The sequence below is a fragment of the Mirounga angustirostris genome, unplaced genomic scaffold (genome assembly GCF_029215605.1).
Source record: "Mirounga angustirostris isolate CCGP_5_RB_7025 unplaced genomic scaffold, mMirAng1.0.hap1 SCAF_9, whole genome shotgun sequence".
Classification (NCBI taxonomy): Eukaryota; Metazoa; Chordata; class Mammalia; order Carnivora; family Phocidae; genus Mirounga; species Mirounga angustirostris.
In genome coordinates, this window is record NW_026991717.1 from 11,840,263 (window position 1) to 11,911,752 (window position 71,490).

Consider the following 71,490-nt stretch of genomic DNA (forward strand, 5'->3'; position numbering starts at 1 on the left):
CTGATGATGTTACAGATGCCTCGACAAGGTCCCTTCCTGGAGAAAGCGTGCTATTTGCTGGGGGCAGGGGTGGCAGAGGGTTTCATCAGCGCTTGTGGCAGCAGGGGAGGTCTCCAGAGCCTGAGGGCACAGGGAAGAGTGGTGAGCCCACGGCTTCCAGTGGCAGGGGGCCAGAAAGAATGCTTATGGGCAAGAATGTCCAAGGCACCCTTGTAAAAGTGTGTGCATGTGTTTGCAGTGCAGGAACGTCCCCAGGTCCTCCAGAACATCGAAACTTTGCCCCCAAGTATTTTATGTGATTGAGTTTTGACTGCACCTGACACCCAGGATGATCTGATAAAGAGAGTTCAGATGTACAGAAGGCAGAAAGCAGGAGGCAAAGATGACCCCACGGTCATAAGCCCCCGGGGCCGCCAAAGAAAGCCCATAGTGGTAGCTCCCTAGATCTTAAGTCTCACCAGGACCTGGCCACCTCAGAGAATAAAGCTCTCAGGAGATAGGGCCACGCGTCGGTGGGCCACGGCACTACGTAAAAGTGGGGCTGGACTGGACCTTGACCGGAAGGGGGCAGGGCACGTGTGTCCAGGAACCGTTGGGGACAAGGGCTGTGTGAAGACTGGGGGGGTGGGGGTGAACAGTAGAAGGCAGAGCAGGCTGCAGATTGCTTCCTAAGCTAAGTTAAAGAGTTTGGACTTTTAATCTGTTGGCAATGGGGAGCCAGTGAAGGTTTATTGACCACAGAAGCACCTGCGTCAGAGTGCTTGAGACCACCCCAAGGGCGGTGTTGGAGAGACCCTGGGGGCAGAGCCGGGGGGGGGGGGAGCCCAGAGAGCAGTTAGGACACTCTGCAGGAGCTCAGACTGGGGGAAGGAGGGCCTGGAGGGGAGGAGGGGGACTGAGGCTGACAACTGCAGGGGAGGCAAGGAAGTGGCAAGAACCCACGGTGACCAGCTGGTTGGAGGCAGGGAGGGAATGGGGGAGGAGGGCAGACATTGAATCAAAGATGATGCGGACGACCTTGATGCCTAGGAGAGGTCTGGAAGCTCAGGGGACCCTGGAGAGAGGCAGGTGGGGTTCGGGGAGGGCCAGCAGGGAACTGCGCCAGGTGAGCACACCGGAGGGAGGGAGGGAGGGAGGGAGGGAGGGAGGGAGGCGGGGAGACCTTCTTGACTCACACTGCCTTTCTCAAATGCGAACTCACTCTCATTCTCATCCTCCATCTTCTCGAGTGCACAGAGGCTTCGTGCCATCTGGCCTTGCCCTAGGAAAGGCATCCACATCTCACTGGATGGAGACATGCGCCACCCCAAGATGCGCACTGGGCGTCACGCACACACCCCAGCCTACAGCACTAACAAGTGAGCGAGGCAGCCTCACCTGCCCCATCCAGTTGCTCCCTTCTCCTGGGGGTCAGGCCAGGGGCCCACCACCCTGCTGTCCTCCCGACCCCACTCACAGCCCCTGCAGCCACCCAGCTACCCCTTTGCTTTTTCTCTTATGCCCACGTGCAAAGGAAGCCCTGCCCGTAATTGGGGTACCCCCAGGGGGGGACAAACATCTGAAATTCCCTGCCAAGCTGAAAATGTTGAAAATCTCCCCAACTACGCGGTTACCATCCTCAAGTGTCAGTTTCATGATTCTTTACCTCTACTTGCAAAGTTCGAACTTGTAACTTTTTATCCATCAAAACTGAAGTTTTGGGGGCACTTTCTCTTTCCCTCCTCTGCATCTATGTCTTCCTCGCGCCACTTTGTGTCGCTGCTTGGCCAGCATCCAAATACTTTGCTCTATTCTTCCTCTCCATGCTCACTGGGCTGTGGGAAATAGCACCGCATCCGTCTTTCTCTCCCCAAAGCGAACTCTCGCACCGCACATGCTAGCATCCCACAGCCACCTCTTTGGAAAAGGTGATCTGTCCATGCCGCAGTGACGTCAGGTCCCAGCCGTGGCCCATTTTGCCTGAGACCTGCCCGTGGCACACGTGGAAGGCACTAGGCCCCGCGCTGAGACACCACGCCGGGATCACCTCTTTGACAATCCCGCCTGCAGTGTCCAGCAGGCCCTCAAGGGCTGGACCCTCACCTCCTGCATGGGTGAGGTTTTTTCACTTGTAGGTTGCTGAAAAGAAAAGGAAACAAATATTCTGTTTTTTAAAGCCTTTTCTTTTCTTTTCACTGGCCATCCCGGGAAATCTGTTCCTCCAAACAAGGTGGCCCTCCTGGGCACAGGAAGGAAACCGTCACCCCACTCATGTCCCTGCTCCCCGCGCTCCTCCAGGGCACCGGGGATAGCCCCCTCCTAGCTAGCCTTCTGGCCTGGGGTCTCGGGGACGGTCTGTGGAGTCGACACGTGGGACCGTCTGGCCAGGACCTCCATGTGATCCTAATACAGCAGGCTTCATGGTATCTGGGGACTCTTGAAGAAGTGTGAGGGGGCAGGTCAGGGGTGACCTTGGAAAGCCGAGGAGTGACCATGAGGCAGGGTAGAGGAAAAAAGCAACTGAAACCATGGCTCTTCAGGACATGTTTCCCTGGACCCGCATCACTGGCCTCTCCGGGGAGCTTGTTGGAAATTCAGAATCTCAGGCCCCAGGCCTGCTGAGCCTACCTGGGCTCCTGCATTTTCAATGCATCTTCAATGCTGTGTGGCCTTGGCCTCAATGGACCTCACCGTGGTCCCCAAGTGGGCCTTCTGTGGGGCCTACGAGGCTGGCTGTTGGCAGTCCAGGGCCTGGCTGCCATCTCCCAGCCCTGGGGGTTCTGGCCACCTCGGACAGAACACCCCACCCTGGCACCTTCTCCTCCCAGCGTGGACATGCGCTGGTGGGGCCTCCAGACGGGAAAACGGACAGCGAGCCCCAGCAGCCGACCCCCCTCCAGCATTGGCCACAGCCTGTGAGGCAGGGGGCATTACCCTCCACAGTTCTCCCTGGTGCCCCTCAGGGTGAAGTTCCAGGCTTTCAGACTCCTGGGTCCCTTGGTCACTGAGCTGCTTTTAGGAAACACCTTACAGTACTTTTCCTTCAGGAGCTCCACGTTGTGAATCTGGGGTTTTTTATAGATGGGTCCAAATCCGCTCTCTGCCCCGAGCGCAGTGGCCACACCCTCCCCAGTCTGGACTGTGCCCACCCGACCGACTCCCCTGCCGGCACCCTGCCCTGGACGGGGCGGGAAAACCACGAGGCACAGGTGTAGAAGGAAGACCTGGAGGAAGAGGAGGCCGGCGGCCACCTGCTGAGTCTTGCTTCGGGCTCTGTGTGCAAATGGTCCAGCCCCAGAGGGCGCTTAACCCCCTGTGGAGGAAACAGTTGGAATTCCCATAAATTCTGTGAGCCCCTGTTCCCTGAAGTGTAGCACGAGGACACTGGACTCCGTGACCCACCCCCCGCAGTGTCCCTCCAGCCTGAATACCCACGCGACAAATCCCCCCGTGTCGTCCTGCGGGGCAGTGCTCAGTCCTCCGGGACAGACTTCGGGCTGGACATTCCCAGGCCCTAGGACCTAGTCCCACAGATACAGAGCTGAGATGCAAGAGCTTTAAACATAAAACTTGGCTGCAGAACTAGCATATTACAGAGGTGGTGTCCCAAGTCCATGGTGCAGGGACAACAGGAGAACCAATAAGTCCAAACCTCACACGATGGCTGTTTCAGGGCCAGGCAGAGGGCTCAGTGGTTCTGAACCCTGTCTGCACATCAGAACCACTGGGGGCTCTCAGTGGGGCCATCCCTATGGGGAGCGGACAGCCCTCCCCGGGCAGCCGCAGCCCTTTACGGGCTCCGGTCCGTGCCACATAGGGGGTCACTGAGCGGCTTTGTGCCAGGGGAAGGACAGCAGAGGGTCAGGACAGCAAACAGCCCAGCGGTGACCGCCGGGCCTGGCCAAGGGCCGAAGCTCCCTGGTCACATGGAGGTAATGATGGGCCGAAGTGCTCACACAGGCTTCATCCTTCTCTAGGCTCCACACTGAAATACTGAAAGGGGCACAAAGGGGAGGAAAGAGGAGAGGAAAGGCAACTAACCATTATCTGAGCTCTCCTTGGGGACCAGGTGAGACCCCAGAGGCCTTACTCCTTGGACTTGGCCATGGAGCCCCTGGCCTCCGTAGCTTCTGCCAATATAGGTCAGAGACCGGGTCACTCGGTGGCAAACCTAGAAAATATAATTCTAAGACCCTCATTTAAAGAATTGCTTTAAATATTTATGGATGTCAGAAATGCTCATAATAGTAACACCAGAAATGCTCATAGTATTAAGTGAAAAAATCAGCTATTGACCCAATTTTGTAGAGAAGACTGTGAAAGTCACCCACATAGAAGTCCAGAAATCACTGGTCACCCAAGCAGAGTTGGTCCCTCCCTGGTCAGGGCTTCTGAGCCCCCACCCTACCCTACAGTGCCTGTCACGGCCCCTTCTTCTCCGTCATCCCTGGAGGTCGTGTGTCTGGCCTTTCCCCAGACTCAACTTCTCAAACTTCTCAACTAACACAGAGCCTGGCATAAGGGGGCATTCAATAAATGTCTGCAAATAATGAGTGAATAAATGATGGATGGATAGAAGGAAGGAGGGGAGGGACGGAGGGACGGAGGGACGGAGGCAAGAGGGAAGGGAAAGGGAGGAAAGGAGGAGGGAAGAGGGAGGGGATGGGAGGAAAGGGGGAGGGGCAGGTAGGGGTAGGTTCAGAGGGAAACACACCAAAATGTTGAGGGTTGTTATTCTCTGAGTAACTTATCTTCTTTATAGTTACCAGTCTTCCAAAATGTCACCAAGTTAAAAAAAAAAAAATCACCTTTAAAATAAATCCACTATTTATCAAAATTCTATTTAAATCAGCCTGAAATGTTTTTTCCTAACTTCCAAGTCCTATTTTAGGTGACTCTAGAAGAGACGGAACTAGGTGACGTCTATATGGCGGTCACATCTTCCAGAGCCAATACTGGGACACAGGATCTCACAAGTTCCCAAATGCTCATAAAAGAAATGGAACTGAGTAGTTGCCATCAGGATGCCCAACAAATCTGGGCAAGACCCCCACATCTAAGGAATAGGCAGGAACGCTGGGGGTGGGGATCCCTTGGAACAGCCGGCCCGTTTCACCCCGAGGTTGGCCCCTCTGGAAGGCCCACAGCAAAGATGGGAAGAGGGAGACTTAAAAGGAGAAAGACGCCCTACCCAGGTCTGATCTTCCTCCAACCTGACTTAGCTTTCCCAACTGAACTCATCCTGCTTTTAGGAAGTAAATCTTATCCCAGGGAAGGAGCTGGATCATCCAGGTGAAGAAAGGCCCTCCGGCAGCCTCCTGTCCCCACCCCGCCCTCCCTTCTCCTCTCGGCCCAGGGGCTATGTCTGGGGACCCCACTCTCCCAAGCACCAAGCACCTGTTGCCACAGACGCCTTGCCCAGGGGAAAGAGAGCCGCCTCAGGAGAGCCCTCCACGGACGGCGCCCTGTCAGTGCCTCTGACGCCATGTAGCTCTCAGCAGGGCCTCCAGGCAGCAGGGCCCCAGCACAACCTGGCCCCCTACGCTCGCACCGAGACCCAGCACCGGGGAGCGATGCAGCACCCAGGGCTTCAGACCTGGGCAAGTCCATTACCGTACCCTGGTTTCCTAGCTTGTAGAGCAGAAATGGTAGCAGAAGGTCCCCTGGAGTCGTGCCACATGCACTAACACGTGAGAGCCCTGTGCCTGTGCTTACCACAGCACGAGGCGGGCGCTCTCCTATGCCCCTTCTACAGGTGAGCAGAGGGGCTCACGGGCGGGTAAGAGCCGTGCCCAGGGTCCCACGCGTGGTGAATACTAGAAGCAGGCCTCGAGTTGGGCTTCAGAGCTGAAGCCCCTAAGACGGTGTCTGGACGCTGTTTAAAGCACAACACATTGTAGCTGATGCTCTACTGTTAACAGACATCTTAGCCAAGCAGAGGTTGGGGCTGATGGGGCTCTGCGTGCCGGCCTCTTCCTTCCTCTCCACCAGCCTTCCAAGACAGAAGCGCGCCTGTCCCGCTCACCTCTGTGGCCCAGCAGACCCTGCGATGTGCCTTGTGGCTCCCTGAACACCTGCTGAATGTGGAATACAATGACATCCCATTTATCAGGCACCCACCCTGGGCACCTTTTCCCATTCGATTCTCCCTCCCTCCCTCCCTCCCTCCCTCTCTCTCTCTCTCTCTCTCTCTCTCACACACACACACACACACACACACACGTGTGAGCAACATACCCCTGGGGTAGTTTTCAAAGGAAAAGGAGATGATCCCATTTCTTTCGTTACTTTATGTGGTGCTTATACAACTCAGTTGTTCTTCACTTTCTATTCCAGAACAATTCCAGCAATTATTTCCATGGATAGTGGCTCCGAGTAAAATGAGAGAAAAGTACACTAATGCTCACGAGGGCCTCGAGGGAACTGGGAGGAGAGCGAGAACATCGGAAAATGCGGGGTGATGTCAAGGCCAGTTGAATCGATAATGGTCTCACATCGTGTAATGTGAGAGAATCATCACAAAGGAAAACAACGCAATCTCAAAGCACGTCCCTACTACATCTTTGATTGGGGAAGAAAGAAAAAATAAATTTAAAAAAGGAGACATGGAAGATGCCCGTGAACCAGACTCCAGTCTGGCAAACGGTGCGTCCTCACCCCGCAGGTACCCGGGGCAGGCTTGTCATCCGTGTGTGCATCTGGTTGTCTCCCTGCCATCAGTTCTAAAGTTGTACGATGACACTGAGGAGATCAGACCTAGAATGGAAGCCAAACACCCTCTCTTCCCCAGCGCACAGCCCAAATTCGGGTCCCGTGGATTGAGCGGAACCATTGCCCCAGTTTGCAGCGCCCAGGTCAGGATTCCAGCAGAGGCCCCGGCCGGCAGCCTGTCCCCCTGCTCCTGCCATCCCCGCCTGGTCTGCACTGCGAGGGGCCCTGCACCTGTCCGTGGACACCTCTGGCAGCCTGCACACCCCCGTCCCAGGCACACCTGGCCACTCTTCAGCCACGGTGCAGACACGCAAGCGGCCCTAGACAGGACGTCCCGGGAAGCCAGGTACACTGAGGCAGAGAATTCTAGCATGAGATCTGGAGAGGGAAGGACATGGATCCCATGAGGAGGCCACAGCCAGAATGCGGCCCTCTAGAGGGTGGGGTGCCAGGCGGGACACGTGACCTTCAGGGTCCTTGACCCAGAGCTCAGATGTTTTATGCCATCCCACAAGTCAGCTGCTATATGGTCTCTGAAGAGATGCCCCCCTGCCTTTCTTTAGGGGAAAGTGCTGGAGAGGGCAGGAGACTCGAGGCCCAAGACCTGCCCCTTTTAACCAGCTGACCCTGCACAGCGGCAAAACCATCCCAGTCCCGTGCCTCCAAGGAGAAAACAAAGACCATCACCAGCCTCTCCACATGGTTGGCTGGACTCCCAGGCCATGAAAGTGCTGGGCCCACAGGAGATGTGATTTCTTACGGGGAGTGAGGGAGGATGTGCGGCTGTGGATGGGCACAGCCCAGGACCCGTGGAAATGAGAGCAGCACCTCCAGGCGAACGCCTACAGAAAGGACTCTCCCAAGGAGCTGAACAAGAGCCTGGATGCAAACACACCTGGCCCACAGGAGGGACTCAAACCTTACCAGTGACGGGGGGCAGCGGTGACAATTTCCCGAGTGACTCTGTGCCAGGCACATGCAGCTCGAGCTTTGCTGGATCATTCCTTTTAATGATCACAATCATCAAAGAAGTAGGCTTGCTCCTCCCCTATGGCCGTTGGGAGGGGTGAGGCCAGGCTCACACGGCTTGTCGGCTTGTCGGCAGCCCGACCAGGAATCCCACGCGGGTCTGGCCGCCTCCGGATTCTCCTTCCCGCGGGGCTCGGCACCCTGGCTGGTCTTCCCGCAGACACGGAGGAAAAGTCACCACACTCCTACCTGCCCGCAGCTCCCACGACAGGTCAGCGGTTAGACATTCCAGCCCAGGCCCCGCGCCCCCGGCTTTGCCAACACACGAGAGCTCCCTGTGTTCCTATCATGTCTGCGTAGCTCGTGGAAAACCCATCCCTGGGAGAACTGAGCTTGCTGATAAGCCAACCAACTGCACACACAATCTCACACCTCAGCACGTTCTGAGTACACTTTCCAAGGAGACGCACACCCAAGCACTTGGTGGACCGAAGACTCGGGTAGCAATCTAGGGTGTGCTCACGGCCACCTCCGGAACGTGGGAGCCTGCCTGGTTCTCCAAAACAATGCAAAATAGGGGCACCTGGGTGGTTAAGCATCCGACTCTTGATTTCAGCTCAGGTCATGATCTCGGTCATGGGATGAGATGCGCATCAGGCTGTGTACTGGGATTAAGATTCTCTCTCTCCCTCTGCCCCTCCCCCCTCAAAAAAAATAATTAAAAAATTAAAACAATGCAAAATAAACCGTTTTCACAAGCTGTGTGCCGTGTGCGCTTGAGTCCACGTGTTCTGGGGTCCATAAGTACAAACCACAAGAATGTTTCAAGACACCAAGGCCAGCCCTGGCCCCCACCTGTCTCCGCAGGAAGCCATCTGGGGGGCCTGCTGGGGCAGACCCTTTCTCCACACTGGCTGGCAGGTTGTAGCAGACATGGGGGCCCCAGAGCCCACTCACCCCTCGCCCCTTGCCCTCGAAGGATGAAACCACTTAATTGCCGAAGACAAGACCTAACGCCAATACCCTCAGAAGACCCAGGAGACCATGAATGGTGAGAACTGTCAGCAATATCGGGTCCTGCAAATTCATGACTCTGCTCTGGGAAGAGGTGCGCAGCGGGCAGGGGGCTGCAGGGGGCTCCATCGGGGAGGCAGCATGGAGTCCTCCCCCAGCCCTGCACTAGCGCACTCTCCTGTGCTGAGTACCCTTCCCTCCCCTTCTCCCCTCCTCTTCCCTCCCATCCCCTCTTCTCTCCTCCCCTCCCCTCTTCTCCCCTCCCTCCTCTTCCCTCTTCTCTCCTCCCTCCCTTTTCCCTTCCCTCACCTCTTCTCTCCTCCCCTCCTCTTCATTCCCCTCCCCTCTTCTCCCCTCCCTCCTCTTCCCTCTTCTCCCCTCCCTCCGCTCCCCTCTTCAGGAAAGGGCAGCTGTCCAATCGGCTGAAATGGTTGCCTCAGTCTCACTCGCAGGCCTGGGGCACGGCTATATCCCATCCCTTGGATCTTGCTCTTCTGGGTCATCTCCCTCTGACTCCACTTAAACACAAGACTCCCACTGAAGGGGGCACAGAGGGGAGATGGACAAGACTTTCAGCGACAGGGTGCCGATTCCTTATAAAAAGTCCCTTTGCATCAACCACCCAGTCTCTCCCCCAGCCCCACACCATATGGAACAACCATCTCCTGAATAATGTGCAGGCAGTAGAGGGAAGGGCTTTGATACTATGAATCGCCTTTCCCTTCAGGCTCTCCTAGGTCCTACATGGTCCTACACCAGGTAAGACAGGCATTCTTTGTGTCGCAGGGGGGCATGGTGGGGGTGGATCCCCAATGGAACCACCCCCCCCCCGATAAAAGGCAAGGTGCAGTATGGGCCAACCCTGGGGGACCCCCACTGACTCCGGGACAAGCTTCCTCTCCCCCACCAGCGTGGCCCCTCCCTGGGTGTCTGAAGGACCTGACCCCACAGGAGACCCTAGCTGACAGGACCTTCCGGGGGTGAGCTGGCTTCCCCACCGCCCCCCCAGCCCTGCTGGGAGAGCCACCTGCCAAATCCAGCTGTGAGAGAAGTGAGCAGGAGCCGCTTTTCTGGGAAGAGGAAGGCCGAGCACGCCCACCAGCGCCTCCATAACTTCCAAGGACACCCCGTTAGGATGGAAGCAAGCGTGCTTTCCTTCCTGGCGTCTCCTCACGGACCTGCCCACCCGGCTGGGACTCCGCGCGTTCCTGCTCCTCACCAGCTGAAGCCAAGCCAAGGAGGTAGGGGGCAGTAAGAAGCCAGCAACTTTCGGACACAAGTGGTTGTGTCTTCTCTGGAGATACCCCAGGATTCTCCAAACTCGGTGCAGGCTCAGTACTTCCTCGCCAAAGCAGCGGCCTCCAGGAAACGAGCAGGTGCGGAAACATCCCTCCCACGCCCTCGTCCCCGCCGGCCCCACCGCATTCCTCAACTGTCCTCTAGACCACCAGGGCCAAGCCCCTCCCCCGGGACCCCCACCCCTGCCTTCCTCCCAGCTGTGTGCCCGCACCCCTGACCACCGAAAGGTGCCTCGCTGGTGCCTCCTCGGAACACATCCAAACCGAGGCACACGTGGCTCATGCCGAAAGGGTTTTATTTAGGAGCACACGGTGCTGAAGCTCTGGGACTTGGAAGGTCACTCTTGGTGGCCGCCCCGTCTGCCAGGCCCAGCGGAAAGCACCCGGCAGGTGGCCCCGGTGTTGATGTGTAAGGCAGAAGCACTGGGCTTTCGCCCCACACACAGGATTCCAGTTCCAAGTTTCGGAGGGCGCCCAGGTCCCACTGAGTCACCACTCTGGCCCATGAGTCCCCGGTGGAGGGGAGAGGTAAAGCAGGCCCGCGCCTCGGGCAAACAGGGCGGAGGAGAGCAGAAGGGAAAGAGAACCCACCCATGAGCCAGAGGGAGTGGAGGGACAGCTGCTTGTAAGGTGCGCTCCTCCCCAAGCCATCTCCCTGGGCACCCCTCTGTCCTGCAGAGGCCAGCGTGCCTTCCCAACAGCCAGGGACTCGGGAACCCGGGGGCCCCCCCAGACCCCGCCGCACTGACTGCCCTTCTCAGGAAACTGAAGAATCTGAGAACAGGTGGGTCAGCAAAGGCTAGAGTTTTCATCCAAAGCCAACGGGCAGGCATCCACCGGCAAACGCACAAACCTTGCAGAATGCCAGAACAGAAAAGAGGGGATTAAAAAAAAGAAGAAGAAGAAAAAGAAAAGCAAAACCCCTCTCCAGAAAGAACAGAGTCCCAGGGCCCCAAAGGCACTGCTAACAGAGCTTTAGCAGAAGCTGCTTGGTTTTAGCAGATAATCTCAACCCCCAGGAAACAGCAAAATGCGAGGTCTCCATCAACCCCGAGAAGTCAGCCCTGCTTCTGGAAGCCAGCAGACATCTGGGCATGCAAGCTCTGAAACAAGCCACGACCCCCAAACCACACCTGCGGGAGGGGCCTTGCTGCGGTAACCTCCTGGGTCCCGCAGGGTTCCCAGTCCAGCCTGGCCTAGACCCAACTTCAAACCCGGTCCCCGACCCTGTGCCTTTTCCAGCCAGCCCAATCCCCATTCATCTGAATCACCACGGTGATTTTTTAAAATTACATTTCCAAGAGCAACAGTGTAGAACAGGGCAGAGAAACACGGAGGATGTTCCTAACCAAAGGCTGCCTTGTACTGCTTCTTCCCCCCAAAAAAGGAGAAATGATTCTATGTGTACGTACACACACACACACACACACACACCTGCACATATAGGTTTTTCCCTGATGCTCAGAATTCTTTGTGAACTAGCTACACCTGATTCTGCTGAACCCTTTTTTTAAAAAAGGAAAAAGGAGCCAGAAACACCAGTTACACTTCTGCTAGGGCTGCCAGTTCTCAACATTTCCACTTTGAACTTTTGCACAGCCGTCACCAAAAGCAGACCAGAATTTGACCAAGCCCAAAAGACCACCAAAAGGTCAGACGTCTAGAATGTCGTAGATCCAGGAGAGCAGAATGTCAGAGATTATAAGTTGAATATCCTTTAGGCTTTTGCGTTTTTTAGGTTCCTGTTAACTTCTGAACTTTACTCTTTACTTTTGTCAACAGTTACCTTAAAATTATTTTTTTTAAGTCAAAATGTTTCTACCCCTGTCCCTTAGCAAGGCAAAAGCCCTCTTGAGGAGAAAAGGGTGACATTTTAAAGGGGCATCCAGAGGGTGGTAGAGGCGACTCTCCTGCAGTAACATTCGGAGCTGTCGTTTGACACACGCAAGGGTGTCAGAGTTTCAACAACAATGTTTGTTTTGGTTTCAACACCTCAGACGAGACAGCTTCCAGATCCTTCACACCCCAGGCTGCAGCTGACCAACATTCCACAGGATGCCCACATGCTGGAAATAGATTTTACCTGAAAGAAAAGGAAGAACCAGTCAGTGCCCTCAGCAGAACCCTGCATCCATTCTGACCCTAATGGTCTCCAACCTGCAGGCCACACTCCCCAACCACAGGACCTTTGAACATGCCGTCTGGAAGATAAGTCCTTCCTTTCCTTCAGGTCCTAGCTCAGGATCCTAGCTCCCCATGCAGACTCACTAGCACACAACTTCTTTTGTCCTTGTATCCCTCCTTCCTAGCACTTCTATCAGTGTTTGCACCAGGGCTTCGCAAAATTTCTCTGTAAAAGTCCAGAGAGTACATATTTTTTCATTTTGTGGGTCCTACATTCTCCATGGCAACTACTCAACTCTGTCCCTGTGGAGCAAGATCAGCCACGGACAGTATGAAAATGCTTGAGCATGGCGGTGTTCCAATAAAACTTTATTTGTGGACCCCGAAATTTGATCTGCTAACAATTTTTCCGCGTCATGAAATGTTAGTTTTCTCTTAATTCTTTTTCAACCATTAAAAATGTAAATCAATCTTGGCTCATGAGCCATACAAAAACAGGCCGCCAGCCAGATTTGACCCACAGGCCAAAGTTTGTGAATCCCTGATTTATGTCATCATCTGATTCATTTCTGGCTCTTGCTTAGGCTGGGAGCTCCTTGCAGGCAAGATCCCTGTCTGAGCTCACTCACCTTCAAACCCCCAGCACCAAGTGCATGGTACCAGGCAACGTAGCGGGTGCAAGGAACATTTGTGCAGTGAATGAAAGAAAGCTTGAAAACTAAATCCATTCAAGACATCATCCAAAGAGACTCAGGAAAGGAGGGAAAATCTGCGAGGTCAGACCCATCACCGTCCTCTGTTCGTGTTTGATCACGGGCAACACAAAAATCACACATGTAAAAACAGTGGGGATTTAACAGAAGTTATAAAATTATGAACATCTTTTCAAAATGTTACATGATTCCCAAATATAAATATTATCATTATCGGGTAACTACTTTCTAAAAGACACAAACATCCTATTTTTAGGAAATACACACTTAAGTATTTGCTGGAAAGGGACATGATATATGTAACTTACCCTCAAATAGTTCAGAAAAAAAAAAATCCGTATGCACACACACAGAGCCATCATCAGGCAAATGAGGCAAAATGTCAAACCAGGAAAATCTGGGTAAAGAGTATACTATATTTGCTTTTGCAACTTTTTTTAAGTTGGAAATGACGTCCAAATAAAAACTTCAAGAAAAAATCCAAATAGGGGCATCCTCCTATTGGCCACTAGGGTACCCTCCTCGACAGACGAAAAAGAAAAATCGTGGGGCGCCTGGGTGGCTCAGTCGTTAAGCGTCTGCCTTCGGCTCAGGTCATGGTCCCAGGGTCCTGGGATCGAGCCCCGCATCGGGCTCCCTGCTCCACGGGAAGCCTGCTTCTCCCTCTCCCACTCCCACTGCTTGTGTTCCCTCTCTCACTGCTTCTGTCAAATAAATAAATAAAATCTTTTAAAAAAAAAAGAAAAATCGTCACAGCCGTGTCCTGCATGGGGTGGTTTTCTTCCAGCGCCCACATGCCCCCTCCCCCGGGCTGGGGAGTGGGGGGCTAACCTCCCAGACTAACATCCACGAGCCCAGGCACTCCCCCCTCCTACAGATGCAGACTGCTGGACCTCAAGTGTTCAGACCCCCCCACCAGGCTTGCCCCCCCAATCAGGCTGCATCCACTGCAGGTTCAATGTTGAGGATGCGGGGGCGGGGTGGGGGGCCACCGGGGGCCTGGGGCTTTCAAAGCTCTCAAAGACCAAACCAAGAATGGGCATGCCGATATTGCTGATCTAGAGATGGCACATCTTGGCAATGCTACGAGAGCATACCCCAGGGTCCTCGGCCAGGACCCCTATGGGCGCCCATCCCCCCAGGCAGCTGTGTCCACCCCTGTGCTTATATAGAATAAACGCACATGAAGGGTGGAGTGGAAGAGGGCAGACACAGGGGGGCCCCCACGAATCACCATGCTGGATACAATTCCTCAGTTCTTCCACAGCAGAGCTAAACCTGCAGGGCAACTGCCCGAAAAGAGAAGACAACAGAGCTTCCACACACCTCCACGGGGGAGCAGTCGCTCTGGGCACATGCAACCGCCCTTGGGGGTCACCAGCTCCTTCGGCCTCTCCCGAAGGAGGGGAGCTCCATGGCAAGTCTGAGCAGTGGGGCTGGCTTCAGACGCCGGTGACACTGATTCAGGAAGCCCAAGGGCACCATGGACACGGACCCTAGGTCTCCTCACTTCATCTTGCTGCCTCCCCAAGCTCATGAGCTTTGGGGCTCTCCTCTGGAGGGCTCAGGGGGGGGTGCGCAGCTCACAGCTGCAGCTCACCTGGCTCTCCCTCTGCACACCCAAACTCGCACATGCTATATCAACTCTTCCTGCAACGCCCTCACTCCTCCCTCCCTGCCCGTCCACCTGCTCTGGGGCGCTTCCTTTCAAACTCACCACAAGCTGCACCTCCTCTGGGGAGAGCTTCCTGCCCAGGAGGGGCACCCCTCCCGGCTGTCCACAGTACCCCATTCTTTCCTCCCCTGTGGTTCTGGGGCTGTCTTGTGTCAGTGTTCCTGGCTGTGTCCCCGTCTCAGCACGAGCTCCCGGAGGGCAGGCCAGGCTCACCCATCTTCACTCCCAGTGACTGCACCAAGCAGGCTCACAAGCTGGCCACATGGAGCGGGGCATGAGCAGAGATTTCTAAAAGGATGCTCTCAGCCTCTCTGTCTCCCCCCAGAAGAGCCAAAGTGCTAAGGACATTCCTGCTTCATCAGTAAGATAAACCTGAAAGAGTCTCCATGCTGAGCCCGCCCCCCATTCCCCGTTGGAAGTTCCCTGAGATGTGAGGACGCATTTAGGTGCCACGCTCCCTGCTTATTCCTTTCAAATTTCCAAGTGTCCTGTCCAACGACATTGGGTCATAACCATCGCAGAGAAGGACAGGGACGTGTCCCAACCTGTCCATGTCCCATGCTTTGTCTGTCAGCAGAAAGAGTCCTCCCCACAGAATACCTGCCTCTGCACCTGTCCGGCGCCTGGCAGTTGACCCCTTTGTGCAGTGGTGAAGGACCCCTCAGGAACAGGGCACATGGGCCCCAGGAATAAAGGACAAGCCGAGGGAGGTAGCGAGGCCCCGTCTGGGAGCGTGCATGAGACAGACGTGAGGATCACCACCGCCCATCAGCAGGCCTGTGGCTTTCATCCCAGGACACCAAACATAGGAAGAAACCACTGGATAACGTGGCTAGCTTTTACAAAAGCATTGCTAGTGAGGATTATTTGTGCTGGGTTTCTTTTTTCCTTTTTTTCCTTTTTGCCTGATTCTTACGTAGCTCTATAAACTCTGTGGGGGTGGGTGTGTGTGTGTGCGTGTGTGTGTGTGTAGGCAGGAAACTGAGTAAGTCACATTCACTTAGCGGTAAATTTTCATTGCCATACAAATTCCTGTTTGCATAGGTTCTCCCCTCACAGACATGAAACTCAAAAGAGTTCTAAGGTGCACAGTACCTTACCGAGAACTGAACCCAGATTGCCAATATTCCTTTTCAGGGAAACCAAAAGGTCTCATGACATGCCTATTTTACACACACAAGCTCGGCATCCTGTAAGGAAGAGGGCAGGCTGAGCTTCATTCCGAGTGCTCTGGGGATGACTCTGCTTCTGTTTCAGGTCCAGGTAGGATACTCGGGCATCCCCGGGGAGGGGCCTGCAGGTCAACGATTCGTTCCGGGCCTCAGAAGCTCAGGATACCCATCGCCTCCACAGCTGTCCACAGGTTGATGCTCCTAACAGCTTTGTTCCTCACTCTAGAACCTTCGTTCCAGGAGATGAGGAAGCACGGGATACGCAAAAGGGCCTTCTGAGCCCAACCTTCCAGAAGTCACTGCGCTGAGCGCACTTAGCATCCACCACTGGCTGTCCCTGGGGACTCTGAGCCTGGGCCTCAGTCTAGGACAAGCGAGTCAATCTGTTTTCTCCTGCTCCCAGCCTTACGTCCAGGGGCCATTGGCTGCAATCAGCCACCCGATGCCCGCTGTTCCAAAGACAAGATACCAGGCCCAGCGCCTAGGCGTCACAGCAAAAATCTCATCGGTTTCTAATGAGATTCCCACAGGAAGCTCTACCCCGGAGAGGGTGGGAGGCAGGCATTTCTAGAATGCATGACTGGATTCCCACAGTCCACATCTTCTGCAAACCTAAGAGGCACAGGAACTGGGCCCGGACGCACGGTGGGTGGGAGCGGCGTGTCTCCCAGGCTCCCAGCAGCCTACCTTTGGGCGGCACATGGCATGGCCACCAGTACCAGCCACGGACAAACAGGAGGAAGGGCAGCATCTGCCTCACGTTGGGGAAACGCCTAGAGGGGATCACAGAAGTCTCCTGTAGGGCGCCTGGGTGGCTCAGATGGTTAAGCATCTGCCTTCGGCTCAGGTCATGATCCCAGCGTCCTGGGATCGAGTCCCGCATCGGGCTTCCTGCTCCTTGGGAGCCTGCTTCTCCCTCTGCCTCTCTCTCTCTCTGTCTCTCATGAATAAATAAATAAAATCTTAAAAAAAAAAAAAAAAAGAAGTCTCCTGTAATAAGGCGGGGGTGCACAGAGACCCAAAACATCAGCCAAGCTGCACGCTGGGCCAACCGAGCTCAAAGCACGAACGGCCGGGACTCAAACGTCCTGTGAAATATGGAATCATTTCAAAACCCCAGGGTTCTCTGTAATCTGTTCAGCCATCATTTCTTTCCTCTAATTAGCCTGGAAATTCATTTCCACAGACTCTGTTGCCCTCCCCCCACTCCAGCCCCCACCACATCCGGCCCTAAACACCGGAGGTCTTACCTCACGGATTAGAGCATCCCAGTTGCACTGGAGCCCAAAAAGAGGGCTCTGCACAGAAGCCTTGCCCTGGCCACCTTCTCCCCATTTCCTGCCTGGCCGATGCGTCCAGGCTCCAAGTCACAAAGTGTTATCAAACAAAGGCACGTGCAACAGTCTGAACCGACTTGCTGCCTCGGTGCCCTGGATCCAAGAACACGGTTTTCCTCCTTGCACTCACTCATAAACTAACCCAAGGTCCCAATTCAGCTGCACTGATTGAAATGTAGTCTGTTTCCCAGAGGGAACCCCAATATTTAGTTGAGCTATGTCTAAACAGGAAAGACAAGTACCCGTGAGCAGATTATCAGGTGCAGACAAGGAAGTTCTCAAAAACCCTCAACCGAACATAAAACGGGTCTTAAAGGGCACCTGGGTGGCTCAGTCGGTTAAGCGACTGCCTTCGGCTCAGGTCATGATCCCGGAGTCCCGGGATCGAGTCCCGCATCGAGTCCTGCATCGGGCTCCCTGCTCAGCGGGGAGTCTGCTTCTCCCTCTGACCCTCCTCCCTCTCATGCTCTCTGTCTCTCATTCTCTCTGTCTCAAATAAATAAATAAAATCTTTAAAAAAAAAAAAAGGAAGGAACATTTTATGATGCCTTAAAAATAATATATATATATATTTAGCATAAGAAGGATTGCAAAAGGTGGGGCACCTGGGTGGCTCAGTCGTTAAGCATCTGCCTTCGGCTCAGGTCATGGTCCCAGGGTCCTGGGATCGAGCCCCGCATCAGGCTCCCTACTCCGTGGGAAGCCTGCTTCTCCCTCTCCCACTCCCCCTGCTTGTGTTCCCTCTTTCGCTGTGTCTCTCTATCAAATAAATAAATAAATCTAAAAAAAAAAAAAAAAAGGGTCTTAAAATCCTTGTTCTTTCAAACTTACTGACCTATAAAGTTGTTTGTAATGTGTCGTTCAGGTGGGAAACGATTCCAAAACAGCATGTGTAACACAGTCCTACTTCTATAAAAAAAAAAAAAGAAAGAAAGAAAGAAAAGAAAATTCACAGATACGTACTCATACACACTCTAGTGGTTACCGTTAAGCAGTGAGATTACAGGTAATTTTTATTTTTCCTTTCTCTTGTTTGTCATGTCTACAGCATACATTACACCTGTACTCAAGAAAGCTGTTGTTCGGTCTTCCTTTTTTTTTTTTTTTTTTTTATTTGAGACAGAGAGAATGAGAGAGAGCGAGTACATGAGAGGGGGGAGGGGCAGAGGGAGAGGCAGACTCCCCACGGAGCTCGATCCCAGGACCCCGGGATCATGACCTGAGCAGGAGTCAAACACTTAACCCACTGAGCCACCCAGGTGCCCCGCGTGGTAATTTTTAAGACAGGAATTACCTTAAGTCCCTCAGGCACCTCAATGTCTCCGGAGGTTTTAGCAGCCCTGCAGACAGTGATCGGCTCACCGGTTGAGAGGACATTTTCAGGGGCTGAGGGATGGCAGGGGAGCTGCTCCAGGTGCAGAGAAGGCAGAGGGGGCCAGGGGCGCTGCCTCCCTTCCTTAGGCTTCCTTTGGGTGTGTTTCCAATGTCTTCCGTTGAGTATTTAGAAAATCGAGTATTTGGCTCTTATTTTCAGTTACTTTCCTGGTGTCAGCATTTTGGCCTTCCATAGGCTTTCCTATCGCCAGGCACTCCCCTGCCTCCCTGTTGAACTTCAAGTAGCTCCTGGTGGAAGTTTGCATTGTTCTCGGGTTGAAATGATATCAGGATGCGAGTGAACTTGGAGCCGGGTCAAGAGACACAAGACTGCTCCAGTCCTCGGGCCCAAAGGCGACTGACCATTTAGGAAGACCGAACAAGGGGCGCCTGGGTGGCTCAGTTGGTTAGGCGACTGCCTTCGGCTCAGGTCATGATCCTGGAGTCCCTGGATCGAGTCCCGCATCGGGCTCCCTGCTCGGCGGGGAGTCTGCTTCTCCCTCTGACCCTCCTCCCTCTCATGCTCTCTGTCTCTCATTCTCTCTGTCTCAAATAAATAAATAAAATCTTAAAAAAAAAAAAAAAAAAAGAAGGAAATCCTGCCGTCTGCAATAACATGGGCGGACCTTGAGGCCGTTATGCTACGTGAAATAAGCCAGACAGCGAAAGACTAATACCACATGATCCTACTCGTATGTGGAATCTCAAAAAAACCAAACTCGTAGAAAAAGGTCACGTTGGGCGCCTGGGTGGCTCAGTTGGTTGAGCGACTGCCTTCGGCTCAGGTCATGATCCCGGAGTCCCTGGATCGAGTCCCGCATCGGGCTCCTTGCTCAGCAAGGAGCCTGCTTCTCCCTCTGACCCTCCCCCCTCTCATGTGCTCTCTCTCTCTCATTCTCTCTCTCAAATAAATAAATAAATAAATCTTTTAAAGAAAAGAAAAAGGTCACATTGGTAGCTACCCAAGGCAGAGGGTTGGGGGTGGGGGACTTGGGCAAAGATGGCCAGAAGGTACAGACTTCCAGCTAAGAGAGAAATAAGTACCGGAGACAGAATGCAAATCCGAAAATTGCAAAAAAAAAGCACCAGTGTTGATACAGCACAAATTGTCAGCCGAGAAGAGGCGCTTGCTTCATTATTTGAAGAACTAAGACAAGCCTGGAATTTTCTTAATCTGATGGTCGTTTCAGTATGTACCTTCTTTTCATGATCCCAGACACAATATCACCCCAGCAGTCTTCAGACCACAATAATAGGTGTATCCGGGTACTTAAGAAAGGGCCCCCTTTTCCACCTTACACCAAAGCACGAGTCTAAAGATAGAATATCTGGACAGATTGACGGCTCTATCTCTCTGTTTTGGTCTTTTCCTGTTTTGTGAGATCTGAGGCTTCCACCGTTGGTTCAGTCACTAAATACGGATGGGATTCTATTCAGTGTCTCAGAATCAAAACAGTTCAGTGATCCACGTAAGCCCTCAAGTGCTCCCCAGTGTCTAATACTCCCAAGTCTGCAGGATGCAGCAGACCCTTTTCACTGTGACTAATAATGAAGACATAGTTTTCTCCACATTATGTTTTATTTCTGTGCATTCAATGTGAGACAGATAAAATGGCTAAGCAACAAAATCAGTACAATCACTAACTTTATTATGTGTATATTATGTTGTCAAATGGATGAGTATCACTGAGTGTTTTTGTTTTTTTTAAAAAGATTTTATTTATTTATTTGAGAGAGAGAGACACATTGAGAGAGGAGCACAGGCAGGGGGAGTAGAGGGGGGAGAGGCAGGCTTCCCGCCGAGCGGGGAGCCGGATGCAGGACTCGATCCCAGGACCCTGGGACCATGACCCGAGCCGAAGGCAGACACTTAACGACTGAGCCACCCAGGCGCCCCTCACTGAGTGTTTTGATTCTACTCAAAGAGGGCTATTTACCTAACATGCACATTACAGCTAATGGTTTATTCTGCTATCTACGATAAGCAATTCATGGTTTAATGTTTACCTGTTCTTAATAAGATTTAGGTGTGACTCATCAACAAACTGTTTCTAATATTGGTATGTATATAAACATGATAATGCAGGCATTTTTTTCAGACATGATGACAAAATAGTATTTTTAGGTTAAAGATATACACATACACACACATATATGTATTTACACTTGGAGATATGTAACAAATATATATATTTGGGGATATATCAATACTGGGAATATAGCTAACAAAAACCTATAAAACATTTATGGAGAAATTTTTGAAAGTATTGAAAGACATTTTGTTTAAATACCTAAATAAATGGAAAGTCAACCCATATTCATAGATTGGAAGGGTTTCTCATAAAGGGGCTGATTCCCCTTAAACTGATACATGGAGTCAAAATCCCAAACTTCATTTTGCGGATTCTGACAACTGATTTACACAGAAGGGCCAAGAACAGCCAAGGCTGTGCTGATCAAGAACAAGTCAGGAGAGGTGTGGAAGATGTGCCTTCTCAAGTATGGAGAAGCTATGTGTGCTGGTTAATCTCACGCGTCACTTTGACTGAGCCATAGCGTGCCCAGGTATTTGGTCAAACACCGTTCTGAGTGTGTCTGTGAAGGTATTTCTGGGGGAGATTAACAATTTTATCAGTAGACTGAGTGAAGCAGATGCCCCTCTCTGCTGGGGGTGGGCCTCATCCAATCAGCTGGAGGCCTGAATAGTACAAAAGGTGAGTAAGAGAGAATTCACTCTCCTTGCTGTTTTCAAGCTGGGACACTGGTCTTTTCCTACACTTGGATGGGGACTCACATCACTGACTCTCCTGGTTCTCAGACCTTCAGACTTGGACCTTTAAAATAAATCTTTCTATTGGTTCTGTTTCTCTGGAGAACTCTGGCAGGGAAAGCTCAGGATGGGGTCCAGCCCCGATCGGTGTCTCCCCTCTGTTGGTAATAACCGGAACGCTGGGCAAACAGCTTACTCTTCTTTGAGGCTTTGAGCCCTTGTTTCCCAACTATGCTCGCCCCCAGCCTTACAGTGAGCATCTCACATATCCAAAGGACACTCTAAAAGGATCCGAAAACCAAACTACAGCCCTGAAGTCACAAAGTCTTCCGGACTCTCCTACGGGCTGCCTTTCGGTCACGCCCCTGCCTTTGGAGCTCATCAGTAAATTCCATCCAGGGAGTAACCCCCATCCCACCCCATGCTCCCAGCCACGAGTTTTAGAGAGGCTAAAAGAGAAGTGTCCATCTCTGTGCACCACGTGTGGCCTCTGCGGCTGCTCAGACCCCATCCCCCACCTCCCGCCCCCCGCAGTGCGTGACGAGTTCGCTGTCTGACATTCAGCCCCCCTTTTCTTCATGCAGAGCGCATTTCACCAGCATCCGCATCTGGGGAAAGCAGGAATAGCCGCTTCTCTGCAAGCATCTCTCTGCGGGCTTTCTGGGGGCTGTGCATTCTAGGAAGGGATCAAAGCAGATCCCTCCGTAAGCAGGACGCCCCAAGGTCAAACACGCAACCAAAGAACAAGGACACGTGGACGCCACGCCTGGCCTCACGTTGTTTTCCAAGGTGAACATCCTACGCCCGAGAGCCCAGGAGGGAACTGCCGTCCCCACCCCATACCTGTATTTGATGTCAAATACTGTGGAGTCCTCATCCTCGTCATCCTCCTCATTCAGTGGGGCCATTTCCACGCGTTCAGCTGGAGTAGTGATGATGTCATACTTGCGGGTCTTCCTCAACCTCTTTCCCGACCTGGAAGAAGAGAGACACGTTCCTGAGAACGCTAGGATCACCACAGTTAAGTCATGCTGCCACTTCCAGCCCAGCTCCCAGGAGCCCTGGCGAACGTCCCAGCTCCGTCCCTTTTGGCCAGGGGACCTCTACGGACTCCTGACCTCGCTAGCCCTCCTGGTCCTCACCCACAAAGTGGAGATGATTATGCCTGCCCTGAGCACTGCAAAGCCCAGTCGTCCAGATAAATAATGCCCCAATGCAATATTTTTATTTTTTTTAAAGATTTTATTTATTTATTTGACAGAGAGACACAGCAAGAGAGGGAACACAAGCAGGGGGAGTGGGAGAGGGAGAAGCAGGCTTCCCGCCGAGCAGGGAGCCCGATGTGGGGCTCGATCCCAGGACCCCGGGACCATGACCTGAGCCGAAGGCAGACGCTTAACGACTGAGCCACCCAGGCGCCCCCCCAATGCAATATTTTTAAAAGGACAAAACTAATGCAAAGAAAATCTGCAATGAGCAGAAGATCAAAATCCTCAATGAACGGCGCCTGGGTGGCTCAGTTGGTTGAGCAACTGCCTTCGGCTCAGGTCATGATCCTGGAGTCCTGGGATCGAGTCCCGCATCGGGCTCCCTGCTCAGCAGGGAGTCTGCCTCTCCCTCTGACCCTTCCCCCTCTCATGCTCTCTCTATCTCATTCTCTCTCTCAAATAAATAAAATCTTTTTTAAAAAAATGCTCAATGAAGACAGGATCCAGCGCCGCGTTTGCATGGGGGTGACACACCTGTCCTTCGCCCCCTTGCTCCTCACCCTCAACCTGGCACCACTGTGTCCGTGCATCCCCACTCCCAGCACAAGTGGCATTGAGAGCAGCACCCGTGGGCCACCCAGGTGGGATCCGGGGCAGGGCTCGGGCACCCTCTACCTGTGTGATCACGGGCAAGTCAATTAATCTCCCTAAGCCTCCGTTTCCTCCTAAATAAGATAGGGTAAGGATAGTATTTGTCGCTCACAGGCAGGAGAGGATTAGATGAGATGGTGCACGTAAGGAGCCTGCAACACAGGAGGACCTCAGCAAAAATTACCGTTAGTAATAATAATAAACAGAAGTGCTACAGCCTCTCTCAGATGACAAGCACTTGTAAAAACAAGTCAATACTGTTTCCATCATGAGGATTTATGAGGAAAGTGAGTTTTTGTTTTTTTTAAAAGATTTTATTTATTTGACAGAGAGAGATACAGCAAGAGAGGGAACACAAGCGGGGAAGTGGGAGAGGGAGAAGCAGGCCTCCCGCCGAGCAGGGAGCCCGATGCGGGGCTCGATCCCAGGGCCCCGGGATCATGACCTGAGCCGAAGGCAGACGCTTAACAACTGAGCCACCCAGGCGCCCCGAGGATAGTGAGTTTTAACACTAAGCTTTTTACCTCCAGGATGGTAAAGGGTCACTGTGGGCCACAGGGAAAGTGCTAAGACAAGGCTTTCAGTCTCTGGCGTTAGTCACTCTGCACAAAGGATGCAATATTCATCAGGGCATGGCTGAAAGTTTATGACGCCCCACTGGGAATAATACTATTATCATGACTACCGATGCTCTTTGCATTTATTTCTCCACGATCTTGAACGCTTTCCCAAATACCTCGTAGTCTATGGTGTCCCTCCTCCTTTCTGAGTATATCTGATACTATGAGAAACCAGCCAAGCCCCTCCCCCCCAAAAAAATCATAAACAGGGCCCTGAAGAATCCTATGCTCCTGCAGACAGCAAGCTGTTCCCAGATGGGGACCACATTCAAGACACACACGAGATCTCTCGGTCTCCGGCACACAGAAATTCTTTGGTCAGTTTGTACAACGATGAAATAAGAAGCTTTCAGGTTTCTCGTAATTTCTTTGCATACTCTTACCTAGTATGCTTTACCAAAAATATGAAAAGCGTCATTTACACAGGAAAAATATGTATTTATCTGTATGTGTATCCGTATCTTCGGCATAACTCACCCTACACAATCTATAGTGAGAAAGCCCCATGTGGATGCCCAAAGAGACGGACACCCCAAGATGGTTTCAGGCTAAGGAGTCCCAGTGCTGTTTCTAACTCTTTCTCACATACTGTGAAGCCTTGAAAATGCAAAATCTGATTTGAAAACCTCGTTGTGCCCCCTTGGAACTTGAAACCTAGTTTAGTCATTGGCCCTGGGGCAAGACTGACTACTGACCCTGGAAGAAGGTTCTGGAGGCTCTGACTTTAGCTGTGCTTCATGGGAATGGATCCCTATCACCCATAAAATCACCTCCCTCCTTCCTGATTGTTTATAGAGTCTTGTCATGAGAAAATTAACCTATTTAGTTTAAAATAAGGTCCTTGAACACTTACCCAAGGGAGAAGCTGGAAACCACCAGCAGCCTCTAGAATGTCATGGCCTACTTGCTTTAATGCCAACCATTCCAACCACATGACCTCAGGAAAGAATTTGAAAACCCAAGATATCATCAAAGGTATGATGGTTAAATGAAACGTCCAGACATTTCATCAAACGTTATTTCTGGGTGTGTCCGTGAGGGTAATTCTGGATGAGATTAACATTCAAACTGGCAGACTAAGTAAAGCCAACTGCCCTCCTCAGTGTGGTGGGCCTCGTCCAATCAGTTGAAGGCCTGCCCAGAACACAAAGACTGATCCTCTCACGAGTAAGAGAGCTCCTCCTGCCTGATTGCCTTTGAGCTGGGACACTGTATTTTGTTTGTTTCTTCCTCACCTTCAGATTCAAGCTGAAACATTAGCTTTTCTTGGGTCTCAGGCCTGCCCGCCTTGAGATGGCAACTTGCGCCATTATAAGCTCTTGGGCCTCAAGCTTGCATATTCACCCTGCAGATCTTGGAACTTGTCAGCCTCCATAATCTCGTGAACCAATTACTCAAAAAATATGTATCAATCTATTGATTATATTAATACAAATGATTAATTTAATTAATGTATTAATAATATAATTCATATGTTATATATTGACATACATTCCGTGTGTGCATGTGTGTGTGTGTGTGTCTACCTATCTATCTATCTATCTATCTTCTTGGTCCTATTTCACTAGAGAACCCTGACTGGTGCAAAAGGCCATCAATAAGAGCCCCCATACATGCTTTAAATGCCAGTTTTGACCTAATGAGCTGAAGAAATTACATTTCAAACGATCGACTCTCTGAGACACAAAAACCCTTCACAAACAAGGAGCCATGTCACTGCCCACTGTTGGCCGTGTTAACAGGGAAACTGGGACCTGTGAGAAGTTGGAGAGACTCCGACTCATTGGCAGAGGCCTCCATGGACAAGTGCCTTCACAGGCGGGCAGGTGGTGGGCAGCTACTGCATGACGTGTGATGCACTGCCCTCAGAGGGCGCAGGATGGGAGGCTCCCCACATATTTCTCACCGTAGAAAGCAACCCCTCCTTCTGTAGCTGCGTACAAGTTAGCAGTGGGGAACTGTTCGAACAATCCATGAGCCTCTCCCGCAGACTCTAGCTGTCTGAGTTGGAGAACAGTGCCATCCTGCCCCGAAGAACAGAAAATGGACATCTCTCCAGTCGAAATAACCTCGCCTAGTCCTGCTCTGTGCTCTCTGAGTGTGGACACTCTAACCCGTCTTTTCAAATTAATACTAGTTCATCATAGTTGAGCTCTTGCTGGGTCCAGCTAAGCTATTTACACAAAGGATCACATGTAAAACATAAATCACTCTGTAAGGTGCTTCTGCCTCACAACTGAGGGAAAGGAGGCTCAGAGGGGTTGACATCCCCATGGCCAAGGCCAAAGGCTGCCCCAGAACAGAGCTCCCTGGTGGTCACCTTGAACCGCCCATGCCTGCCAAGAGGCGAGGGGCCAGCTCACTCCCAACTGCAACCCCACTCCGCACCCCCACCAGACTCCACACCCACTCAACGTTAACACCGAGAAACTCTCTGCCCTCATCAGACTTTTCTGGAACTTGCCACTTAATACAGCTCACACGTTCCTACTTCAGACTGATCTGCACACACTTCTGAATCGTGGCTCCCTTAGGACCTGAGCTGCTCTGAGGCAGGCCAGCGCCCACCTCCCCCCTCCTTTCGGCATCTGTATCTTCAGTGGCCCGGCTGAACCCCTTTCCCATCTGGTCCCTGCAGCTGAGGACGCTGGGCCACTGACCACACCCCCAGCTCCAGGAGTGGACATGGGACTGAAGCCTGAGCCAATCGGTGTGTTTCAACCCCAGGCCGCGGCAAGAGGGGCGGGAGTGGGGACCAATGAGAGCCAATGGCCCTTTGCTAGCAAGGCTGGGAGGAGGGAACACAGATGCTCCACCCACTGGCCTTGAGACCCAAATGAAGTAAGCCATCTTGCCACCTTCTAGAAATGGAAAATAGGGGGCACCTGGGTGGCTCAGTCAGTCAAGCGTCTGCCTTGAGCTCAGGTCATGATCCCGGGGTCCTCGGATCAAGTCCCGCATTGGGCACCTTGCTCAGCAGGGAGTCTGCTTCTGCCCTCTCCCTCTGTGCTCTCTCTCTCTCAAGTAAATAAATAAAGTCTTAAAAAAAAAAAAACAAAAAGGGCGCCTGGGTGGCTCAGTTGGTTAAGCGACTGCCTTCGGCTCAGGTCATGATCCTGGAGTCCCGGGATCGAGTCCCGCATCGGGCTCCCTGCTCGGCAGGGGGGCTGCTTCTCCCTCTGCCCGCTTCCCTCTCGTGCTCTCGGTCTCTCATTCTCTCTCTCAAATAAATAAATAAAATCTTAAAAAAAAAAAAAAACGAAGGGAAGGAGGGAGAAAGAAAGAGAGAGAGAAAGGGAGAAAGAAAGAGAGAGAGGAAGAAATAAAGGGAAAATAAAGCCAACACGGCAGAAGGCAGATGGAGAGGAAGAGAAAACAAGTTCCAAATCTACTATAAAGCCAGCCCTCCTTGACAGCTACCAAAGCCAGTCTGGGCCAGGGTTTCTGGTACACACAACGTGGAGAACCCGAACCGCCATGGGGTCTCAAGGGACCGAAGGCAGGCACAGCACCATGTGAAGCTTAGGCTATAACCATCACGCCATCTTGGGATTCTCCGACATTCTAATGGTAAAACCTCCACCTGTAAGCACAATTTTCTCATTTTGTCAAACCCTCTCAAACCCTAGGACACATCCCTGCTCCAGAAACAAAGGACCCCACGTACCAAGTGCCTCAGTGACCATATCATAAGAAGTTTTGCTTAGGGCCACCGGGGGACAGGTTTTCTAAGAAGACAAACATCCTGGTGACTCCTTCCCACAGGGCTGTTTATAAGCACACCGGCCTAAGGAAAAGGCAAAGTCCACATGGCCACAAAGACTCTGAAGTCCCCTGAGTCTCTCCAGGGGACAGTGAGTCAGCTTGTGGACACGGCCCTGCCCTCGCTCACCAGCCTGAGAAGAAAGCTCTAGAAGAAAGCTCTAGACACCTGGTTCTAGAGCCCAGGTGTAGAGTCAGACCTGAGTTCATAACCCAGACACACGTGGGGCTGGACAGGGTTGGGGGGACCAGGCAGAAGAGCAGCCTGCCAAAACCGTGGGGCATAGAGCTTCTGGCTAAAGAAGGAGATTCAGGAAATCAAAGAAAGGCAAAGACAGAGCTGGCCCATGCCCCTTGACACAGTTTCTCCTTCCTGGAACAGGTCCCTTTAAAGCAGGTGGCCTCAGCGAAGGAAGGGATGGCAAATGGTGGTTTTAAGTAAATGTTCGCATTGTGCTTCACAGGAACAGGCAAGACCGGAGAAGTTCTAAGAGACAAAGGATCCTTCCACAGGAGACAAAACACACATTCGTAACAAGACAGAGGAGAAGTTCAAGATTCTTGTACTCTGAAATGTAACCCTAAAGCCAGAGGATTTGTTTACTCGAAGGCCCTTTCAGCAGCTGGTCAGAAGAGGGTTTGCGCCGCCTGTGCAAACACGAAGGCCGGGAGCCGAGCTTCGGAGCTCAGCAGGCCTCCGTCCTGGCCCTCCCCCACCAAGAGGAACACAACCAAACAAACCCTTAAGGGTTGGGGGTGCAGCGCTCAGATCCACAGACTGCATGTCCAGAGATGGAGTTCGGACCTCGGCTCTGCAATTCCTTCATTATGTGCCTCTAGATGACTCACGCACCTGAATTTTAATTTCATATCCATTTCTACCACATGCCCAGTTCAGTTGGGGTTCTGGTGGTGGGTCCCCAGGGTGCCTCCCTGCCCCAACCACCCCATGGGGCCACAGCTTTCCCATTTCCCCGGCAAGGCCTTCCCAGGACACCCCACACAAGTCAAGTGTCCACCTTCTTCAGACTCCAATGTGATCTCCATTCATGAGCACTGCCCCCACCGTGGGGCACCATCTACATGTGACTCTCAAACCCATGTGGCCCTCTTGCATCATCGCTCCCCTGGGGTGACAGTGATGGAAGCCACCATGATGGGCACGCTCAGTGCCAGGCATCATACGCATGGTCTTACTGGAGCCTCCAGCCAGCGAGGCGTCATGGAGTCAAGGAAACAAAAGCCGGGAAGCACTGAGTGACCTGACCCGCAAGTGGGACTCAAATCTAGTCCACCACATCCCAGAACCTCCAACAAGAGAGCAGGAAACTCAGCTGAGACACCCGGTGTCCCCACACCCTCAGAGTGGGTACTCTCAGGCAGCTAGAAGTTCAGCTGCGAGGGCTTTTGGTGGCCGGCCACCTCCTGCCACGGAAGACCGTGTCAACGAAAAGAGGACGTGCCATGCTTCTGACAAGAAAGTTTCAACCTCCATACTGATCTCAGGGCTCCCAAATGAATCTACCAGTTTAATTAAATCGAATAAAATACTGACAGATTTTTGTGGGGGAATCTAGACAAGTTGATCCCAAAGCTCAGAGAAGGAAAATTTTTTTAAAAAGGTAACAAGGGGGCGCCTGGGTGGCTCAGATGGTTAAGCGTCTGCCTTCGGCTCAGGTCATGATCCCAGGGTCCTGGGATCGAGCCCCGCATCGGGCTCCCTGCTCAGTGGGAAGCCTGCTTCTCCCTCTCCCACTCCCCCTGCTTCTCCCTCTCCCACTCCCCCTGCTGGTGTTCCCTCTCTCACTGTGTATCTCTCTGTCAAATAAATAAATAAAATCTTTAAAAAATAAATAAATAAAATAAAAAAATAAAAAGGTAACAAGAATAGCCAGGAAAATTCTGGAAAAGAGGAGTATGAAGGGAAATGGGTCCTAATTGAGTGTTTACCCAAGCCTGAGGGTTGGGAGGGAGATGGGGGTTTTGCTGATGGGCTTAGGAGTTTCTTTCTGAGGTGATGAAAATCTTCTAAAATTGATTGGGGTTTGGGCGCCTGGGTGGCTCAGTCGGTTAAGGTCCTGGGATCAAGTCCCACGTCAGGCTCCTTGCTCGGCAGGAAGCCTGCTTCTCCCTCTCCCACTCCCCCTGCTTGTGTTCCCTCTCTCGCTGTGTCTCTCTCTGTCAAATAAGTAAAAATCTTTTAAAAAGTTTTTTTAAATAATAAAATAAAATAAAATGGATTGGGGTCATAGTGCACAACTCTGCATACGCTAAAAACCATGAATCGGACACTTTAAATGGGTGAATTGTATGATATAGGAATTTTATCTTACAAAGCTGTTATTAAAAATAGAGAAAGGTGTGTGTGTGTGTGTATGTACCTATGTTACACTCCTTTCTATACTGTTAAAATCTCTGGAAAGTGTCCCAGGAAACCAACAGCACCCAGAGAAGGAGGCTCGGTGGCCGAGGCGACGAGAGGTGAGAAGATTATTAACAATATAGTCTTTGGCTCCTCAGGACCTTTGAACCATGTGAATGTACGACCTATTTTTAAAACGAACAAACAAGGAAGTAAGATTCGAAGTCAGTAATTAAGATAACATTTTTAAACGTAGCAGGCGCGTGTCAGGCCTGCTCTTTCCCGGAGCTGGCCCAGGGGCCCCTCTGCTCCACCCAGAGCCGACACTGTCGCTTCGCAGAGCATCCGGTGACTTCGGGAGCCAGACCCAGCAGGCGAACCTTCCCTCCACCCTAGCTGATTTCATTTTTAATCCCATTAAAGTAGTTTCGTAGGGGGCACCTGGGTGGCTCAGTCGGTGAAGCGTCTGCCTTCGGCTCAGGTCATGATCCCGGGGTCCTGGGATCGAGCCCCACGTGGGGCTCCCTGCTCCGCGGGGAGTCTGCTTCTCCCTCTCCCTCTGCTTCTGCGCTCCCTCTCTCTCTCTGCCAAACAAACAAAGTCTTAAAAAAATAAATAAAAATTAAAAATATATGTCTATCCGTAAAAAAGTAAAAAATAAAAAAATAAAGTAGTTCCGTAGCTCAAGGACCAGCATGCTGCCGAAACCACACTACTAGTCGCAAAGAGCCCATGTCACCTTCGACATTTAGAAAAATTCATAAAGAAAATGAGAACAAAATGAGGGGGAGACTACATCAAGCAGTGGCCGGCAGTTGGCTGAGATGCCTTAAAGCCTGGTGGGGCTTCTGCTCTGGGGCCAGAGGCCTTGCGCACTTTCCACTCTGACCCTGACCCTGACCCCGCACCTGCGTCTTCAGAGCCTAAGACATAACTGAGCCTTCCCTAGAAAACTAAGTAAACTTGAAGAAAGAAAGAAGCCAATTCCAGAACCCACCCCCCAGCACCCCTGCAGGGAAGCGGGGGCCGAAGAGGCCGGGACAGCGATGCGGTCCCTGGAGAATGGGCAGCGACTCGAGCTTAGCCCCGAGCTCGGATGGCGAGGCCACCACTGCCCCCGACCAAGGCAGGCGGCCAGGATACAATTCCCAAGGACAACCTTCCTTCCTGCCCTGCCTTGGGCCCGGCCGCCTGCGCTCCACCCAGCAGCTTCCTTTTAGAGCAGTTTAAACAAGCCACCAAAAGAGGTAAACAGCAGTGCGATATGAACCTCATCCCGCACTGCTCCAGACGGGCTCCCGGACACCGACGGCCGGTGACAGGAGACACGGCTTTTCCTCCGGCGCAGCACGAGCTTCAAGGTCTCCAGGGGCCCCGCTCTAACACGGCTCCCATCCAGCCCTCCTGAACACAGCGAGAGCCTTCCAGAAGCACCCGCAAGCCCCTCCACACCGCTCCCCTGTCCTCGTGCTGCACCCTCCCCACCATGCCGGGTCTCCTCCCCGTCCAGGACCCAGCTCCGGGTCAAGCACCAGTACTCAAAGCACCAGGTCAAAAACTCCACTGCCCCCGAGCCCCCCCAGGCAGAGGAAACCAGTGAAGCAGGTCTGGGGTGTCATAAACATTAGAACAAACAGCATGGCAAACGGTGACCAATGCTCTGTCTTCAAGCCAGAGACACAAGGAGTGGTGCTCACCACCCCAGCCGAGGCGGACGCCCGCCCCTTATTGTCACACGGAACACAGGCCCTGTGTTGCCAAGTATTTCCATCTGCCCAGAAAAGCAGCCCTAGATTTTTTATGCAAAGACTGCCAATTTTTAGGTGTTCTCAACCCCTCTCGGTTGTTAAGAACACTGTTCACATCAGAACAAAACAAAACAAAACACATATCTGGAGACGATCAGTTTGCAACCCCTAACTGTTTCCTGGCCGTGGTCATGGATGCAATGCCAAGCATGAGTGACACCAAACGACTCAACTAAAAATCAGGAGCCCAGAAAGAAGGAATGATACGCATGTTCAACCGATACGCTTCCTCATACCTGCTCACCAGCAGCTCATTTGATTAAGGGGTACCAGCCATTATTGGTTGCATCCCCCCGCTTCGGGCACCATCCCCTTTGGGGTTAACAGAGTGGTGTCATTGTGCCCTGGGGGTGCTTACGGTTCATCTAAACATGGATCGTACAACAACACGGACCACACAACCCCAAAGAGCTCAATTACAAGCCTTAGGGCTCTTCGTGAGGCTACAGTTCTGGCCTCCATCTGCTCTCCACACTTGTTTCTCCTCCCCCCTGTCAATCCCTGAGGGACAGATCCAACTTTCATTCTTCCAAGACAAAATAAGCACACCCCAGCTTTAACCTGTTGGAGGAATCACATGCGATATGGCAAAGGCAAATACACCAAGACCTGTTCCTCCAGCCCCCAGGTATGTTTGCAAAGGGCTGGGTCCTCCTTGTTTTTATTTGAGGTGCCAGGTGGAGCAAGCGAGGCTTAAAGCAAGGAAGGCAGCCTCCAGGGGCAGCTCCCTTGGTTCAAGGGCAGTGGCAAGACGACCAACAGGGACATTTCTGGTGGACCCAGCGGACCCAACTACAGCGTGGAAACTCTGAGGTCACCGTGCTTTGGGACACATGTCATGAATAGCCCTTTCGGCATCCACCTGTCCCTGCCACATGGGAGGGGAGGCCTGGGCATGTCACTCCTCGCTGCCAGGGAGGAGTCACTTCTCACAGAAGCTCCCAACCTCTCCTCCCAAGCCCAGATGTCCAGATGTGTGCTGGCGTTTCTGTAAGCGAGTTTCCCTGGACACCATCTTCTTCCTCCCCTTCTCCCCTGCCTGACCACTCCCTTCACCCTGCCCCCCTTCTCCAGGCCCTCCGGGGGCCCCTGACACTCTCCTCTCCCTCTTCCTCTTCATCCACTCAGGCCTCCAGGCCTCCCTACCTGTCCTTCCAGCACCTTCTACAGGTCTCCACAGCCATCCTGAGTCCCTGCGATGGCCACATCACGATTCACCCACTCACCCAGCAAATACTTATCAAGCCCCTAGCATCGGTCAGCAGCACTAAACAGCACTGTGATTACTCCACCCACCCCTCCGACCCACCACAATTCCCGGTGTCCCAGCTAGAACCCGTGTCTTCCAAAATCTGGCTGCGACAAGGGAAGGGCGGGGAATGCTGGCTCCAAAGTCAGACTCTGGCCCTTCCCCAGCTGCGTGGCCTTAAGCAAGACTTCATCACTCTGTGCCTTGATTTACTCATCTGTAAAACGGGGACTCTGGCAGCACACCGATCACAGGAATGAGGAAACACATAGAAAACGTTTAGTACGGAGTCTGGAACGCAGTAAGGGCTTAATAAATATCAGTGGCTACTAGTATTATCATCATCACGATTTCCAAATGATCACTTCCTCCCACCCCCACCACAGCAAATCCTGCTCGGCCATCTGGTCCTGGAAGAATCTCTTCATCCTACCCTGTACCAAGCCCTAATCCTTCTCCTCCCCATTTTCCTTCCCAGACGGTTCTATCCCCAGCCAAAGCCCCCGGGGAAGTCCTTTTGCAATTTATACTTTTGTTTACAAGTGTTACTTTTGATACATCATTCCCCAGTTGAATCGGAATCTTTCTTCTCTGCCCGGTAGTTGTCATCCAAGGGCACTATCCCGTCTCCCAGACTGAACGCGGAGCTCCGTAGCTTCTGGTGTGTTCCCCACAGCATAGTGCCCCCTATGCTCACAGTGGGTCTCAGGAAACACACCGGGAAAAAAGCTCGATCCTTTCAACCATGTTTTCTCCTGGGTCCTTGGCTGATTGCTCCGGAGACCCAACTGGAACAGACCAAAACCCAGCCGACCACAGCTTGGAGGCCCAGAAAGGACCAAGCTGAGCATCAAAACACCTGTGCTTAAGTTCTGCTTTTTTTTCCTACAAACTCACTGGATGACCTCAATAAACCCTTCCCCCTAATGGGCCTCAGTTTCTTCATCTGTACAATGGGATGGAGGGAGGAGGTCAGGGGAGCTCCCTATGCCTTTCCTCTGCTCCACACTTGCCAGAGAGCGTGGATTTCTTTCCCGCCCCCCTGCACCCCCGAGAAAATAAATACCAAGTCCGGGTTCCTGGCAGATCACCCTTAGATTAAGCACAGATTATTTTTTATTAATTTTTTTTATTTTTTTATTATTATGTTAATCCCCATACATTACATCATTAGTTTTAGATGTAGTGTTCCATGATTCATTGTTTGTGCATAACACCCAGTGCTTCATGCAGAGCGTGCCCTCTTTAATACCCACCACCAGGCTAACCCATCCTCCCACCTCCCTCCCCTCTAGAACCCTAACTTTGTTTTTCAGAGTCCATCGTCTCTCATGGTTCGTCTACCCCTCCAATTTCCCCTGCTTCATTCTTCCCCTCCTGCTACCTTTTTTTTTTTTCTTAACATATATTGCATTATTTGTTTCAGAGGTACAGATCTGAGATTCCACAGTCTTGCACAATTCACAGCGCTTACCAGAGCACATACCCTCCCCAGTGTCTATCACCCAGTCACCCCATCCCTCCCACCCCACCCCCGACTCCAGCAACCCTCAGTTTGTTTCCCAAGATTAAGAATTCCTCATAACACTGAAGTCATATAATACATGTCTTTCTCTGTTTGACTTATTTCGCTCAGCATAATACCCTCCAGTTCCATCCACGTCGTTGCAAATGGCAAGATCTCATTCCTTTTGATGGCTGCATAATATTCCATTGTATATATATACCACTTCTTTATCCATTCATCTGTCGATGGACATCTTGGCTCTTTCCACAGTTTGGCTATTGTGCACATTGCTGCTATAAACATCGGAGTGCACGTACCCTTTCGGATCCCGATTTTTGTATCTTTGGGGTAAATACCCAGTAGTGCAATTGCTGGATCATATGGTAGCTCTATTTTCAACTTTTTGAGGAACCTCCATACTGTTTTCCAGAGTGGCTGCACCAGCTTGCATTCCCACCAACAGTGTAGGAGGGTTCCCCTTTCTCCACATCCCCGCCAACATCTGTCGTTTCCTGACTTGTTAATTTTAGCCATTCTGACTGGTGTGAGGTGGTATCTCATTGAGGTTTTGATTTGGATTTCCCTGATGCCAAGCGATATTGAGCACTTTTTCATGTGTCTGTTGGCCATTTGGATGTCTTCTTTGGAAAAATGTCTGTTCATGTCTTCTGCCCATTTCTTGATTGGATTCTTTGTTCTTTGGGTGTTGAGTCTGATGAGTTCTTTATAGATTTTGGATACTAGCCCTTTATCTGATATGTCATTTGCAAATATCTTCTCCCATTCTGTCGGTTGTCTTTTGGTTTTGTTGACTGTTTCCTTTGCTTTGCAAAAGCTTTTTATCTTGATGAAGTCCCAATAGTTCATTTTTGCCCTTGCTTCCCTTGCCTTTGGTGATGTTTCTAGGAAGAAGTTGCTTCGGCTGAGGTCGAAGAGGTTGCTGCCTGTGTTCTCCTTTAGGATTTTGATGGACTCCTGTCTCACATTGAGGTCTTTCAACCATTTGGAGTCCATTTTTGTGTGTGGTGTAAGGAAATGGTCCAGTTTCATTCTTCTCCATGTGGCTATCCAATTTTCCCAACACCATTTGTTGAAGAGACTGTCTTTTCTCCTTTGGACATTCTTTCCTGCTTTGTCGAAGATGAGTTGACCATAAAGTTGAGGGTCCATTTCTGGGCTCCCTATTCTGTTCCATTCATCTATGTGCCTCTTTTTGTGCCAGTACCATGCTGTCTTGATGATGACAGCTTTGTAATAGAGCTGGAAGTCCGGAATTGTGATGCTGCCGGCTTTGCTTTTCTTTTTCAACATTCCTCTGGCTATGCGGGGTCTTTTCTGGTTCCATACAAATTTTAGGATTCTTTGTTCCATTTCTTTGAAAAAAGTGGATGGTATTTTGATGGGGATTGCATTAAATGTATAGATTGCTCTAGGTAGCATTGACATCTTCACAATATTTGTTCTTCCAATCCATGAGCATGGAACGTTTTTCCATTTCTTTGTGTCTTCCTCAATTTCTTTCATGAGTATTTTCTAGTTTTCCGAGTACAGATCCTTTGCCTCTTTGGTTAGATTTATGCCTAGGTATCTTATGGTTTTGGGTGCAATTGTAAATGGGATCGACTCCTTAATTTCTCTTTCTTCTGTCTTGTTGTTGGTGTATAGGAATGCCACTGATTTCTGTGCATTGATTTTATATCCTGCCACTTGACTGAATTCCTGTATGAGTTCTAGCAGTTTTGGGGTGGAGTCTTTTGGGTTTTCCACATAAAGTATCATTTCATCTGCAAAGAGTGAGAGTTTGACTTCGTCCTTGCCGATTTGGATGCCTTTGATTTCTTTTTGTTGTCTGATTGCTGTGGCTAGGACTTCCAATACTTTGTTGAATAGCAGTGGTGATAGTGGACATCCCTGCCGTGTTCCTGACCTTAGGGGGAAAGCTCTCAGTTTTTCCCCATTGAGAATGATATTCGCTGTAGGTTTTTCATAGATGGCTTTTATGATATTGAGGTATGTACCCTCTATGCCTATACTCTGAAGAGTTTTGATCACGAAAGGATGCTGTACTTTGTCAAATGCTTTTTCTGCATCTATTGAGAGGATCACATGATTCTTGTTCTTTCTTTTGTTAATGTATTGTATCACATTGATTGATTTGCGGATGTTGAACCAACCTTGCAGCCCAGGGATAAATCCCACTTGGTCGTGGTGAATAATCCTTTTAATGTACTGTTGGATCCTATTGGCTAGTATTTTGGTAAGAATTTTTGCATCCATGATCATCAAGGATATTGGTCTGTAATTCTCCTTTTTGATGGTGTCTTTGTCTGGTTTTGGGATCAAGGTAATGCTGGCCTCATAAAATGAGTTCGGAAGTTTTCCTTCCATTTCTATTTTTTGGAACAGTTTCAGAAGAATAGGTATTAATTCTTCTTGAAATGTTTGGTAGAATTCCCCTGGGAAGGCATCTGGCCCTGGGATTTTGTTTTTTGGGATTTGATGACTGCTTCAATTTCCTTAGTGGTTATAGGTCTGTTCAGGTTTTCTATTTCTTCCTGGTTCAGTTTTGGTAGTTGATACATCTCTAGGAATGCATCCATTTCTTCCAGGTTATCTAATTTTCTGGCATAGAGTTGCTCATAATATGTTCTTAGAATTGTTTGTATTTCTTTGGTGTTGGTTGTGATCTCTCCTCTTTCATTCATGATTTTGTTGATTTGGGTCATTTCTCTTTTCTTTTTGATAAGTCTGGCCAGGGGTTTATCAATCTTGTTAATTCTTTCAAAGAACCAGCTCCTAGTTTCGTTGATCTGTTCTACTGTTCTTTTAGTTTCTATTTCATTGATTTCTGCTCTGATATTCATTATTTCTCTTCTCCTGCTGGGTTTAGGCTTTATTTGCTGTTCTTTCTCCAGCTCCTTTAGGTGGAGGGTTAGGTTGTGTACTTGAGACCTTTCTTGGGCGCCTGGGTGGCTCAGTTGGTTAAGCGACTGCCTTCGGCTCAGGTCATGATCTTGGAGTTCCGGGATCGAGTCCCACATCGGGCTCCCTGCTCAGCAGGGAGTCTGCTTCTCCCTCTGACCCTCCTCCCTCTCCTGCTCTCTGTCTCTCATTCTCTCTCTCTCAAATAAATAAATAAAATCTTAAAATAAATAAATAAATAAATAAATAAGTAAATAAATAAGTAAATAAATAAATAAAAAGAGACCTTTCTTCTTTCTTGAGAAAGGCTTGTATTGCTATATACTTTCCTCTTAGGACTGCCTTTGCTGCATCCCAAAGATTTTGAATAGTTGTGTTTTCATTTTCATTGGTTTCCATGAATTTTTTTAATTCTTCTTTAATTTCCTGGTTGACCCATTCATCCTTCAGTAGGATGCTCTTTAACCTCCATGTTTTTGAGTTCTTTCTGACTTTCCTCTTGAGATTGAGTTCTAGTTTCAAAGCATTCTGGTCTGAAAATAGGCAGGGAATGATCCCAATCTTTTGGTACTGGTTGAGACCTGATTTATGACCTAGGATGTGATCTATTCTGGAGAATGTTCCATGGGCACTAGAGAAGAATGTGTATTCTGTTGCCTTGGGATGGAATGTTCTGAATATGTCTGTGAAGTCCATTTGGTCCAGTGTGTCATTTAAAGTCTATAGTTCCTTGTTGATCTTTTGCTTAGACGATCTGTCCATTTCAGTGAGGGGGGTGTTAAAGTCCCCCACTATTCTTGTATTGTTGTCAATGTGTTTCTTTGCTTTTGTTATTAATTGTCTTATATAATTGGCTGCTCCCATGTTAGGGGCATAGATATTTATAATTGTTAGATCTTCTTGTTGGATAGACCCTTCAAGTAGGATATAGTGTCCTTCCTCATCTCTTATTACAGTCTTTCGTTTAAAATCTAATTTGTCTGATATAAGGATTGCCACCCCAGCTTTCTTTTGGTGTCCATTAGCATGGTAAATGGTTTTCCACCCCCTCACTTTCAATCTGGGGGTGTCTTTGGGTCTAAAATGAGTCTCTTGCAGACAGCATATCGATGGGTCTTGTTTTTTAATCCAATCTGATAGCCTGTGTCTTTTGATTGGGGCATTGAGCCCATTTACATTCAGGGTAACTACTGAAAGATAGGAATTTAGTGCCATTGCATTGCCTGTAAGGTGACTGTTACTGTATATTGTCTGCGTTCCTTTCTGGTCTATGTTGCTTTTAGGCTCTCTCTTTACTTAGAGGACCCCTTTCAAGATTTCTTGTAGGGCTGGTTTTGTGTTTGCAAATTCCTTTAGTTTTTGTTTGTCCTGGAAGCTTTTGATCTCTCCTTCAATTTTCAATGACAGCCTAGCTGGATATAGTATTCTTGGCTGCATATTTTTCTCATTTAGTGCTCTGAATATACCCTGCCAGTCCTTTCTGGCCTGTCAGGTTTCTGTGGATAGGTCTGTTGCCAATCTAATGTTTCTACCATTGTAGGTTACATATCTCTTCTCCCGAGCTGCTTTCAGGATTTTCTCTGTCTCTGAGACTCGTAAGTTTTACTATTAGATGTCGGGGTGTTGACCTATTTTTATTGATTTTGAGAGGGGTTCTCTGTGCTTCCTGGATTTTGATGTCTGTTTCCTTCCCCAAATAAGGGAAGTTCTCTGCTATAATTTGCTCCAGTATACCTTCTGCCCCTCTCTCTCTTTCTTCTTCTTCTGGGATCCCAATTATTCTAATGTTGTTTCATCTTATGGTATTGCTTATCTCTCGAATTCTGCCCTCATGATTCAGTAGTTGTTTATCTCTCTTTTTCTCTGCTTCTTTATTTTCCATCATTTGGTCTTCTATATCACTGATTCTCTCTTCTGCCTCATTTATCCTAGCAGTTAGCGCCCCCATATTTGATTGCACCTCATTAATAGCCTTTTTGATTTCTACTTGGTTAGATTTTAGTTCTTTTACTTCTCCAGAAAGGGTTTCTCTAATAACTTCCATGCTTTTTTCAAGCCCAGCTAGTATCTTTAAAGTGATGATTCTGAACCTAGATCTGACATTGTACTAATGTCCGTATTGAGTAGGTCCCTGGCAGTTGGTACTACCTCTTGTTCTTTTTGTTGAGGTGATTTTTTCCGTCTTGTCATTTTGTCCAGAGAATAGATTAATGAGAGAACAAAATGCTAGCAGAGTAACAACATCCCTAGAAAATATACTTTAAACAAATCAGAAAAGACCTGAAGCAGTAGGAAAAGGGAAAGAGAGAAAAAAGAAAAAGAAAAGATAAAAACAAATAAAAACAGAACAAAACAAAAAGAACAGAATGTGATCAAATATGATCAGGCTGGTATATAGAACAGTGCCACACACTAGATTTTGGGTGTATTTTGGTCTGTTAGAAGAAAGTACCTCCCAAAATTTTAAAGAAAGAAAAACTTATATATGTACAAAAATAACGGTTGATGAAGGGATGGAATATGACTGTAAAGATGGGAATTATAAAAAATTTTATAAAAGGAATTGATAAGAAGTTGTTTGAAAAAAGAAAGAAGAAGATTTAAAAAAAAAAAAGAAAAAAAAGGGAGAGAATGTGATCAGGCAGGGCAGTAGGAAAAAACTATACACTAGAGATTTAGGGTATATTTTGATCTGTTAGAAGAAACTATCTCCAAATTTTAAAGAGAGAACAACTTATATATATGCCAAAAATATGGGTAACTACTATGAAGGGACAGAATATGACTCTAAAACTGAAAAATAAAAATGTTTTTTAAAAAAGGGATTGATAAGATGTTGGTTGAAAAAGGGAAAAAGAAAAATTCAAAAAAAAAAAAAAGAGTTAAAAAAAAATTTAACTTTGAAAGACTAAAGAATCATGGTAAAAAAGCCATGAATTCTATGTGCAGTATTCCCCTAGTGCTGGAGTTCTGCAGTTCTCATTGATCGGTAAACTTGGTCTTAGCTGGCTGTTCTCGCTGATCTTCTGGGGAGGGGCCTGTTGCTGTGGTTCCCGAATGTCTTTGCTGGAGGCGGAATTGCCCCCCCTTGCCCTGTTTGGGCTAAATAATCTGCTCGGGTTGCTCTCTGGAGCTTTTGTTCCCTGCAAGCTTTCCGTACAGCTTTGGAGGCCGAGAGTGAGAATGGCGGCCTCCCAATCTCTGCCCTGGAGGAGCCGAGAACTCGGGGCCCCACTCCTCAGTGAGCCCCCAGAGAAAAGCCATCAGTCACTCCTGTCTCCCCGGTCTCCGGCCACACTCTATGCTCACCTGGCCTGTGACCGAGCGTTTCTATCTCTGGCACCCGACCCCGGATGGAGTCTCCAAACCCAGCAGATCCCTGCGGTGCACTCCCGCGCGGCTCCTCCTGGGGGAGGAAGGGGAGTCTCCCCGGATCTGCCGCTTGTTGGGTCCCTGCTGGAGGAGCAGGGGCCCGACTGTGCCGCGGATCACGGTTTATGGCCACCCCGAGCTGAGAGCCCGCGCCTGGGCTCCGCCTCTGCAGCCGGCTTCCCTGCTCCGTTACCTGGGAGCTCTGCCACACTCAGGCACCCCCAGTCTTTCTGTGACCCCGAGGGTCCTGAAACCACACTGTCCCACGAGGGTTCCACCCCCAACTTAGCCACCGGAGTGACATCCGTCAGCGGAGCAGACTTTTTTTTTTTTTTTTAAGATTTTATTTATTTATTCATGAGAGAGAGGCAGACGGAGGAGCAGGCTTCCAAGGAGCAGGGAGCCCGATGCAGGACTCGATCCCAGGACCCTGAGATCATGACCTGAGCCGAAGGCAGTCGCTTAACCAACTGAGCCACCCAGGCGCCCAAGCACAGATTTTTTTAAGTGAAACCATGACAACATGCTTCTAAATTCATGGTCCCAGAAATTCCCTCTGCAAAGAGTTAGAACCAAAGCATCAGCCATAAGACTAAAATACCAGCACAGCCCCTGAAGCCTTCTCTGCTTAAATCCGGAAGCGTGCTTTATAGACACTAATACATGGGACCCCCACCCCTAAATGCGCCTAATGTGCCAAGAAGGATCTGCGTTTGCAAAGCCCTCGAAACAGGTGATCGTGGGCATGAGAGTTTACAGGTAAAGCCACGTAAGGCAGAGGGCTCAGCATTAAATTAAAGAGGGATTTTTCTCCCTTCCTAGTTTGATAGAAGGAATCAGTGGCAGGTGCCGGGTCCTCACAGGCACATTAATAAGAGCAGCCATGAGGTATCTCCTCCACTCAGGGTCCTATGTGTCCAGGGAGGCTCCCGCAGGTTAAAAAGTCACCAACTACATTTGAAAGAGACCCAGAGGCAGATGCACCTGCCTGATTATTTTGGCCAAACGGCTGTATCCTCAGTTACAGGCAGAAGCAAGACCAAAATGCTGGGTATAAATTACATCTGTTTTCAGAACCATATTTTAAAATATAGTAAGACTTAGCTGTTTAAAGGGGAGCCATGGACGCGGTTGACTCCATGTCATTCTAAATATCCCCGTAGGCCTTGGAGGTGTATATGGCAATTAGCGCTGGGCACTGAATGCCCAGAAAGGCTCAGTACACTGCTTACTTCAGACGACCAACAGCGTCGCAGCCCAGACTCTCAGGGAGCGCCAGCACGTCTGACATCTCGGGCTCAACTGTTCTTTGTTAAGGGGCTGTCCTGTGCACTGTACGATGTTTTGTAGCATCCTTGGGCTCTCAATACTAGGGGCCAACAGCATCCCTCTCCGCAACTCACGACAACCAAAAATATCTCCAGGGGCGCCTGGGTGGCTCAGTTAGTTGAACATCTGCCTTCGGCTCAGATCATGATCCTGGGGTCCTGGGATCGAGCCCCACATCGGGCTCCCTGCCCAGTGGGGAGTCTGCTTCTCCCTCTCCCTCTGTCCCACCCCACCCCTACTTGTGCATGCGCTCTCTCCCTCTCTCTCTAATAAGAATAAAATCTTTTTTAAAATTATATATATATATCCAGACACTTGCCAAATGACCCCAAGGGGGCAAAAATCCTCCCTGGATGAGAACCACTTGAGGGAACTTATGTTTCCCATGTCCTTTGACTTTGTTTTTTTAACTTTACGGAAAAAGCAATCAAAGGTACACTCTACCCTCTTTTAAAAATATAAAATATCTGAATTTTTTCTGTCTTAGATTTATTTAACACTCTTTCTTCACTGTCGTATATAAAATTAAATGGGGGCGTGGGATTGGATGAAAATGGCCAAAGGGTACAAACTTCCAGTTATAAGACAAATACATACGGGGGGTGTATTGTAAACACTGCCAGACGGTGTACCTGGGAGCTACTTAAACCAGTAGATCCCAAAAGTTCTCATCATAAAGAAAAAAAAAGGGCACCTGGGTGGCTCAGATGGTTAAGCATCTGCCTTCGGCTCAGGTCATGATCCCAGGGTCCTGGGGTCGAGTCCCGCATCGGGCTCCCTGCTCCTTGGGAGCCTGCTTCTCCCTCTGCTTCTCTCTCTCTCTCTGTCTTTCATGAATAAATAAATAAAATCTTTAAAAAAAAAAAGAAAGAAAAAAAATGTTTTCCCTTTTTTTGTTGGGTATCTCTATGAAGTGACAGATGTTAACTAAACTTACACTAATCATTTCACAATAAATCTAAGTCAAACCCTTAGGCTGTACACTCTCAATGTGCACGGTGCTCTATGTCCACTTTATCTCAATGAAACTGAAAAAGAAAACAGAAAATCCACTAAAAAATTAAAAATTACAGTAAACATGTTTCACTTCTATAGCTCTTCCCCCAATTCAAAACCTTGGTCAAACCATCAGAAATGACCTAACCCTACACAAGCTCCCTAGTCTCTCTCAAACTCACATAAAGAGACTTAACTTGCCAACCGCGCTTGGCTTAAGGCTTCGATATTCTTCTACTAACGAGCAATAACTAAAACCATGTCAGAACAGTAAGTTTCCCCAAATCCCAAAAGTAGGAAGCTGTTATGCTTTCTCTTAAATAACATCGTTCTTATTATAAATGTGAATACGTGGACGATGGGAAATTTGGGGAATCCGGGCTAGGCAGGAAAGTCTTCGTTCCTTTTCAAAGAGCTGGCTTAGGAAAGTAACTGAGCTTCTGGGGTCCCAACATCCTCAGGACACGGCGGCACGCACGTCTGCCATTCATACAAGGGTGACAGCGGGCAGTGTCAGATCACCTGGAATTCATCTTCCTCCTCATCCCCCAGGAAGCACCAAAACCCTCCTTCCACAGAAGAGGATTTTACAAAGCTTTTGAAATAAGAAGTGGCTGGGAAAGCAGCCAGCAGAGATCTGGGAGAAATGTGGCCTGGGCAGCGGAGCTCGGAGACTCGCCAAGACGGGGAAGGGATCCCCACGGGGAAAGGAGAGTCATGGTGGAGGTGGTGGGTTCCCTGCCTTGTCTCCACCCTGTTCAGAAGACTCTGGAGAGTGAAGTCAGACTCCTCCCAGATCTCGAGTGAGACCTCAGAGAGCACATGGGGCATAATACTGGCTTATTACTGACACCACACAACCCACCAGATATTTCTAAACATCAAAAAATTAGAGGAGTTGTGGTTTTCTACTTCCTAGACACAGCCTCCTTGTTGATTCCCTTCCAGCTCTCAGAAACGTATCCGGTAACAGACCTGAGGGGACTGCAAACTGCCTTTCCCTCCTTCCAATGTTGTCTCCAGTCTTAAAACAGTGCTCCTTAATGATCCAAATACATGAAAAAGGTGTCAATGATTCTGCAGATGGAGAGATCTGCTTGATTAATAAGTATGGGAAGGGGGGCTGCTGCTCAATCTCAGTAGAAACTGGGAAAATGCCAAACAAACCAATGAGAGACCAAATTACACCCATCTACCTGGAACAATGAGAAAGTCAGATGGTACTAAGTACCTCCCATCTATGATGCGAGAACCCTCAGGCACTGCAGGCGGGAGGGTGAACCGGTACAGACTAAGGAAAATCAAGTATGAGTAGCTCTGGGACCCAAAAATCCCACTTGTTGTTTACATCCTAGACGCTCTCATACAGGTCTTCAGGCCTCAGATACACCCAACGACAGAGCAAGGAGCTGACCCTACAGACAGGGAGAGCAGTAGTGAACATATGTCCGCTGTCAGGAAGTTCAGATCATGTAAAAACATAACCTGAAAAATAATTATCACCCACATCCACAAATGTGCACATACACATAGATTTCTTTGCATGTTTGTTATATGTATAATTTATTATTTAAATGAAAGCATACTATACGTGCTATTTTATAAACCATTCCACTTAGTGATATATAGTATTAGATCAACATCATCATTTTTTTTTTAAGTAGGCTCCACGCCCAATGCAGAGTCTAACACGGGCCTTGAACTCAACAACCCTGAGATCAAGACCTGAGCTGAGATCAGGAGTCAGACGCTCAACCCACTGAGCCACCCAGGCGCCCGAGCGTCATCATTTTTAACAGCTGGAGAGTATTCCATACTTTCCATAAATTATTTAACCAAGATCCATTGTTAGATACTTAGGTTATTTAAATATTTTCACTACCAAACAGAACTGCTCTGAACTTCACTGCCCAAGCATCTTGGCTTCCTCTCCCAATTAATAGAATTGGAAGAAAGAAGATGTATCACAGTGAAAAATGTGTGTACCTTGGGGATGGAATTGCTTCATTAAAGGTATAGGTATTTTTCATTACTATATATATTCTGTGCTTTCAGTTTTAACGGTTTCCTCGGATCCACATTTTTTCTGTTGTCTGGCAGGGTGGCTCCTTCAGGGAGAATAGACAAATGGGCTAGGGTTGCTGCTTTATAAGCAGTAACCTGACTACCCTCGTCCTCCCTGGTCTGCGTTGTTAAGGAAACGGAGGGTCACCATCCAAATGAGTTCCTACCTCGAAGGCTTCTGGCATTAGCCATGCATCTAGTCACAGAGGACTTTCTAAGGAGCATCAGTAACACAAAATACTTGTGCATTCCACACTCATTTGCTAAAAATATCTTCATTAGAGGCCAGTGTGTGCTTGGAGGCTACCTGGGGCCAGAGAGACACAAAGGATCAAGGTCCAGCTCTGCTCTTGGGAGCCCCCCAGGCTGGAAAGCAGAGGGACACGTTCAGTGACTGTCTCCTGTCTCGACTCCACAAGGAACCTTCAAAACCCCAGCATGCTCTGGGAGCTCTGGAGGGCCCTGGCTAAAGAGGCTTCTCAGAGGGAACAGAGGAGGGCAAAGAGCAAGGACCTGGCCGTGTAGTCATGATGGCAGAGGGGACTCCAGGCAGAGGGTCAGAGTGGGGCAAAGCATGCCAGCCCCAGGCCATGTGACCCCCTGGAGAACCTCTGGAAGCCCAGCGGGGCTGGAACAGTAGGCAGAGCCGACACAGGGGCTCAAGAGGGAGGCGGGGCCCTGTATATGAAGAGCCAGCATCATCCACACACTAAGGAGCTTGTGCATGGGGGCGTCGGTGGACAGGGGAAGGACGACACCAGAGAGGGAGGATGGACAGGGGCAGAGACAAGACTGGCAGCAGGAAGAGCAGTGGACACATGAAGGCTATTGCTAAGACTCGGACACAAGGTAGGGAGCCAAGCCGGGCAGAAGCTCTGGCAGGTGCGGGAGCTCCCATGGGAGAGGGATGCGGGCACAGGCAGGACAGCCAGCCTCCGGGTCACTCGAAGGGTGGAATGGCCAGGACCCAGTGACGACACAGAAGCGGGACACCCACCCAGAGCAGCAGGTGGTCGGGAGGCCCGATGAGCTGCGCCTGCTGAGGACTGCGGAGGGGGGAAAGGCCACGGTACAGACCACCGGCAAGATGGGCCACCAGCCCCGCCACATGTTCGAGAATCTGGCGGGTAACTCAGTCTGCTCCCTGGAATGTAACTTTCTCCTCAGCAAAGGAGCGCACAGGGACTCTGTGCCATCAAGGCCCTTCCCAGCTGTAAAATGCTCTAATTTCCTGTCTGCCTCGGAAACCAGGGTGGCAGTGGGGCACCTGCAAACTCACCCCCGCAAGAACACGTGCCTGGAAGAGGAGGCAGATCATACACCTAACCAGCTTCTACGAAATCAGAACCTCCTTCCCAAACTGCGCAAACCCTCCAACGAGGCCTGAGTGTCGGCTCCCCCACTCCCGCCCCCAAACACACAGCTCACATCCGGCCACATGCTGCTTGCTTTTCTCCCCCACCCCTGGGTAATAAGGAGCAGACTGGCAAAATAGTTCAAATGCCTTCTTAAAAAGTACACTGCCTTGTAGGCTCGGAGGCCTATTTTGAGCAAAATGTTTCAAACTCCATGCTCAGAGCTGCTCTAGGCATCAAGGCTTAACTCCAGCAGAACAATCGGGAAGTCAGTAAAGGACCATTGTGCCTCCACTGAATGCCAGGCCGGCACGGGACACCAAGACACTGGGAGGGACTGGACATCCCTGCAGCCCAGGGCTGTCTGCTGAGTATGGGAGCTTGGCACTAAACCCAGCCACCCAAGCACGGCGTGAGAAGGGCTGTACAGAAGATGCGCAAGGCTAGGGCTGGGGCAGGCCAGAAAAGCAAGTGAGGGTCTCATTCAGATGTCCAGAAAACCACACAGAGGAAGGAGCCTGGGAGCTGGGTCTTGGGGCGGTCACGGCAGGTATGCAGCAGAAACTGGCCCCGGGGTCGGAAAGCACAGGCCAACACCATGGAGCATAAGGAAATAAGCAAGCGACAGAGAGGAGACTCAGAAGGGCTGGCTAATGGCCGCCAGATGGGCTGGGGCCAGTCTATAAGAGCCTTGAATGCCACACCCAGGTAATAGCTACACAGGGAGCCACTGAAGTTTGTAAGCAGAAGAGTGAGGGCAGGGGAAAGGATTGGGGTGGGGGGAGATTCAATGCCCAAAGCACATCAAGGGGGCCAGCACAGTGAGGAACAACGCGGGCTGTGCCAGGCAGGGGATGGGGAGATGGATGTGGAAACATGTCCCCCACCCCCCCCGCCCGCTCCATTTTCTCAGGACCTCTGGCATCTAATCGTACAGACTCACAAGGAAACACCTTGACTCACAGTCACACGACAACAACAACAAACCTCAACAGATAACTCTCCACCCTGCCTTTCCAGGTCTGGTTTCCGCTCTTGTGCTGAAAATGCTCCCCAGGGTGGAGAGCCAGCCCCTGGCCCCAAACCTCCAACAGCTGATCAAACAGCAAAGCACACTGTCTACACTTGGAATGCCGGTGGTGGGCAGTGAATAATGGACACACACACACCCAGATTTCCCAGCGGCCCGCTTGAGCAACAGGACACATTTGGTTCATTTCCTGCAAAAACAGGATTTCCCAGGCATTTGGGGAAAATGTCCTCCTTGTATCCCAGGTAGCTTTTCCCATCTCTACTCCCAGGTCCTCCTTCCTCATTTCCCAGACACTTGCTCCCTGAACTTGAGCAACTGACAAAAGCCTCCCCAAGACCCTTCATGCCCCTGGGAGTCTTCACTGGGACAAGCTCTGTCAGGCAGGGGAACAGGAGAGCCATTTGCATCCCCCAACAGAAAGGCCCTAAGACCACCAAGGGTCGCCAAGCATCCTGGAGTCCAGCTCCAATCCTCAGTGCAAAGCACACCTCCAACACGTCCTGTGCACATCCCCGAGCTCTAGTCACAGCTTTTTTTTTTTTGAATTTTCTGCAGTTGCTTTTTTTTTTTTTATTTTTTAATTTTTTATTCTTATGTTAATCCCCATACATTACATCATTAGTTTTAGATGAAGTGTTCCATGATTCATTGTTTGTGCACAACACCCAGTGCTCCATGCAGAATGTGCCCTCCTTTTTTTTGTTAGCACAATGAAGGAAAAAGGAAAAAGGCAGGTGGGGCATTAAGAAGCCTCGGAGGTGGGCACCTGGGTGGCTCAGTTGTTTAAGCGTCTGCCTTCGGCTCAGGTTATGATCCCAGGGTCCTCAGATGGAGCCCCACGTCGGGCTCCCTGCTCAGCGGGAAGTCTGCTTCTCCCTCTGCCTCTGCCGCTCCCCCGCCCCCGCTTGTGCTCTCTCGTTCTCAAATAAATAAATTAAATATTAAAAAAAAAAAAAAAGGCGCCTCGGAGGCAAGGGAGGGAAGGACATAAAGGTGGGTAAGGTTAAAGGCAGACGGCCCTGGGTTCAAATTCTACCGCCACCACTGAGTCTACTTGGATAAACCACCCTGCCTCTCTGGAGATTTTTTTTTCCCCCATCTGTGAAATGGGTATAAAATAAATTCCGTGTAAAAATAAATACGGAATTATCAGAATCGGTAGCGTACTGTTAGCTTTAAACATTAGAGAGTTCAAAGGAAGCCAGTATTCGTGATACCCTCGTTAAAGGAGGCGAACGTTTCTAAAACGTGTACGGGGAGCGCACTCCTGCCGGGCAGAGCCCGGGCCGCTCGGCCGGCTGGCGCGCCCCGAGCCCCCCAGCAGCGCCCCCCCAGCGGAGCCGCGCGCCCCGAGCGTCTGTGCGCGCAGGTGTGGCGGGCGCGCGGTGACAGCAGGCTGGCGGGGCAGGGCGGCCCGCGGGGGAAGGACAGGGGGCGGCGGGACGCACCTGAAGACGCGCCCCAGCAAGCAGGCGATGAGCAGCGCGGTGAAGGCGCACGCCACTATCACGGCCGCCTTCAGGGTGGGCAGGTCGCGGAGCAGGCTGGAGATGCGGGTCACCAGGGCGTCGCCGCCGCTGTCGGAGCTGCCGCCGCCGCCCGCCGGCGCCGCAGACCCCGTCCGCGTGGCGTTCCCGGGCCCCGGGCCGGGCGACGGCCGCGCTCGGCGCTCGGGCTCGGGCTCGGGCTGCGGCGCCGGGGCGGACTCGGCTCGGTGGGCGCGGGCGGCGGGCGCGGCCAGGAGCGCGAGCAGCAGCAGCCCCGGCAGGAGCGGCGCGGGCGGCGGCGCGGCGCGCATCGTGCGGTCGGGCGGCCGGGGCCCCGCGGGGGCGCGCGCGGCTGAGCCCGGGGCCCGCACCGGCGCCGCCGAGGCCTGCACCCGGGGCTTCCGCGGCGGAGGCGGCTGCGCGGTGCTCGGCAGGAAGCTGCGGAGCCCGGAAGAGCCCAAACCGCCGCCGCCGCCGCCACCAACACGTTGCACCAAGTCATTCGACGGGGCCGCGGCCCCACGTGGGCGGGGCAGGCCGCCGGGCCGGGGTGCAGGCTGTGCCCCGCTCCGCGGCTGCCCCAACCCCCCGCCCCCGACCGGGGCCTGGAACCCCCGCACGGAAGGCAATCACGGTCAGGCTCACTATTGTGCAAGCTCTGTGCTTCGGTGTGGACGTTTTTTTAGTTCATTTAATCCTAAAACCCTTTTAGGACACAGGTATTTCTTCATTCTCATTGAATCGTTGATTTAGTACCCAGAGAGCCAGCTCACAGCATCCCAGATTGTGACAGACTAAGAACCAAAGTCTATGGGACCTGGAGGTAAACCCCCATTTTACAGATGAGGAAACAAGCCTCCAGAGTGCGTAGGCACTGCATTATATTTTAGCATCTCCCCAATTTCCCTCTTTCTCTCAAAAGAGTTTCCTATCTTGTGGTGTCAATTTCCAGACATTTTGCACCTCTGCTTATGAACTGAATTGGGAAGTGCATTTCTGCATTCATACCTTTGCTGTGGAACAAGTAATTGGAGGGATTGATAATCTCCCTCCCATGATAAACCCCTGGCCAGGCTTATCAAAAAGAAAAGAGAAATGACCCAAATAAATAAAATCATGAATGAAAGAGGAGAGATCACAACCAACACCAAAGAAATACAAACAATTATAAGAATATATTATGAGCAACTATATGCCAGCAAATTAGATAATCTGGAAGAAAAGGATGCATTCCTAGAGATGTATCAACTACCAAAACTGAACCAGGAAGAAATAGAAAACCTGAACAGATGTATAAACACTAAATAAATTGAAGCAATCATCAAAAATCTCCCAACAAACAAAAGCCCAGGGCCAGATGGCTTCCCAGGGGAAGTCTACCAAACATTTAAAGAAGAATTAATACCTATTCTTCTGAAACTGTTCCAAAAATAGAAATGGAAGGAAAATTTCCAAACTCATTTTATGAGGCCAGCATTACCTTGATCCCAAAACCAGACAAAGACCCCATCAAAAAGGAGAATTACAGACCAATATCCCTGATGAACATGGATGCAAAAATTCTCACCAAAATACTAGCCAATAGGATCCAACAGTACATTAAAAGGATTATTCACCACAACCAAGTGGGATTTATTCCTGGGCTGCAAGGTTGGTTCAACATCCGCAAATCAATCAATGTGATGCAATACATTAACAAAAGAAAGAACAAGAACCATGTGATCCTCTCAATAGATGCAGAAAAAGCATTTGACAAAGTACAGCATCCTTTCATGATCAAAACTCTTCAGAGTATAGGCATAGAGGGTACATACCGCAATATCATAAAAGCCATCTATCAAAAACCTACAGCGAATATCATTCTCATGGGGAAAAACTGAGAGCTTTCCCCCTAAGGTCAGGAACGCGGCAGGGATGTCCACTATCACCATTGCTATTCAACATAGTATTAGAAGTCCTAGCCACAGCAATCAGACAACAAAAAGAAATAAAAGGCATCCAAATCGGCAAAGAAGAAGTTGATGATATGATACTTTATGTGGAAAACCCAAAAGACTCCACCCCAAAACTGCTAGAACTCATACAGGAATTCAGTCAAGTGGCAGGATATAAAATCAATGCACAGAAGTCAGTGGCATTCCTATACACCAACAACAAGACAGAAGAAAGAGAAATTAAGGAGTCAATCCCATTTACAATTGCACCCAAAACCATAAGATACCTAGGAAAAATCTAACCAAAGAGGCAAAGGATCTGTACTCAGAAAACTAGAAAATACTCATGAAAGAAATTGAGGAAGACACAAAGAAATGGAAAAACGTTCCATGCTCATGGATTGGAAGAACAAATATTGCGAAGATGTCAATGCTACCTAGAGCAATCTACACATTCAATGCAATCCCCATCAAAATAGCATCCACTTTTTTCAAAGAAATGGAACAAATCATCCTAGAATTTGTATGGAACCAGAAAAGACCCCGCATAGCCAGAGGAATGTTGAAAAAGAAAGGTAAAGCTGGTGGCATCACAATTCCGGACTTCCAGCTCTATTACAAAGCTGTCATCATCAAGACAGCATGGTACTGACACAAAAACAGGCACATAGATGAATGGAACAGAATAGAGAGCCCAGAAATGGACCCTCAACTCTATGGTCAACTAATCTTTGACAAAGCAGGAAAGAATGTCCAAAGGAGAAAAGACAGTCTCTTCAACAAATGGTGTTGGGAAAATTGGACAGCCACATGCAGAAGAATGAAACTGGACCATTTCCTTACACCACACACTAAAACAGACTCCGAATGGTTGAAAGACCTCAATGTGAGACAGGAGTCCATCAAAATCCTAAAGGAGAACACAGGCAGCAACCTCTTTGACCTCAGCCGCAGAAACATTGCCAAAGGCAAGGGAAGCAAGGGCAAAAATGAACTATTGGGACTTCATCAAGATAAAAAGCTTTTGCACAGCAAAGGAAACAGTCAACAAAACCAAAAGACAACCGACAGAATGGGAGAAGATATTTGCAAATGACATATCAGATAAAGGGCTAGTATCCTAAATCTATAAAGAACTTATGAAACCCAACATCCAAAGAACAAATAATCCAATCAAGAAATGGGCAGAAGACATGAACGACATTTTTCCAAAGAAGACATCCAAATGGCCAACGGACACAACAGAGCACTTTTGTGCTCAACATCACTCGGCATCAGGAAAATCCAAATCAAAACCTCAATGAGATACCACCTCACACCAGTCAGAATGGCTAAAATTAACAAGTCAGGAAACAACAGATGTTGGCGGGGATGCGGAGAAAGGGGAACCCTCCTACACTGTTGGTGGGAATGCAAGCTGGTGCAACCACTTTGGAAAACAGTATGGAGGTTCCTCAAAAAGTTGACAATAGAGCTACCGTATGACCCAGCAATTGCACTACTGGGTATTTACCCCAAAGATACAAATGTAGTGATCCAAAAGGGTACATGCACCCTGATGTTTATAGCAGCAATGTCCACAATAGCCAAACTATGGAAAGAGCCAAGATGTCTATCGACAGATGAATGGATAAAGAAGAAGTGGTATATATATACAATGGAATATTATGCAGCCATCAAAAGGAATGAAATCTTGCCATTTGCAATGACATGGATGGAAGTGGAGGGTGTTATGCTGAGCGAAATAAGTCAATCAGAGAAAGACATGTATCATATGACCTCACTGATATGAGGAATTCTTAATCTCAGGAAACAAACTGAGGGTTGCTGGAGTGGTGGGGGAGTGGAAGGCATGGGGTGGCTGGGTGATAGACATTGGGGAGGGTATGTGCTATGGTGAGCGCTGTGAATTGTGTAAGACTGTTGAATCACAGACCTGTACCTCTGAAAGAAATAATATATTATATGTTAAAAAAAAAAAAAGAAAACCCTCTTACACTGTTGGTGGGAATGCAAGTTGGTACAGCCACTTTGGAAAACAGTGTGCAGGCTCCTCAAAAATTTAAAAATAGAGCTACTCTATGACCCAGCAATTGCACTCCTGGGTATTTACCCCAAAGACACAGATGTACTGAAAAGAAGGGCCAAATGTACCCCAATGTTCATAGCAGCAATGTCCACAATAGCCAAACTATGGAAAGAACCGAGATGCCCTTCAATAGATGAATAGATAAAAAAAGATGTGGTCCATATATACAATGGAATATTACTCAGCCATCAGAAAAGATGAATACCCAACTTTTACATCAACATGGATGGGACTGGAGGTGATTATGCTAAGTGAAATAAGTCAAGCAGAGAAAGTCAATTATCACATGGTTTCACTTATTTGTGGAACATAAGGAATAACATGGAGGACATTAGGAGAAGGAAGGGAAAAATGGGGGGGGGGAAATTGGAGGGAGAGATGAACCATGAGAGACTACGGACTCTGAGAAACAAACAGGGTTTTAGAGGGGAGGTGGGAGGGGGGATTGGTTAGCCCGGTGATGGGTATTAAGGAGGGCACATACTGCATGGAGCACCGGGTGTTATACGAAAACAATGGATCGTGGATCACCACATCAAAAACCAATGATGTATTGTATGGTGACTAACATAACATAATAAAATCTTTAAAAAAAAAACTAATGATGAAATGTATGGTGATTAACATAACATAATAAAATTTAAAATATATATATATATACAAAAAAAAAAAGAAGATACTAGGAGGGAAAAATGAAGGGGGGCAAATTGGAGGGGGAGATGAACCATGAGAGACTATGGACTCTGAGAAACAAACTGAGGGTTCTAGTGGGGAGGAGGGTGGGGGGATGGGTTAGCCTGGTGATGGGTATTAAAGAGGGCACATTCTGCATGGAGCACTGGGTGTTATATGCAAACAATGAATCATGGAACACTACATCAAAAACTAATGATGTAATGTATGATGATTAACTTAACATATAAAAATAAATAAATAAATAAATAAATAAATAAATAAATAAATAAATAAATAAATAAATAAAATAATAATCTCCCTCCCAGGCTAAAGTTTTAGACTCCAGAAGTAATTGACTTGCTACCTCTGGTTTGTAAACTAAATGATGCTTAAGTGGAGAAACACAATTGTGGAGGGTTCCAGTGGGAGGCCCAAAGGTGGGAACTGATGAAGAGCACAGAGGGCTTTCCTGGAGCATTAGAAACTACACTGAGGACCTTCCACACCTTTCACCTTGAGGATGGATCCTGGCAGGAAACTCTCCAGTGGTGACTGAACAGGTAAAGACACATGACAAGAACTCACTGACCTTAAACAGCTCTCTCCTGATCCTGCTAGAGAAAGAGACAGATAAATAAAGATACTACTGTGTATCAGTTACCTGTTGCTGCCTAACAAATTACCTCAAAACTTTGATGCTTAAAACAGCACACATATATTATCTCACAGTTTGTGTGGGTCAGGAATCCAGGCATAGCTTAGCTGAGCCTGCTGTTTTAGGATCTCTCACAGGGTTATACTCAGGTGTTAGCAGGTGCTGGGGTCTTATCTGAAGGTTCAACTGGGGAAGGACCTGCTTCCAAGTTCAATCAGTGGTTGTTCCCAGATTCAATTCTTCACAGGCTGTTGGACTGACAGCCTCAGTTCCCCACTGACTGATGGCCAGAGGTTGCCCTCAGTTCCCCACCACGTAGGCCCTTCCAATATGACAGTTTGCTTCATTAAAATGTACAAGTGTGGAAGCTGGAAGCTGATAGAGAGTCTGCTAGCAGGGCAGAAGTCACTATCTTATGAAACTTATCATAGAAGTGACATCCCAACACCCTTGCTATATTCTATTGGTTAGAGGCAAGTTACAGATCTTGTCCATACTTGGGGGCAGGGGGTAGGGATTACACAAGCATGTGAATATCAGGAAGCAGAGATTATTCTGGCCATCCAGGAAGATGCCTGCCACTGTATGTGATTCATTGTGATTTAGTGGGATGAACAATAATCAAGTTATCACCCAAGGAATGCTCTTTGAAATGCATGTTGAGTATTCTGGCATGCCCCAATGGTGATAAATTTGGACAGAGTCTCTTCTGACTCTAAAATGCCATTTTATGGTATGTCAGAAATGTTGCTTTGGTAGAAAGTCAGCATTATGATATCACCACAATAGAACTTATAAAAGAAGTTCCTTAAAAAAAAAAAAAGAATAATAAAAAAAAGAAGTTCCTTAAAGAACAATCTCTAACGCCCATGACTTTGCAACACTGTCTTCAAAGCATAAGCCTCAGACGTCACAGGCTCATATTTGTGTCCTTATCAGAAATTCCTGTGTAGTAGAGCAAAGAGTTCCTGGGCTTTGGAGTCTCTCAGCTGGGATGATGAGGTCTGACCACTGAGTGGCCTTGACCAAGGTCCTTAACCATCAAATCCCAGTTCTTTTTAATGCCTAAAATAAGAATAATACTTAGCTCAATTAAGGTCATCTGAAGCACTCATAAGAGAAAATATTAGTACCTTTATCTTTCTTTTGCCACAATTCCTAGACCTATGTATACTTATTTGATTATTTAACGTTGACTTAACACCAAGAATGTAAAAAGCACAAATGTTAGGGGTTTTTTTTTTAGTAAAGTGAAACTTTAGAATCTATCATTCTTCCTGATTATTTGCTGTGCAAATCATCATAACGAAGAACTTATTTATAAATTGCCCTAGAGTTCTTTAACACATTTAGATTCAACCATCCATAAACAGTGACATTTTTTTAACATTTTTTTATTCTTATGTTAAACCCCATACATTACATCATTAGTTTTAGATGAAGTGTTCCATGATTCATTGTTTGTGCATAACACCCAGTGCTCCATGCAGAATGTGCCCTCCTCAATACCCACCACCAGGCTAACCCATCCTCCCACCCCCTCCCCTCTAGAATCCTCAGTTTGTTTTTCAGAGTCCATCATCTCTCATGGTTCGTCTACCCCTCCAATTTCCCCTGCTTCATTCTTCCCCTCCCGCTACCTTCTTCTTCTTCTTCTTTTTTTTTCTTAACATATATTGCATTATTTGTTTCAGAGGTACAGATCTGAGATTCAACAGTCTTGCACAATAACAGTGACATTTTTAACATGGAACACCAGTGACATCAACAGAAACCAGCTCTGGCTGATTTCAGAAAAAGGGAGTTTACTGGAAGCATGTTGGATTGCTTCTAGAATCAACTGTAAGCTACAGCAGAAGTTCTAAAAGTATGGTCTGTGGACTCCTGGGGTCTCTGAGACCCTTCCAAGGAATTTTCAAAGTGAAAACTAATGCTGTTATAATACTAAAACGTTCTTTGGCTTTTTCACTGAGTGAACATTTGCACTAATGGTGCAAAAGCAATGATGATGGGCGCCTGGGTGGCTCAGTCGGTTGAGCGACTGCCTTCGGCTCAGGTCATGATCCTGGAGTCCCGGGATCGAGTCCCGCATCGGGCTCCCTGCTCTGCAGGGAGTCTGCTTCTCCCGCTGACCCTCCCCCCTCTCATGTTCTCTCTATCTCATTCTCTCTCAAATAAATGAATAAAATCTTTAAAAAAAAAAAAAGCAATGATGATGAAAACTGATGGTGTCTTATTTCTCCAAAGAGGACATCCAGGTGGCCAACAGACACATGGAAAGATGCTCATCATCACTTTTCAGGGAAACGCAAATCAAAACTACAATGAGAGATCACGTCACACCAGTCAGAATGGCTAAAATCAACAACACAAGAAATGACAGGTGTGAGTGAGGATGTGGAGAAAAAGGAACACTCAGGCACTGTTGGTGGGACTGCAAACTGATACAGCCACTGTGGAAAACAGTGTGGAAGTCCCTCAAAAAGTTAAAAATAGAACTACCTTGGGGCGCCTGGGTGGCTCAGCTGGTTAAGCAACTGCCTTCAGCTCAGGTCATGATCCTGGAGTCCCGGAATCGAGTCCCGCATCAGGCTCCCTGCTCAGCAGGGAGTCTGCGTCTCCCTCTGACCCTCCCCCTTCTCATACTCTCTCTCTATCTCATTCTCTCTCAAATAAATAAATAAAATCTTAAAAAAAAAATAGAACTACCTTACAATCCAGCAGTCACACTATTGGGTATTTACCCAAAGAATACAGAAACACTTATTCAAAGGGATACATGCACCCCGATGTTTATAGCAGCATTATCTACAATAGCCAAGATATGGAAGCAGTCCCAGTGTCCATCGACTGATGAATGGATAAAGAAGATGTGGTATACATACACCACGAAATATTATTCAGCCATAAAAAAGAATGAAATCTTGCCATTTTCAAGGACATGGATGGAGCTAGGGTATATTATACTAAGCAAAATAAGTCAGGCAAGACAGACAAATACCATATGATTTCACTCATATGTGGAAATTAAGAAACAAAACAAAAGGAAGGAAAAGAGAATTCAAGAAACGGACTCTTAACTATAAAAAACAAACTGATGGTGACCAGGGGTGGGGGGGTGGACAGGTGATGGAGATAAAGGAGGGCACTTGTCGTGATGAGCACCAGGTGATGTAGGGAAGTGGTGAATCTCTACATTGTACACCTGAAACTCCTATAACACTGTGTGTCATCTAACTAAAATCAAAATAAAAACTTAAAAGAAAACTGATGGTGTCTTATCATGTATCGTGACAAACTATATTCATAGTAATAGTATTCTTCACAACATGCATAATAGCTAAAAAAAAAAAAGAGTCAGTTTCACTTCAGAATAGCCTTGATATAGCCATGAAATTATTAAATCTTGACCCTTGGGGACAGAACATTTTAATATTACATGTGGTGAAATGGGAAGTATGAAAAAGTCACTTCTGCTGCACACTGAAGCATGATGATTGTCTTAAGAAAAAGTACAGATGCAGTTCTGAGAGTTGCAAACTGAAGAAGCCACTTTTTTTCACAGAATACCATTTGCTATCAAAAGAGGGCTTGACGAACTTCAGGCCTGGTCTTGGGCAGGCATTTTCTCAGAAAGGAACAAGATGAACCTGTCACTTCAAGGATAACAATCGACAGTATTGTAGCCAATGATAAAATTCAAACCTTTCAGTGAAAATTTGAATTTCGAGAAAACTTGTCAATTAGGATGCTTTCTGCAGTAAGCTGGACTGCTTCTCAATCCTTCAAGACTTTTCTGATTAGCTTTCTGATTTAGGTATTATATAATGAAATATGTCAGACTTTAGAATGATCTGCATAAGGGGCGCCTGGGTGGCTCAGTCGTTAAGCATCTGCCTTCGGCTCAGGTCATGATCCCAGGATCCTGGGATCGAGCCCCGCATCGGGCTCCCTGCTCCTCGGGAAGCCTGCTTCTCCCTCTCCCACACCCCCTGCTTGTGTTTCCTCTCTCTCTGTCTCTCTCTCTGTCAAATAAATAAATAAAATCTTAAAAAAAAAAAAGAAGAAGAAGATCTGCATAAATCAACACACCAATTTTTCTAAATGGCCAATGTGCAATGTTACAAAATCGTGTGGCGGTAACAGATCCATTCAAAGTGCAAGATAAACAAATGGATTTGGATGAAACAAAGTGCAGTTCATTGTCATGGTTTTAGATTTCACATTGCAACTGATCTTTAAGAAGCTACCAGTTGTGGGGTGCCTGGGTGACTCAGTCAGTTAAGCATCTCACTCGATTTTGGCTCAGGTTCTGATCTCAGGGTCATGAGATCAGACCCACCTTGGTCTCCACACTCACCATGGAGCCTGCTGAAGATTCTCTCTCTCCCTCTCCCTCTGCCCCTTCCCCCTGCTCCTGCTTGCTTGCTCTCTTTCTGTCTCTGTCTCTCTTTCTCTCTGTCTCTCAAAAAAAGAAACTACTAGTTGTAAGTTTCGGTGTAGTATTAAAGAAGAATGTCCATACTCTCTGAAATGGCTATTAAAATTCTCCTCCCTTTTCTGTCCACATATCTGGGTGAGGCTGGATTTTCTTCATATTCTTCAACCAAAACAACAAATTGCAACAGACTGAAAGCAAAAGCAAATATGAAAATCCAGCTATCTTCTATTAAGCCAGACATTAAAGAGATCTGCAAATAAAAAGTTAAACAATGCCACTCTTCTATTTTTTGAGAAAATAGTTATTTTTCATAACAATATTACTAATGTTAACATGTTGATGTATTTGTAATTTTGTTTTTAAATGAATTAATAAGTATTTTTAAGTTTTCTCCATTTAATTTTTTTAAAGATTTATTTATTTATTTTAAGGGGGGAGGGGCAGAGGGAGAGGGAGAAAATCTCAAGCTGACTCCCTGATGAGCCCATAGCCCGGTGCAGGGCTCAATCTCATGACCCTGAGAACATGACCTGAGCCAAAACCAAGAGTCAGAGGCTTAACTGACTAAGCTACCCAGACGCCCCAGTTTTCTCCATTTTAAAGTTCTAATGCAGCACCTGGCTGGCTCAGTCGGTAGAGCAGATGACTCTTGATCTCAGGGCCATGAGTTCGAGCCCCACATTGAGGGGTAGAGATTACTTAACATAAAATAAATTTAAAACAATGTTTTTTATTTCTAACACAGTAAATATCAATAATTATAACCTACATAACAAAAGCTCTTTGAGGTCCTTCAATTTTATTAAGACTGGAAATCAAGAAGAAACCAAAACATTCTGACACTAAAAAGTTGTTTGAGAATCACGTCTGGAAAAAAAAAAAAGCAGCAGCAAATCAGTTAGGATACTTTCTCCTATGGGAAACAGAAAACTCAGTTTGAACTGATTTAAACGAAGAGGAAATCCTCTTCTCTCATATAAAGGAAGTCCCAGAAGGGGATGATCCAGGGTTCTCTGATTCAGCAGCTACACAATGTCAAGGACCCTGGACCTTTCCATTCCACCTGCTCTGCTACCCACAGCTCTGGCTTCAACCCTAAGAAGGGGGTCTCCTGGTCACAAGATCCCCACACTGGCAATCAGGGTGGCATGTCCTCTTGTCCACATTACAGCAGAGAAGAAAGAAGAAAGAGAAAACCTTCTTCTCCCCATGCCATATACACCCTCCTCTCGGTCTGACTGGTCCATCGTGAGTTAGCGCCCACCAGGGGAATGCCGTGCACCGACTGGACTAGGGCTGTCTTGGAGCTGAGGTTGGGGCAGCCCCCCGAGAAAAATTAAAGGAGAGGGGAGGTTCTTTTTTTAAATTATTTTATTGTTATGTTAATCACCATACATTACATCATTAGTTTTTGATGTAGTGTTCCATGATTCATTGTTTGTGCATAACACCCAGTGCTCCATGCAGAACGTGCCCTCTGTAATACCCATCACCGGGCTAACCCATCCCCCCACCCCCCTCCCCTCTAGAACCCCCAGTTTGTTTCTCAGAGTCCGTCGTCTCTCATGGTTCGTCTCCTCCTCTGATTCCCCCCCTTCATTCTTCCCCTCCTGCTATCTTCTTTTTTTATTTTCTTAACATATATTGCATTATTTGTTTCAGAGGTACAGATCTGTGATTCAACAGTCTTGCACAATTCACAGCGCTCACCATAGCACATAAGGGGCGCCTGGGTGGCTCAGTCATTAAGCGGCTGCCTTCAGCTCAGGTCATGATCCCAGGGTCCTGGGATCAAGTCCCGCATTGGGCTCCCTGCTGGGCGGGAAGCCTGCTTCTCCCTCTCCCACTCCCCCTGCTTGTGTTCCTGCTGTCGCTGTCTCTCTCTCTGTCAAATAAATAAATAAAATCTTTTTTTAAAAAAAAAGAATTCCTCATATCAGTGAGGTCATATGATACATGTCTTTCTCTGATTGACTTATTTCACTCAGCATAACACCCTCCAGTTCCATCCACGTCGTTGCAAATGGCAAGATCTCATTCCTTTGGATGGCTGCATAATATATTCCATTGTATATATATACCACATCTTCTTTATCCATTCGTCTGTCCATGGACATCTTGGCTCTTCCCACAGTTTGGCTATTGTGGACCTTGCTGCTATAAACATCAGGGTGCATGTACCCCTTTGGGTCCCTACATTTGTATCTTTGGGGTAAATACCCAGTAGTGCAATTGCTGGGTCGTACGGTAGCTCTATTTTCAACTTTTTGAGGCACCTCCATACTGTTTTCCAGAGTGGCTGCACCAGGTTGCATTCCCACCGACAGTGTAGGAGGGTCCCGGAGAGGGGAGGTTCTTAAGAGAGGAGCAAGGGAAGAAGTGGATGCTGCATAGGCTGCAACTCTCATTCCAACGGGCAGGAAACAGAGAAATGAGTCCCGATCAGACCCCAGGAAGGATCCAGGTAGCAAGCTACTCAGCAGTGGCTTTGCCCAGCAGTGGCTCTGCAGGTTCCACTACAACGACTGTGTCCTTTGTCCCTGGACCATAGATGCCACTGCCATTACCACTGCTGGAAAAGTGACATCTACGCTGCCCTTGAATTGTATCATTTGCTTGAACATTCCAAGTCCTGGGCTGGAGCATCCGATTGAGTTACCGGAGCTGTTCCCGGAGCTGGAGAGGGCATAGCCACCCCTTCAGCTTCCACGTGAGAGGTGAGGTCCTCTCCCACCAAGACTCACAACGCTGGGGGAGCCCACCAAAATAAGGACATCTGGATGCAGGGTATCCAAAAATGACAAATGCTTCCTTTGGACAGATGAAAATTCTTCAGAAATAACTCAGATCAGGGGCACCTGGGTGGCTCAGTCGGTTAAGCATCTGTCTTCGGCTCATGTCATGATCCCGGGGTTCTGGGATCAAGCCCCGCATGGGGCTCCCTGCTCAGCGGGAAGTCTGCTTCTCCCTCTCCCTCTGCCCCTCCCCCTGCTCATGTGCACGCTCTCTCTCGCTCTCTCAAATAAATAAAATCTTAAAAAAAAAAGAACTCAGATCAAACAAGGACAGATAGGTAGATAGATGAAAGAGATTATTATATACACACACTTTATATATACATGCATATCTATGCTTATTTACTTATTTATGTTCATAGCAAAAACAAGAGAAGTCATTTAATTCCAGTACAATGTTTATTAGCTGTGTGACCTTGGCCAAGCCTCCGTTTGCTATCTGTACTATAGGGATAATAAGAAAACCTACCTCATGAGAGTATTGCAAGAACTAAAGTATTTTTAACAGGCTTAGCAAAATATCTAAGAAATGTTAATTATTAATATCACAGCAGTGAAGGAATATTGACGTGGTAGAAAATATTTAACTGTAAATTGTTTTCCCAACCTTCAAGGCACACCAATAGCCAAGGGGGGAGAGTTTCTGATTCCCTGCTGGGGACACCTCCAGGGGCAATAGCTGAGAAGCAAAACTAGTTACCTTAATTAATAAGCGTGTATACCACCTTTGAATTCAGAGCAGAAACAACCTTTGGACACGTCTCACCTATTTACCTGTCAGCCCAGACTGACTATTTACCTGTCAGGCAAGTAACCTAACCCTTTGGAAGACAGACAGTCTCCATTCTCTGGCTGAGAACAGCTAACTTCACACGGAAGAGCAGAAGAGGAAAAGGACTGGAAGGAAACTATCCCAACATATTAACAGTAACTATCCCTACGTGTGCACTCATGGGGCATTTGTATTTTCTTCTTCTCCTTTCCAGAATTTTCTGATCTCTGAAATAAATATGTATGAGTTTTGTCTTTTTACATGTAATGATATACCATTACGTATTTCATAGATTATTCATTACATATAAAATATACAGTATATATTTTAACTCATTTGTTGCCTAAACTGATAATGACAATCCTTCTTTTTCATGTAACTTTGGGAAACTGTTTACACAGAGGACCAGAGATCGAACTTCAGAGAGCGTGTAAGGAAAATGTGAAAAGCAGGCTCTGGAACCTCAGGGCTGACACTCTGTCCCTTCGGGCTCTACCTCACACCCCCAATGTTCTTCAGTGAAAATGATTTTTTTTTATTAAAAATTTTTTTTTTAAGATTTTATTTATTTGCAAGAGAGAGAATGAGAGACAGAGAGCATGAGAGGGAGGAGGGTCAGAGGGAGAAGCAGACTCCCTGCTGAGCAGGGAGCCTGATGCGGGACTCGATCCCGGGACTCCGGGATCATGACCTGAGCCGAAGGCAGTTGCTTAACCAACTGAGCCACCCAGGCGCCCCAGTGAAAATGATTTTTAAGAAAAGACATAACGAGGGTAAAGAAGTTCGAGATAATGGCCACTGTTCATTGAGCTTTGCACGCATAACCGCACCTCACTTTCCAACCCCAGGGGTAAATAAGCATCAGTTGTCCTATTTTACAGATGATGAAACAGGGGCTCAGCTCAGTTTCTCAGTTTAGGGACTTGAGAGGTGCCTGGGCAGTGGGAGAAAGATCTGGCCTGGGGAGGGGGTCCCGTCCAGGCCTTGGGGAGAGATTTCTACTCCCATTTGGAGAAGCAGCTGACCAGCCATCTTCCCGAAGGACCTCCAGCAAAGGACGGGAGGAGGCCCAGCGCAACTCCCCCAGCAACCCAGGGGAGCCACCCATGCCGTCTCGGCCAGTCTTTCATTTCTCCTCATCCTGTCAGCAGAGCTCATGTCATCTGGAAGGCGTCTTTCCACAGCAATGGATTTTTTGTGTGTATTCCTGTTAGGAGCGGGGCACTTTGGCCTCAGTGAAAGCCATTCTGATTTGCAGACAAGACCTATTGGCCACTAATCTAATCACTAGTGAATAAAGTTTCCAGACCTAAGAGAAAGGGGTCAGGGAGAGAGGATAACAGGCTTCGAGCATACTAGACAGTTGTGGCTAGAGAAGTTTGGACAGGAAACTAGTATTTATTGAGCGCCCACTGTGTGCCAGACTCGCCTCACACACAGTCTCTTTCAGCCCTCCACCTCTGTGGCCTGCGGTCTCCCTGGGGCACGAAGCCCCGAGGGGTCCGATGACTGAAGCCACACCAGTGGGTGCCGAGGGGCAGAGCCTGATCCCCACCCTCCGTCTGTCCCACTGCTAATCATGCCTGAGACTCTCTCCAGATTGTCTGCAACTCAGAAATGTCCCACGAGCCTCCCTGGTGCCATGAATATCCGAGTGCATGAAGCAGAGTGATGCTGGCTTAGTGGGAGAAGCTTCTGGAACCTTGTTCAAAACGCCTTCTGCACAGGCCTCAGTCACTGGTATAAAACATACTCCTGGAATGCCAGTAAGTGTCATGTTCACATCGTATTCAACAATGGGCTCTTTTATACACGTTTCTGTCACCCATGTAATGAAAGAAATCTCTTGCTGGGACATCCTTGTATAATTTCCTCCCCCTTCTCCTGGGTGGGCTGGATGGCTTGCAGTAACCCCTCTGGGGGGCGGGGCGCGGGCTTCCCAGCCATGCTGTCACAGTACCCCACCACCAAGTGGCCGCAAGGTGGCTCTCCCCTTTCCTCCTGTAGGGCAGGTCACCAGGAGAACAGATAACACATGCGTGCTGCATCTCTGCATGGTCACAGTCCCCAGGTGAGAAGACAGGGAGAATAAAGTGGGCACCCAACCTAACTCAGGAGGGTGAGCAGCTCTCCCGTGCACCTGCCTCTGAGAGGGCTCCCAGCATGCAGGACTTTGCAGTTTAACGTCAAGCTAGGGGCACCTGGGTGGCTCAGTCGGTTGGGCACCTGACTCTTGATTTCGGCTCAGGTCATGATCTCAGGGTTGTGAGATCGAGCCCCACATCAAGCTCCGTGCTAGGCGTGGAACCTGCTTAAGATTCTGTCTCTCCCTCGCCCTCTGCCCCTCCCCACTTCTCACTCTCTCTCTCTCAAAAAAAATAAATAAATAAATAAAGTCCAGCTAGTCCCGGACAAACCAGGAGGAGTGGGCCACTTGACCCAACCTCTCCGAGCACAGCTAATGTGCTGTTCCTGTCTCCCCAGCCATGCGCACGTGCCACCCCGCGTGGTCCCCAGTGGGCAGGCTTTGGTAACAGCTAACACTGCCATCACTGAGTCTTCCTCGGTGTCAGGCACTTACTAGTTGTCTCATTTCATCCCCAGCACAGGCCTAGGGAGGAACTACAATGATCACCTCCTGTCACCGGTGGGGAAACTGAGGCTGCGTCAGGTAGATGAGGTGCGTACAGATAGCTCCGTAAAGCAGCTGCTGCCCACGATCAAGTTCAGAAAGGGGTTCTGCACTCTGCTCTCTGAAGTTTGCCCGAGTGATGGGGGGGGGAGTCAAAGAGGAAGGAAAGACGTTAGGACAGAAGGAGGGAAGGAAGAAGAGAGGGAGGGAAGCGGGGAGAAGGGAAGGAAGAAAGAGGGAGAGAGGGAAGGAGGGTGAGAGAGAGAGCATGCGTGACGGGGGAGACTTGACCATCCTGCCACAGAACACGCTCCATCTAGGCAACCCCTTCCGAAGGATGCAGCCCCATCCTCCACTTGCTCCCCACTCCGCTCTCCTGGGGGGCTGACCCAGCACCAGCTGCAGCTCATCTTACTCCCTGCTAGAAATGAGAATATTATCCTATGATATTCATGCCTATTTTTATAAATAATTCATCTTTTTTTTTCTGCACGAAAGTAAAACAGCCTGAAGCTAGAACATTTAAAAGGAACGTTGGTGCCTTATTCATAAAAGAATCATGTGCTGGTTTGCCAGACAGTTTGTGAAAGTCCCGAAGCTAAAATACACCGAGTTCTGGGTCTATATTTAGCCTGGAAAAGGCCTTCCGATGTCTTTCTCAGTTCATGCTTGATAAGGGCAGTGTTATGCTTTCTCTGAATGCGGGCTTTCCCAAATCAGTTACATCCACAGAGGGAAATCTAAACAATAACTTGGCAAATAGCATATTTATAAAATCCAAGCCCTTAGTACACACATACTTTTTTTAACTCCACAAAAAAAAAATTATAAATAAAAGGATAATGGAGTCTAAGGTCAACCACAGCTATGGAAAATGGGGCCACAGATTGTGAATGTTTACGTGAGTCTTTTTCCCAAGGCTGACAGGGAAATCTCTTTTGCAGAAGGACAGCAATTCCAGAGCTGGAAATGCTTAGAAACGACTGCTAACTGCTAAGATTTGGGCCTCCAGGTTATGATGGGCTCTCCCTTCCCCTCGAAGTCATGCAATAGTTTTTTACAAGGTCTTTATTTTGTCACCTGTGATGATCTTTAAAATACAAATGCTGGGCACCTGGGTGGCTCAGTCGGTTAAGTGACTCTTGGTTTCAGCTCAGGTCATGATCTCAGCTCAGGTCATGATCTTGTCGTTGTGGGATTGAGCCCCACATCAGGCTCTCTGCTCAGTGCAGAGTCTGCTTTGGATTCTTTCTCCCTCTCCTCCTCCCTCCCCGCTCATGCTCTCTCTCTCTCAAATGAATAAACAAAATCTTAAAAAAAATAAAATACTAAGATCGCTCTTGCCATATTATCTCCAGAAGAACACATAAAGATTCATAATATTGGTTGCCTGTCACATAGGATGACCAACCAGTTTGCTAGGGAATCTCAGTCTTAAACCAGAAAGTCCCCGGCAAAGCAGGACCAGTTGGTCACCATACCTATGCTGAGGGACTCTGGATTTCTGGGACAGGGCAGGGGAGAAAATGGTGACTATACCCTTTCACGTGTTTGGACTATTGACCCATGTGAGTTTCTTACCTGTTCAAAAAAAAGCAAGTTAAAAATGTTCTGTCGAGAACTAATCACCATGCTGTGTTCTACAGCAAGGTCAAGGTGATACCCTCCACTCTGCCACAGGAGTGGAAATCACTGAACTCTGGCCCATGGTACGTGCCCCTTTGATCAAGTTTAATCTATACAACTAGGTAGGACTAAAACCTAATACCACAAAAAGCAACTGAGCTGGGAGACACCTACTGAAGCCATCGTCTCTAAATCTACCCCTGGTGAAACATTGACATGTTACATCATTGCACCTCTTGGAATTTGTGATAAGGAAATAAGAATGAGCACAGACACTGAGCAACCAAAACATCTGTGGTGTTGTTTGTGATTGTAGAAAGAAACAACATAAATGTCTAATAGCAGCAGATTGCTATAATAAATAGTAGAATACCCAGGCAGTAGAATAATATGTAACTTTTTTTTTTTTTAAAAGAGGGCCTGGGGGGTGGTGCCTGGGTGGCTCAGTCGTTAAGCATCTGCCCTTCGGCTCAGGTCATGATCCCGGGGTCCCAGGATCGAGCCCCACATCGGGCTCCCTGCTCGGCGGAAAGTCTGCTTCTCCCTCTCCCACTCCCCCTGCTTGTGTTCCCTCTCTCGCTGTGTCTCTCTCTGTCAAATAAATAAAAATCTTTTTTTTAAAGATTTTATTTATTTATTTGAGAGAGACAGAGAGTGAGAGAGAGCATGAGAGGGGAGAGGGTCAGAGGGAGAAGCAGACTCCCTGCCAAGCAGGGAGCCCGATGTGGGACTCGATCCCGGGACCCTGGGATCATGACCTGAGCCAAAGGCAGTCGCTTAACCAACTGAGCCACCCAGGCGCCCAATAAACATTTTTTTTTAAATGTTTTAATAGCATTTAAAAAAATGTTCTGTTAATTTCAGGTGAGAGGGCTGTTTACTTAAATGAGTAGATCTCCAAGAGTGGCAAATGAGAGTCTATGAGACCCAGGCAAAATGAACATCATTACATTTCAGTTCTGCTTTGTTTATGATTTCATCAGTCCCTAAAATATATACTCCAAAAGACTTTACTATTATTCACCTTAAGAACTCAAATTTTCCGGGCGCCTGGATGGCTCAGTCGGTTAAGCATCTACCTTCGGCTCACGTCACGATCCTGGGGTCCTGAGATCGAGCCCCGCATCGGGCTCCCTGCTCAGCGGGGAGACTGCCTCTCCCTCTCCTCCCCATTCGTGCTCCCTTTCACTATCTGTCTCTATTGCTGTCTCTCAGATAAATAAAATCTTAAAAAAAAAAAAAAAACTCAAATTTTGCAAAGTTCTGTAAACACTCATTCTCACAACACTGGAAGGTAAGTGGGGCTCCCAGTGTTGCTCCATTTCAAAGATTGGAGAACGGAGGCCTAGCGAGGCCATCTAACTTGCCCACGGTTGGACGTGAGTGTGTGCAGGCCTTCTCCTCCTGGGGCAGGCCTGTCCTTTGCTGGCCTACATCTGGCTAGTACTGTCAAACCATGGAAACAGTGGGCCGCTGCCAGAGAGAAATATTTCTATCGAAGTTTCTCAAGTGTCCCCTAGGAGAGCCCGCCAACACCAGTGATGACCTAATATTGGCTGATGGAGCCCTCTCGGCCAATCCTGCTGCAGCACAAAGTGCCCCCCACAGAGAAACTGTTTATGGGACCTCAGTAGGCCACAAAGTCTCCAGATGCATGATGTGGGGAGGGTCCCAAGCTCCAAGCCAGGGATGGACCCTCTGTCCCCGGCTCCTTTGGCAGCGCAGTATTTGTCTTGTACACACCAAGATCACATTCATTCATTTTCTTCTCAAACTGCAGATTTTGAGAGGGGAAGACCAGCTAGGCAGAGCAAACCAGCTACAGATCTCTTTCTCCAGGAAAGCAGAGGGTGAGGAGGGGGGCAGCTCACGCTCTGGATGGCTGTTTGTAAAATAAATGGCGACGGTGGGGGCGGACTCCAGCATGCTTGATGAGAACACACCGACAGGCCACTGTCTCTGGGTGTTTCAGGGTCTGCAAGCGGGAGTCACCCCGCATATCCAGAGACACCCCTCCATGCCTGCCCCACTGTGATTCCCACAACGGCATCAGCGACCTCACACTGAAGACCTGAATTAGGTTTCACATTTGCAAAAGTTCATGTTTTACTTCCCAGGCAGAGCTCTTTGAAAGACCAGGAGAGGGAAATGGTAAGTTTTGAGACGGTCCCAGGTGGCACCTCTCCCATTCCCCACACTGTGAATGCCAAACCTTCAGCCCCCTATGGATGCCTCCCCGCCCCACCCTGGACCCTTCTATCTCCAAAACAACCTTGCCACCTGCTTCCTGGGAAGCGCTACTCTGCATCCCTACCCACCATTCCTGGCTCCCCTTGTGTCTCAGGGCTGTGCCCTCCCCTTCAAGACCCCTCCTCCACCGTAACTCTGGATCCGGTCTCCTCCATGTCCTCAAAAGCTTTGTTCCACCAACTCCCTCCACTTTCTCCAGGATCGTCAGTCCCCTGCTAGATACTCCTGCTTCCAAAAAAATAAAGACACAGATGTAGTGAAAAGAAGGGCCACATGCACCCCAATGTTCATAGCAGCAATGTCCACCATAGCCAAACTGTGGAAAGAGCCGAGATGCCCTTCAACAGACGAATGGATAAAGAAGATGTGGTCCATATACACAATGGAATATTACTCAGCCATCAGAAAGGATGAATAGCCAACTTTTACATCAACATGGATGGGACTGGAGGAGATTATGCTAAGTGAAATAAGTCAAGCAGAGAAAGTCAATTATCATATGGTTTCATTTATTTGTGAAATATAAGGAATAGCATGGATGACATTAGGAGAAGGAAGGGACAAATGAAGGGAGGGAAATTGGAGGGAGAGAGGAACCATGAGAGACGAACCATGAGAGAAACAAACTGAGGGTTTTAGAGGTGAGGAGGGTGGGGGGATGGGTTAGCCCGGTGATGGGTATTAAGGAGAGCATGTTCTGCATGGAGCACTGGGTGTTATATGAAAATAATGAATCATGGATCACTACATCAAAAACTAATGATGTATTGTATGGTGACTAATATAACATAATAAAATAAAATTTAAAAAATAAAATAAAATATAAATATAAATTAAATAAATCCCTGAATTTTGTATGTCTCCCTCCTTGCTCTTCAATATCTCTTGCTGCTCCTTCCCTGAACCTCTAGGTGGCATATGAGGATGCCAGGGCTTCCTGTCTTGGAAGTCTCTGCTCCCCGGAGGGCCGGGACCTCTTTTCCTCCAGTTTTCCCATCTTCCCTGTGACCTTCATCTCCCTCTCTGGAGCTGGGACCCCTGCCTGTAGCTCAGTCAGCCAGGTTTCCACCCCAGACCTCTTCTTACTCTGCACCCTCTCCCTGGGTCCTCAAACATGGCCCCAGCATTAAACGACTCTCTCAATTTGTCCTATGACTGTTCTGAAGACCTTCTGATTCCAAAAACCTCAAACATGTCCAAAACTGGACTCTCATCTTCCCCCCAAACCTATCCTGCCTCCTGAGCTCCCTGTCTCTGCAGATTCCCTGGAGCCAGAAACCTGGGAGTCTCCCATCCTCTTCCCCCTCCTCACTGCCACATCGCCGAGCCTTTTCTCTTCTCCCTCAAAATGAAGTCCAAAGCCATTCACACTCATCTGCTTATCTGTCTTCCTATTACACAAGGGCACGCACGCACACACACACACACGAATGCAATATCCATCAAATCAGGAATTGTGTCTGTTTTGTTTCTAGCTATATCCCACCAGCCAGAAATATGCCTGGCACATAGTGAGTGCTCAATAAATGTCGCTCAACTGAATGAGCAAATATGCACAGACTTAGTTTATGTCAGGTAACATTGTGGTTAAGCACGCCTATTTAGGGGCGCCTGGGTGGCTCAAGTTCATTAAGCGTCTGCCTTCAGCTCAGGTCATGATCCCAGGGTCCTGGGATCAAGTCCCACATTGGGCTGCCTGTTTAGTGGGGCATCTGCTTCTCCCTCTGCCTGCCCCTCCCCCTGCTTGTGCAAATGAATAAATAAAATCTTCTTTAAAAATATGTTTAAAAAAGCATACCTATTTAAAGTCAGAAGGCAAGAGTTTCACCTTGGCTCTGCCATTTACTCTTTGCGTGACGTTTTAAACTAAATTAACTTAACCTGAGTCTGAACTTCCTGACCTGTCATATGGGCATAAAAATAGCAGATGACTCAAGAGTTCATTGTCAGGGTTAAACGAGGGAACACATGTAAAGAGTTCATCGCTGTGCCTGGTTCACATCAAGGCATCAATAGGCATTAGATATGATTGTTGTTGTCATCATTCCTTCCTGTCTTCGGATCCCACCTGTGTCAGAACATCCTCCCAACCGGGCCCTCACACTCCAGGCTCCTCCCCTCCAGTGGGTCCCCATTCTACTCTCAGAACCAGAGTGATCTTTACAAATGTAAAATTTAGCATACTATTCCCTTGCTGAGTAACCTTGTAGGTGAACCCCGCCTCTCTGAATCGAAATTCCGTAGTCTGGACTCAGCTTCCCCACCCCCAGCTTCATCTACCCCCACCTCCTGCACCCCGAAATCTACCAATCTAACCTCCAAGCTATTGCCTCAGCTACTCCCTGGTTCTACCAGGACACTCTTCTCTACCCTGCTCCCCTCCTAATCACTCTATAAAGAAGACATAAACTCGTGGTGAAGCTTTTCCTGATCTCTTATCCACACCTCCCACCATCCCGTGCAAACTTACTACAGCCCACTTACATCCCTCTACTACAGCTAGGGGAACCAACTGTCCCAGTTCCCCCAGGACTAAGGAGTTGCCCTGAATGCAGGACTTTTCCGTACTAAACCAGAAAGTCCTGGGCGAACGGGGGCATTTGGTCACCGTCCTAGCATCAGTCACCTTGTTTGGGAATTAGCTGTCTTTCTGATAAGATTGCAGAGCACAAATTTTGTCTTGCTTATCTTCATATCCCCAACATCTAACCCAGTGTCAGTCAGGCACGTTCTATGGTTCATATTCAGTAAATATTTGCT

General features: G+C 48.7%; 1 protein-coding gene across 3 annotated transcripts; it reads right to left on the reverse strand.

The window, feature by feature from the left end:
* Nucleotides 1–10,246: 10,246 nt before the first annotated feature.
* FAM174B (family with sequence similarity 174 member B) lies at nt 10,247–49,303 on the reverse strand. 3 transcript variants are annotated; one of them, XR_010404845.1, is made up of 5 exons: nt 48,823–49,303; nt 21,980–22,111; nt 17,828–17,901; nt 12,725–12,891; nt 10,247–12,054 (listed from the first exon to the last, which is right to left on the reverse strand). XR_010404845.1 is itself a non-coding variant. In XM_064569940.1 (3 exons), exons 1-3 carry the CDS (start codon nt 49,170–49,172, stop codon nt 12,051–12,053), a joined length of 486 nt encoding a protein of 161 aa, XP_064426010.1. In that variant the 5' UTR covers nt 49,173–49,266; the 3' UTR covers nt 10,247–12,050. The 3 variants fall into 3 exon arrangements, 2 of the variants coding, with proteins under 2 accessions (XP_064426010.1, XP_064426009.1); XM_064569940.1 differs by lacking the exons at nt 12,725–12,891; nt 17,828–17,901 and having other exon boundaries at nt 48,823–49,266; XM_064569939.1 differs by lacking the exons at nt 10,247–12,054; nt 17,828–17,901 and having other exon boundaries at nt 12,731–12,891; nt 48,823–49,280.
* Between the last annotated feature and the right edge of the window lie 22,187 nt (nt 49,304–71,490).

Coding starts and splice junctions, on each gene's coding strand:
- FAM174B (XM_064569939.1), bottom strand. CDS start 49,172: ATGCGCGCCGCGCCGCCGCCCGCGCCGCTCCTGCCGGGGCTGCTGCTG. Junction 22,112..48,822: donor TTGCTGGGGCGCGTCTTCAG/GTGCGTCCCGCC, acceptor CTCTTCTTCCAG/GTCGGGAAAGAGGTTGAGGA.